This window comes from Lygodium microphyllum, chromosome 1 (assembly GCF_053477565.2).
Source record: "Lygodium microphyllum isolate KBCC chromosome 1, Lygodium_microphyllum_v1.1.10, whole genome shotgun sequence".
NCBI classification, from domain to species: domain Eukaryota; kingdom Viridiplantae; phylum Streptophyta; class Polypodiopsida; order Schizaeales; family Lygodiaceae; genus Lygodium; species Lygodium microphyllum.
The window spans coordinates 105587759-105659847 of record NC_141135.1 but is presented as its reverse complement, the minus strand read 5'-3'; the positions used below and the strand labels follow the sequence as shown (position 1 = coordinate 105659847).

General features: G+C 40.0%; 2 protein-coding genes across 2 annotated transcripts; both read right to left on the bottom strand.

Moving 5' to 3' along the window:
- Window positions 1-37801: 37801 nt before the first annotated feature.
- Window positions 37802-65716, bottom strand: LOC148041496 (elongator complex protein). Its single transcript, XM_087680197.1, has 9 exons — window positions 65397-65716; window positions 64541-64624; window positions 64309-64457; window positions 64181-64230; window positions 39815-39884; window positions 38983-39206; window positions 38815-38904; window positions 38561-38636; window positions 37802-38402 (listed from the first exon to the last, which is right to left on the bottom strand). Exons 1-9 carry the CDS (start codon window positions 65561-65563, stop codon window positions 38200-38202), a joined length of 1113 nt encoding a protein of 370 aa, XP_087536323.1. The 5' UTR covers window positions 65564-65716; the 3' UTR covers window positions 37802-38199.
- Window positions 65717-66478: 762 nt separating this feature from the next.
- On the bottom strand, window positions 66479-68190 carry LOC148041495 (uncharacterized). The gene is made up of 4 exons (XM_087680210.1): window positions 68050-68190; window positions 67560-67963; window positions 67385-67441; window positions 66479-66565 (listed from the first exon to the last, which is right to left on the bottom strand). The coding sequence occupies exons 1-2, from the start codon at window positions 68108-68110 to the stop codon at window positions 67662-67664; spliced, it is 363 nt and encodes a 120-aa protein (XP_087536336.1). The 5' UTR covers window positions 68111-68190; the 3' UTR covers window positions 66479-66565; window positions 67385-67441; window positions 67560-67661.
- Window positions 68191-72089: the final 3899 nt, after the last annotated feature.

The following is a 72089-nucleotide window of genomic DNA, read 5'->3' as shown; positions in this document are numbered from 1 at the left end:
GTATCGATGTCGCATGTTGCAAAGAGGTTTTGCGAAATCTCAGGTGTATCTCCCCATCTCCACAACTGTTCCTCTCACAACGAGGCTAGTAACACAATCATCGTTGTAATATCCATCTTCACAACCTTTGACTCTCTACATTTCCCAGTCCCAATGAAAGGCTGATGGCCTCAACATACTGCAATGGTTATTTTCCAAAAAAAAAGAGAAAAGAAAAGTAAAGTAAAGTAAAGAAAAAAGAGAAAACAAAAAGAAAGGAAAATCAAAGAAAAGAAAGAAACAATGAAATAAAAAGGAAAAGCACTCACAATCACAATACAACACCTAGGGGCCCTCAAAATTAAGTGCGTGAAGTGACCTTGGTCGACTGGCTCCATCCCTAGTCCCCTAGCCCTTTTCACATCCCCCACAATTGTTCAGGGCATATCAAGGGCAGGACACACTTAGGGAGCTTGTCTTGCCTTGGGTTAGACGTGTCACCCTCACTCATTTGCACATTTCCTTTTTTGCACTCCACTTCATTACCATTGCAATCGATCGTGATAAACAATGCGTAAACAATCATGGAAAGTACACCATACTCGTCAAACAATACAAGTAGCTACCAACTACCAAAATTTAAGGTGTCGATGAGTTCAATTATGATACATTAGGTTGTCAAATGATGTCTCATCCACCTTCCTGTATACTTCTCCCTTACCACATGTTGCTATGCGGCATCGAACTAGTAGTCTTCTAACTACATCTTCTAACTACGTAATATCGAAGCATGCACGTGCACTCACACAATATCTGCACCACAATCTATACATAGTTTGGATCCTCAAGTGCAAGACAATACTCTCAACTTGCTTAGATTTTGAGCTATCTCCCGAACTAATCAAACTATGTCTTGTGCACGATAAATAGACTAGCACTATCCCTAGGGAGAGACCACATATGAGAGGTTTTCAATCGCACAAGTATTGAAGACTCCAACGAAAGTCCCATCAGCTTGTCATCAACATTCTACTTTGAATTCTTATCCTTTATCATCCTGCAAGGCCACCAAGGAATCATTGCCCATAGAATCCTTAGAACACCAACACCTGTGCCAACCAGGAGTGCAAGCCCCAACAAAAAACAACCCTAGCACCAAATCCAACAACCCTACCACCAGCCACCTGGCCCAACAATGTGCCCCAAGGACCTTCATCTGCACCACCACCAAAACTCCTCCAAGGCAAACCATAGATGTCCCTTCCACCCACATCTTCAGTGCATGCCCAAGCCTGCTACTTATGACGGTGAGTGCCATGGGACTAGCACTCGTCTAGGAGGGGGGTAATATTAACCCTGAAATGAACAAGGTGGAAAAGTCAGAAAATTTTAAAACAAAAGACAAGGCCAAGGCAAAAGTGAAATAGAAAAGGAAGGTATGCCAAGCAAAATATGGAAAGACAAGAAGTACAAAAAAATCCTAAATCAAGGAGAAATGTGCACAAGAAAAAGAGCAAGTCAATAGTTTTGTAAAAGAGCACAATACACACCATGTTTTATTTTAAGAGTGTCGACGAGCTCTCACCCATGCAATTTGTAAAGGTAGATGGGCGGTAGGAAGGAAGCTAGGAAGATAGGAGGACAATGGGAAAAAGGGCCTATGCTATGATTGGCCATGTAAAAAAGAGGATAAGGGGATGACCACCCAAAAAGGGATTTAGGGTTTTGTACATAAAGTTGAAAAGTGAATGAGAAGCTCATTCTTGTGTGTGGCCAAAAGTGGCTCTCCTCTTCTCCTTCTTCTTCTTATTCTTGCTTGCTTGAGCTTATGCTTGAGAGAGGGAGTGTGAGAGTGTGAGGGAGTGAGTGTGTGAGGGTGAGGGACCATGGAGGAGAAGCTCTCCATCTTCTCCTCTCTTCTTCTCTTCTCTTCTCTCTCTTCTCTTCTCTTCTCTTGCTTGTAGCAATAGAGCTTGGAGCATGGAGCTTGAGGATGGAGCTTGCATGAAGCTTGCACTTGGATCGTGGAGCTGTCAAAGTGCTCGGGAGAGGAGGTAACTGGATTGGGCATGGAGGTAAGCTCACTATACCCGTAGAGGTGGATGGCACATTGGCTATGTGAGAGGTAGCCATTAGTGCTCGGCTTGGAACACTTGAAGCAATAAGTGGTCCATGGGTCTTGGCGGTTGATTGCCACTACATCCGCCACTTGGGCTATGCTTTGTAGCCTTGGACCATCTTGGAAATATGGCACACCTTGTCCTGCCAGTAGTCTGGGACCTCTTGCCTCCATCGAGTGATAACTATGCTCCACTCCTCAACCCATCGATTCGCCAAGTTGTTGGCCATTTGAATTACGTTGTCCACTACTTTCACTGGCAGGATTTGGTCCACAGCCCATGGGTAGAGAAATGATAGCTCGAAGGGTCACGTTTAGAGTTCTCCTTGCTCTCCCAAATACTCAATTCCTGGGGCCAACTGACATGATAGAAATCCTTGTGTTGTGGCACGGGCTCTCGAGGAAACTATTGGAGTTGCTCTCTAGCTCTCTGCTGCACTTGCTCCACCAATTCCCGTCTTCTTCTCTTAGCTGCAATGATGCACTCGGGTACTTGCCTACCTTTTGGAACTTCTTGAGGCGCATCTGGCAGTGGTGGGCTAAGCTCTTGGGCTTGTTGCTCTTCTTCTAGCTCCTGATTGAAGTTTGGCCCTTCCTCTTGCGATTGCTATTGTGGGGACCTCGGGGTGGATGTGGCTACTCTTCCTCTTTAAAATCTAGCTCCTTCAGCTCATTGGTGGAAAGACCATATTGCCTCAAATACTGGCATTGTTCTTTTCTCGTTAGGCTGATGCTGGTTGGAAGAGCATCCTTTGCAAGCCGTACTTCAGGGCTCTAGTGGTCATCTCTAACTTCCTTCTCATCCTCTCCACAGAATCCTCCATATCCACTTGTGTTACATGGAGCACTGTGCTTAAGAAGGCTTGCCATTGTGTATCTGAACTTGATCTGTGGCTTCGGCTCAGGCCTACCAACACCCGCTCACATTCTGCTATGGCCAAGCACTCCGCAAGTCCTCGCACCTATTTGAAGTTATGTTCTTCCCACCGTTTGGCTCTCTCTTCCAATTCCAAGCATTTGACTTCCCTTTCCAATCTCTCATGTTTCTCCAACTCTAAGGCAATCTCCTTCTTCAAGTTTTCTATTTCCTCTTGAAATCTTCATGTCTTCTCTTCTCTTGCTACCTCTAGCTCCTCTGTGGCATCCATTACATTTTTCATATTTCCTTATAGCTCTTCATACAACTTGGCTAGCTCCTTGATGTGTTGCTGCATCCTCACCTAGCCTTGTTTCTCCTCAGCTAGCCTTTCTTTCCACTTTCTTTCTTTGCCCTCCTTGGCTTCGAGCTTTGCCTTCAACTCATGTATTTCTTTCTAGCACATAGCTACTTGGTGGGTCTTCTCTAATTGGAATGCCACCATAGACTCCTTTTGGGATTCTAACTTATCCATTGCTACCTTCTTATCCTCATTTCCTTTCTCTAACTATGAGAGAAGCTCTTGGACGTACTCATCATAGTTTGCAAGTGGCGTCATTGTTGTGGGAATGGAGGTCGTGAAGGTCTCCACCCTCTGCCTCTTAGCGTCCTATCTCGACGGTGTCTTCTACTACTGGTCTCTTAGTTCTTGCCTCAAGAGTTCCTTTATCTACCCCTTGGGCCATTTCCTTATTCACCAAGAATTGCACCCAGGCCAAGACCTTGCTAGCATCGATTTTAGGTGTGGAGCCTTGGGTGGTTATGGTTGTAGGGTGGTGTGGGATTTTTATCCACTCTTTTTCATTTTTGGACATTGATTGAGGCTTTTTTCCCTGCAAGTTTCATTCACCTTACATGCTTGATTCACCTTACCCCCTCCCCTTTTGAATTGAGAAGAATCCTTCCTAGGATGAAGGTTTGAGAGGTCAAGGGCATTCAATGTGTGCTCGTGGTGTTTTACTTTCGCATGAGTCAAGTATAGAAGTTTGGATTGTATTCTAGGTTAGCATAGCAGTCCATATCAAAAGGACAGATTCCTACTTGAGTGATGTAGGTGAGAACATCCATGAGGAAGTCACCACAGTCAATCTTGCTAGCAATGTGTAGCTCTTCTTCAGTAAGGACCCAATCTAGGTAAGGGTGGCTCATGACATGATCTTCCAATGATCGATTGTGAGTGATGGCCAATACCCTAAAGGAGGTAGGAGCTACGTAAGTGGGCTCATACTCGGAGATCTTAATAGCGTATCCCTGCTCAACATTGGTCATGATTTTGGCAACGTTCTTATTCCCACTAGAGTCGGAGAGCATACCACTTGAGTAAGAAGGATGAGTCATTATCAGTTAGCTTGCGGAGTTTGGCTTGTGGTAGTAACTTTGCTCTTACTATAGGAGGTGATTAGCCATTGTTCAAGGGCTTGGTCTTGAGATATCTCGACATTAGCGATCAATTCCTTTGCGATCGTGGGGGTTTTTACCATCACGAATTTGTATTCCTCCTAGGTGCATGGCATGGAGCGGACATCTGACGCTAAGGATGGATCAAATAAACCTAGGTCTAAGTACTCATAGCTCTTAGCAAGTAGGGTGAAAGTGGCATCTAAGTGCTTGATGCAGGTGACTAGGTCGTCTCCTATGTTTTCAGCTAGGTATTTAACCAACGTGAGGATCGATCATCATTTCTAGGATGGCTTAAGACCTACTGTGGTGGCGGGTAGGGTTGAGATGAGCTAGATAAGGGAGCTTCTAGTGGCCGACCCTCATGGGTTGGGCTTGTGGCTCAAAGGATGTGCTACACTCAGCTTGAGAAATAGTTGGGTTACTAGGCTCCTTGGGGATGGTCAAATCAATGGGATTCGACTACAGTTTTGGTCGATGGACTTGCTATAGTCCCAACGTCTTAGTGATCTTAGGCTCTATTAGCTTATGTGTTTGAGGCTCGATGTGTTTTGCAGCCTAAGTTGTTTGTGGCATTGGTGCTTTTTGTGCCACATGGCTTGATGTGATCAAGTTTGAGGGTGTTGTTTGAGTAGGGTCCTTGGCCATCTTGGCTTTAGGTACCCAAATCCAAGTGTTACCCTCGTAGTAGTCTTGCACTTGCAATAAGGCCTTGGGGACCCATCATGGCTTGATCATGTGTCGACACCTATATAGGTTCTTTTATGCCTCCTAGATTTTGAGTTTGAGTTCCTAGCCTTGCAAGGTCATGGTTGTGCACTTGTAGTTGGCGGTCCTTGATGTTTAGGCATCCATTTGAGCTGTGGTGCATGGGTCTTAGCTTTGATTTCAGTGGTTTGCTAGCTTTTAGGTTGGTGGGTTGTGGTATGTCACGACTCCCCTCCTTAGGCTTTATGGTGGGTTTCTCTACCAGTGGATCTGCAAGCTTTGATGGAGCCGTGTTGCCCTTGCTCAAAGTTGTGACTACATGTACGTTGCCGATGGCTAGATGAATGCGCATCACTGGTAGTCAACGTTACAAAGTGTCTACATTTTAAACATATGTCCCAATAGCGATTCCGTATATGCATCCTTTGCATTCGGTAGCACATAAAAGATCATTGGTATGCTTTTGGACTCAATAGAGACTACAACCTTGTACTTTCCTAGAAGTGCATATGATCGACCCCCAAATGGGCTGAGTTTGGCGTTAGTGGGCTTCAATTGTGGTCTACCAATTTGAATCCAATGATCATGAGTCAAGATATTAAAATCAACACCTTCATCGATCAATGCATCAAATGTATGTGTTTTCTTGGCAGTGATAGTCATGCGCAAGTAAGCCAGAGCTACAGCTTCCTCATCTTCATCTTCAATTTTTGTGGTAGTGGCTCGTACATTGACAAGGTTGGGTTGTCTATGCGAGCTCCTAGCCATCACGAGACTACTACTAAGGGCGTGTCACTAGTCTTACAAATTGCCTTAACGGCTTGCTTCTTGTACTCCTCATTATCCGAGAATGGCAGATCAATCATGGCTAGCACGTGCATCCAATCTTGCTCATCCTCAGGACAAGGGATATACTTGTTGAGTGGCCCGTATGATTTTCTAACTTGCGCATCACCCTTTAGCATGGCTGAGATGGCATCTAAGTTGACTGAAGTGGTCTTCCAAGTGTCCATCTCTACCCTTAACGCTTCCATTTGATTGCCTAGGAAGATCAGACCATTGCTCCAATCTTCTATGACTCGTATGTTGCGTATCTAGGGTCGGCCTAACAGGATGTCGTAGTCCACTCCCTTCATGGCAATGAAGTTCATAGAAAAGTAGACACCTACAATCTTTAATGACCAATTTTTCAACACTCCAAATGAATTAACTTTCATTCCATTGGCCAATGTAACATTAAACCTAGCATTCTTGACAGGTGGGTTACTTCAAGCTTGGAGTGTTGCATGGCTAAGCACACTGACTCTTGCCCGCATGTCCACAATCCCTTTTCATATGGCATCTCCTAATGCTAGGATCAGTAGGATTTCATGCATCTCTATGCCCTCCCAAAAAGCATTTGTGTGTAACGACTTGGGCACTGAGTGTAGCATTAGACTAGGTATCTGAGTTACTACATCATGATCGTATAGGTCAACTGTCCCTTGCTCCATTGGTCTTTCAACCCATTACTTCAACCCTTGCAATATTGTTGGGTGTTGCTTAAGCAAATCTCCCAAAGGCAAAGTCATAGGGGTTGTCACTAACGTAGCAAGGAGGTTATTAGATGCATGTGTCACACCTAATTCACCACTCCTTGGCCATTGGCCTTGGCTCATTCATTGGCTCATAACGTCTAAGCTCCGTCTCTGCGGTACCACCTATGGTGCCCATACGTCTCTTGATTTTACCCTTGGAAGTGAAACCGGTGTGCTCACTCTAGAGAGCTCATCGATTTCATCCTCTAGGATGGGATCGGCATCTTTCAAGTGTTCTTAGGCCTCTTTCACTCACTCCTTGACCTTCTCTATGGCTTTGAACTAGCATTTTTGGTTGGGATACTCCCCTACCTCACCACTCCCCTTCTCTACCGTCTTTGGGATGGATGTCGTTGCCTCTGCAGTGGTGACTTTCTTTCCTATTGGTTGTGTCATATCACTTTCCATTTTAAGTGTGACCTTGGCCTCTGTCCTCTTCTTCCTTCACCTAACTACGGCTCTTTTTCCCTATTGAGGTTGCGTCCGGATTGCTGGGCCCAAGCAATGATATGCCAACCTGCTTCATCTATGCACGAGTCATGACATGTAACGGGATAGGTGTGTCCTCTTTGTCAAATGTCTCAACTCCAAACTGCCCCAATGGTACTAATGGCTTGTTCGTTGGACTAGAGAGCAGCTTTCGTCTCTATGGCATTTGGTAAATGAGTGATTCCACACTCTAAGCACCTAAGATAGGTCTTGTCTTGATTAGCTTGCTCCCATTCAGGGCAGCATAAGAAGATGTGACCTGGGTGATCGCAAATCCTTGGTTCTTAGGTCTGCCCCCCTAAACCTCTATGCCTAGCTCTTCCTAATGCCATCATCGGCACTGGTCGATAGTTAGTGAGGATTGGATTTCCCTCTTTATCATATGATACATATGGGTTCATGTACACATCCTCATCATTTGGCTCCTCCACGTAGTGGACTGGAGTGTCACTCATGTGGGTGGGTTATAAAGGGTCCTGGTAGCCTAGGTATGCCTGTTGGGTTGATTTCCATCCCAAGAATAGCTGGCCTCTCATCATTGGGAACTAGGAGAGCTAATGGAACTCCCCTTTCAAAGAAATTCGGTGGCCTATTCCCTAGATAAGAGTGGTTGTAGGGTTGTGAGTATGGGAGTCATCTCGATAGTCTACAATGCATAGCATTGTGGCCGAGAACCTACCACAATTGGAGCAAGGTTGGGACCTCAGGTCGTCCTAACACTCAACTGGCATGTGGTTTCTGCCACAATACACACATTAGATCTGTGGTTGTGTTAGTCTCCTCACCATTTCTTGTAGCCTTACTATCTCCAACTTCATCTGCGCTAGCTCCTGGTTCTGGTCAATACTCTTTTCCTTATCCTAGCTACTTGGAACAAATCGTTCGCTAGATGTGGTTGCCCTTTTTGAGGTCCTAGAGCTAGCCTCAACTCGGTTTGAGCTCTTGGAGCTCCTCTCCTTGAGCTGGTCATCCACTCAAATGGCCTCTTCAAAGACCCTAGTCAATGCATCTCGCTGCAAGCTTGAGGTGTCTGCCAAAGCCTTGTAGAGTTCCTCACTTAGTATTTCACTGATGAAGACCATGAACATTTCTCTTTCTGTGGGTTGTTCATTTGTTGGGATTCTCTTCACGAGACTCCTCACATGGGTCACATAATCCTTGATATCTTCCTTATATATTTGCTCCACATTCATGAGCTGTATGATTAGATTGTTTGAGTACCTAGCCTTCGAGAATCTCTCAATGAAGAGATTCTTGATATGGTCAAAATTGTTCCACTCTGCTCCATTCAAGCTCGTGTACCAAGTCCTTCCCTTATCGCCTAAGCATAGGCCAAAGGCTTGTGAGTGCTAGGTGAGATCGACAAGGCCATTGGCCTCACAGACCTACTTGAACTGCTCTATGAATTTGTAGTAGGGATCGTCGTTTGGCTGGTACTTGTTTAACTACTTAGCAACAATAGGAATTTTTTTACTGGCTCTTGGAGCCCAGGTTGACTCCTAGTCTTGTGAGAAATGAGGTTGCAAGTGCTGATGCGCTTTGCTTTGCTGACATGTTATCTAATAGTTTCTTCATAAGAAGCTCGCTCAATGTAAGGTCTCCTTCTCTCTCTCTCTCTCTCTCTCTCTCTCTCTCTCTCTCTCTCTCTCTCTCTCTCTCTCTCTCTCTCTCTCTCTCTCTCTCTCTCTCTCTCTCTCTCTCTCTCTCTCTCTCTCTCTCTCTCTCTCTCTCTCTCTCTCTATGGTCCTGATCGATTTATGTTTGCTAAAGCTAACACTCGTTGGATCTCCCGCATTTCTATGTTCTGTCGCAAGCTTCTAGCTTGATGTTTCCTGATTGTATGCCACTATGCCTTGCAAAGCTTCTCGCGCTAGTTTCCTCTCCTCTTTGAGATTCGCTATGATATCCTCGGATGGCCTACCATGGTGGTCCATCTGGGTTTGCAAGTCGTACTTGCTCACCATCTGTTGGATTTCATCTGAGAAATCCCCTAGATTGAGCTCTTCATTACGTCTGCAAATTTTTATGTTGGTCTTTGCCATATCTGTAGTCTCTTGTTCCACTAGGGTGTCGATGAGGTTGATTAAATCAAGTAGATTTACTCTTGCAATGATGTCAAACCTTCAATCCATCTAGCTCCTATTTTGCATCTTCCTCTTGGTGGTACCACTTGAGGTTCTTGATTACCAATCTAAGTTTTAGGGTCTTCTCCTAGTAGTGGGTTCATTCAGCTTCTTAAGTCCGAGTGAGTTCCTTATTATTTGTAGAAAATCCTCAATTTACCGTTACTTAGTGTGTGTACTCTTTTCTGTGCACTATGCAAATCAAGCTTTCAGCTTTTCTTCAAGTGCACTTCAAGTGTCAAAAAACAATGTGGGGTGCAATGTAGAATGGCAAATGTAGCTTCAATACTCTCATCTACATTCTCAGCCTGATAGGGATTCAAGCTTGGTTGTTGGCTGCTCTCACTGGTCTCTAGGGTCTATGTTGTGTTCTTTCACTCAATCAAGGTCTAATTGAGGGTCTACGGCTCAGTTTGGCACTCTCAACGGAGTGGACAACTAGCAAGTTGGCTAGCATCGTTGCTAAATCTACAATTCACTGGTTCTCTTGTTTCTTGTGCCAAAAAGGCATTTTGTTCATCTGTATCGCTCTCAGGGGCTCGTCCCTGGGTCAGTTAGGGTCTACAGATGTCAAATCTGACAAATTCTAGATTCATCCCAAGCTGGTCCAAATTGCAGGGTCCACGTGTTAGATTCGGCCCCATCCGAGTGGTCTAGGGCCGAATCTGAGGGCCAAGTGTTCAAGGGCCAAAACGTAAGGCTGTTCGAATGCCATGTGGCAAGGTGGGCCAAATGGCTGATCGTTCGATTCGAACGGGCCGAATATTGTGGTTCGAGTGGGCAAGGCCTAGTTGGCCAAGTAGTTAGGCCGAATCAAGTGCGATGAATTTCAAGTGGTCGAGTCTAGTTAGGCTGAGTGGGTTGGTTTTGGGGCTCGGCCGAGAGTGGCCATCTGAATTTGGGACTCTGACACGTCGAGTACGATGGCACGTGTTGGCAAGGGTGACGATTTTGGCTTGAATCAATCACTTCCTAGCATCCTAGGTCACAAGCACTTCTAGAATAGATCAATGGACAAAGATCAAGGTTTGCATATACCTGATGTGCTCGAAAACCTCCGGAACCAATCAATCAATCTGTTATAAGGGTTGGTCTCTCCAATCTCTCTCTCTCTCTCTCTCTCTCTCTCTCTCTATATATATATATATATATATATATATATATATATATATATATATATATATATATATAGACCTCTCAATGTTGATGTCTTGCATCGATATAGAAATATCCTCTCTTAAACATCCATCGTCTTTCACGGTATAGAGGCGAGGGTTTAGCCGACATAAACATTACTCGAAAGATCAAGAATCGTTTTCAAGATTCCTTATTCTGCCATAATTCAAAAACATACATTAACGAAGAGAGGAAAACGTGTCCAAGGTTGTATTTACAATCCAATTTTTTTTTCTTAAGCCTACGTCGTATTCTATTCTAACAAGGGCTCTTATACCAATTTTGAGGTGTCTACTAAGCTCAATCCAAGGTGCACCTTTTTGTAGTCCATTAGTGGGTTTTCCAAATGACACAGCCTCCTTTACTCCCTTGGAGTATCACGGGGTTTGTCACGTAGGCCCTACTAAGTCTATCTTGCAAAACAGAAGAGTTTCGGCCCGAATCCACTAGGATCGACTTGAATTTTTGGGTTTTAAGATCAAATGGATCTCCTAACAGCTAGCTAGCATCAATACTTTTGAGTTTTCATTTCCTATAGGATTACTCGAACTGACGTGGACTTTCCATTGCACTTGTTTCAAAGAGAACGGGAGATGAAGGGGAGTATGGTATGTCAACCCTCTTGTCCATAAGGAAAAATCCAATTCCAGCCCCCTAAAACAATGCAATTCGGTTCTACCTAGCGACTAATTGGTCAATTTATCATCTTTCTATTTCTATCGCCGATTTAGAAAAGCTCCCAGAGCTAACCGGGACCATCATACTATTGGACGAACTCATCGGGAGTCACACCCACTTGCTTTCCTTTGATGATGATATCATCTTTAGTTTTTTAATTACCTACAACACATTTATTGAAACATATACAACCAACTTCCTGAATTAGTCTATTAAATTGGAGGTTCCTTCAAGTAATTTATCTCATGGAGATGCATACAATTCAAACAACCCTTGAATAAAAATAAATTCCTTTATTATATTGGAAGTTTATTACAATTTCCATCTTTTCGATCATGTGGAAGATATACAAAATTCCATGAGGATATTTTGCCCACCAAGATTCCTCCCTTGTAACTAATATTAGGGTTCCAGGATCCCATCCTGGGTCACAAAGGGGCTCATCAAATTCTAGGAGTAATGCGAAATTTATGGCCAGAGTCTTCCCTCTCCCCTACCATCCACATTTCCTACTGCTCGAGACTATCCCTACGGACAGACCTTTCCACTACAGAGCCAGTCTAAGCCTCTCGAAGCGATAACCATGACCCCCTTGGAGTAGAGTCTTACAACTAGCTTAGGGGTAGCTTAGCGCGATCTTTCCTATTATCCTGTTTATTAATGTTTTTAAATCAGAGATCTAGATTCTAGCAAACACAAACAATCCTTTCAAACATAAAGAAATGTTGAGTACAAATCTTTCAACTTTCTTAAGCAAGACATAAATTTCCTATTTAGGGCTAACTTACCCAGTATAAGTGAATTTTCATTAGTTGGTACGTAGAAAAATATTGTGACAATAACTTAATGAGATGATTTACAAGACCTTTAAATAGACTTTTAATTTTTAATCGTTAATCAACTCTTAACCATTGTCGCTTATGACAATAAATATATCGAGTTATTTTACTAATCTCTAGTGTGCATAAAGTCCTTTACTCATTTCATGCAATAACCTCCTTCAACTATTTTCATCATGATTCTACAAATTATAATCTCAATTAATCTAACTACAAATCATAAGTAGCAATTAATCATTTATGCGTGTATTAATTCATTTTCTAGATGAAAATGTCATTTCGTGTAAGTGTAAATATGAAAGCTAATATTTTATGTCCTTAATTTTAATATGGATGATGTCCATGTACTCTAACAAGTAATTCTTATACCATTTAATGCAAAAGCTAAAATTTTATGTAAAATTTTGGCAAAAACCTTATTATTTTATGTGGCAATATGAAAATAATAGCATATTTCTAAGTTGTGAATAACATGGTTTGGCACGACCATATTGGAAATTTCGTCTTTGCTTGCACTTGCGTTTGCCACACTCAATGTTCTATTGGTAGTGGCAACTCTAGTAACCTCACATACTCTCGTATCTCTAGCAATACTCGTTCTTTGATCGCTTGCAGTGAATCTCATGGTCTTTTCACCTCGTTGCTTTGGAGTCATCATTCGCGAGTGAGTTCGAGAGATAGAGAAGGTGGAATGAATTCGGGATGGGAGAGCATGAGAGAAGATTGCCGAGTTGAAGAACGAGATAGGGGGAGGTTGAATTAATTCTTTTCCTCTGTAATTCCCTCACTTGCAGCCTCTCAGGATCTTCTTCCCTCTCTCTCTCTCTCTCTCTCTCTCTCTCTCTCTCTCTCTCTCTCTCTCTCTCTCTCTCTCTCTCTCTCTCTCTCTCTCTCTCTCTCTCTCTCTCTCTCTCTCTCTCTCTCTCTCTCTCTAACGCCCTCTCACAGCCACTTAGGGAGGGGGGTATCCTTCTACCTCTCTCTCTCTACCTCCCTCTCGCAACCTCTCAGAATCTCATTGTGCCTCCCTCCAAACTGAGTAGAGGGCATGGCTTTATTCAGGCAGAAGGGAGTGCATGTTGCCTCTCCCTTCTCCTCTCTTTCTGCTCTCTTTGTGTAAAGACAACTCCTCAACTCCGAGTGGGGAGCTTCATTCTCTTTTATTTTATTATTTTATTTAATTTTTTGAAGAAAAGGAGGGGTCGTGAGGCTGTTGATGCCTATTTTGGTTGTAAAGAAGTTATTTATGGTAAAAAAGATGATTATGGTGATGATGATGACGAAGAAGATTGACGATGCTAATGACGATGATGATAATGATGACGACGATGATGAGGATGATGATGATGTCAATGATAGTAATGATGGCGATTAGGGGGTGCTCTTTACGATGGGAGTCAGCTCGATGGCCCCCTTTTTTTTTCTTGTTTTTTAAACGTTAACTTTTATAATGTTAGTTATTCGTTATTAGCCTTACTAATTATTAACTTACTAACTTACTTACTTACTAACTCCACAGGGGATTCACTAGTAGTAATAAGGAGATGACACCTGGGTGCAAGAAATATATGAAAATACCCCTTATCTACCCCCTATTTATGGGATCTTACCTTATAAAATGTACCTTCCTTCCCTTAAATAACCCCCCTCCCTTACATTCACGTGGTACCATATGGTAAACCCTAGTGGACCCCCCGGGACTAACTCATAACTTAACTAACTTAGTATACTAACTAACTTATTATCTTACTAACTTATTACTAACTAACCGACTTAACTTATGAACTAACTAGCTTTTAATTGCACTAAAATATTACAAAAAGTGATAATCGGTAGCATTTGGTATTATCTTCACTTTCTTTTTATGCTCCCATAAAGGCTCATTGGTCTTTAACTAGGAGGTTATTTGAGTAAAGGCCAATGGCCAATATTCGAGTGGCAAGCACCCTTTGTGAAACTACACATTGTACAATCATATAAAAGTGAAGATAACAAATAATAAGATATCATTTATTATACTCACTGAACTCTCTTGTGTGCTTCTCTCTCTCTTAAACCTCTTGCACCATATAGTGTCTACCTTGCATCCCACCACTACTTTCCTCTCACTATTGCTAGTACTATACAAGCTATTTAATGCTTATGTGTAAAGGTTTTTACAACAATCAATATTGCATATATTCTTTGTACTATGCTACATACACAAGTTGGTTTTATATATATATTCCTCTATATATGCAACTTTTGTATCAAATATAGTCAATGGTCATGGCTAATAACAATGATATGTATGTTGGTTGTCGGCGAGGACAAGTTGGACGGAACCAACTATCCACTAGTAGATTATATGATGCATCAAATATTGGTTGCAAATGGTTTTTGGAACATTTTATATTTAATTTTAAAATGTATTGGTAGTGTTTCAAAAACTACAAGTGCATTAGAAATGATAGAAACGAGTGTTGTTGAAGATACTTCAACTTTCAATGTTACTCTAGTTAATGCCAAAGCACCACCACCACCTACTCCTAATCAAATTCATTGGATGGTAGGAGATGAAGAAGCTCATGCTTTAATTGCATTGCTTATCAAATGGACTATGATTCCACATATGCACTTATGTAAGACAATTAAGAATACTTGGAATATACTTACACATTTGTATGGAGGAAGAAATGAACTCATATTGCTTACCTATATAAATAGTTAGAGAGTAAATATGTGGATGAAGATAAGTCCATGGACAATTGTTTAACAAAGATAAAAGATATTAAGGACCAATTGATTGCTGCAAATGAGATTTTGCTAGATAGTTCACTTATGCAAACTATTCAAAATGGTTTTCCTAATTCTTCTTAGGGTTTTGCATCTATTCTTCATTTGACGATAAAAGGTCATTCAAATGCATTGTTATTTGATGAGTTGGTTTCTTTTTTTTTTTGCGAGAAGAACAATCTTGACAAAGCATATCCATTATATATGTTGTGAATCAAACTTTTGTGGCTAGTTTGATTTTTTTTTAAAAAATAGATGTATTTTCTACTAATAATAAGTAGAAGCTACAAACATTACTTAGACAAAGAAGGTTAATAAGGATGAGAATAAAAATCAAAATAAAAATGATTGTAGGTATTGTAATGTACTTATAACCCTTCTTTACAGGATTCTCACATGACTATTGTGGATTCAAATATATGGTACTTTGAAAGCAGAGCCATTAAGCATATTACTTCTCTATGCACTTCTATATACTTTCCTTGAACCTTCCCTTAAGGACACTACTATTACATATGCTAATAACTCCTCATATCCTATTTAAAAAGTTGGGAAATTTGTGCAGACTACTATTAATGATAGTACTTTCACACTTACGGATGCTTTATATGTACCAATGGTCAACTTGAATTTTCTATAAGTTTATATACTTGCCAAGATAAGCTTGATTGTGAAGTTTATTGATGACAAATGTATAGTTCACATTCTCTCTTATAGTGATACAATTATTACATTTTATTTACTTATTATGGGCTCTACAAGATCAAATAATTATAGCAAATGTGTATTGTGTCCAAGTTTTCCACATGTCTTGCAAACAATCTTTGAAGATCCTTTGCTATATATAGTCCAAATACTGTGGTTTGGCGTAGTCTCTTGGGCATTCCCTTTGATTTTTTCTTACCCATATAAAGTAGCAATACTTGCTCATATCCTTTGTTAGGTCTATCGACACTATTAAGTAGCACAACAATGGCTTCATCTTTTTCGATGTCTTTATTAATAGAAATTGCACCTTTTAGATTTGAAACTTATTTATCTTGAAGTAAAGGAGTCATAGTTATTTAAATCCAACTTTAAAAATTACAGCAAAAGATTTATTTGTGAGCTCTTTGCTTAGGATTCGATGGTTTTATCTAGCTCATCCCAGGCTTCTTTGCTTTTGTAATCCCTAATATGTAATAAAGGACATTGTCTCACATGCCCCATGCTATTATTCCAAGTACTTTATTATTCTTTCCTTTCCATGTTGGGTCATCAAGAGCCTCAAGTTCTTCAAATATTTCCCATACATCTTTTTGCATTAGATAGTACATGATTTTTATCTCCAAGTGTGAAAATCGTTACTATTGAATTGTTTCAATACTCTAATTTTTGACATTGGGAATGGAGAGGTTTTATCAATGACTCACATAGCAGTGTATATCTCTGTACACAAGAGGAAGGATGAAACTGCTCTTAATTTTGAGATGAATCAGGAACTAATTTAATATAACTACAATGTAAATACAACATACAATGACTCACATGGCAGTGTATATCTCTGTACACAAGAGGAAGGATGAAATTGCTCTTAATTTTGAGATGAATCATGAACCAAATTAATATAACTACAATGTAAATACAACATACAAATATCTGGTTTGATTGTGAATGTTTTATACAATGTGAACATGCTGAAACAAATTGGGTTGGATGCACTGATGTCAAGAGAGGCTGAAACAAACCTGTTTGGTTATAGGTATGGTGAAATGGGGGGTAATTTTAAGTATTAATGATAAGTTTTATGAAGAAAATATGTAAAATGAAGATAAAGGAGTGAAAAAATGTGAGCAGAGGATGATGGCCTAATCCACAAAAAATTGGAGGAGAATGAGAGGATGTTTCAAGTGACATTGAATGGATTTCCCACATAGTCTTGCAACAATCGACCACTTTTGGGGCACAAATCTTCCAAAGCAAATACATGGAGTACTTCCCTTTGCTTCTCTATCTATGTACTCAAGCCTCCATTGTGAATGTAGACCTTGAGCTTTTGATGGAAGTAGGCCCTCAACTTGTTAGGAACAAACTACAATAAGCCCATGGCTTAAGCACAACCCTTAAGTTGCCCCCTTAAGTACTCCCTTTGTGCAAACAATGAAAACCAAAAAATCAAATTGATAGGACTTGAAACCAACCCTCTAATGGACATAATGTTCAATGTCAAGCCACCAAGAAAACCTTAAATATGATAATGATTGAGCAAAGATTATATTTCCTTACACCTTGCTTGAGTAGAACACAATGCATTTGGCCTCTTTTTAGTACCAATTCATCCATCCTTATCCTTCCACATCTCAATCCACTCTCATAGATCTCATTCCCATGTTCAAGCATCAAATATTTTAACATCCACCGATGATGTGTGTCAGTTATTATATTGATTTCCACTCTCATCGAAGATGTGGTGTGATTACAAAGTTACTTTGCCCCCCTCCCCCCCCCCCCCCCTGAGTCCCCTATCATGCTGATAACCATGTGGTGTGACATAATCAAGATGTAAGCAAATGACTTTGAATCAATTTAGAAAGTTGTCCCCTTGGCTACATTATTGGTACCAATGGTGGACTTTACAATTGTGATTTAGAATGGATGTCCATTGGACTTGGATACATCATGGGATTCATTTGAATTATGATTTTGAAGTGGCTTGCTCACATAACTTGCTTGTTGGAAATAGCAATCTTGTTCAAAATGACCAAAGCATCTACTTATTGTGCATTGATGTTTGTCTTTATTTGTGCAGTATTTTTCTTCATGATTAGTTAATCTGCAATGATTGCATTTAATCCTTGAATCACTTTTCTTGTAGTTATGAAGACAATGTCATGAGTAGTGGTTAAACCACTCCTAGTGGGCTTAATCTCATTCTCCCTCTCTAGTAAGGATACCTCAATGTCATATAGCTTTAAATCATCCATGTTAGATAGTGTTTTGACTAAGGACTCATAACCTTCTACATCACAGCTTGCTAATAAGATAGCTTTGGTTTCATCTTCATCTACTGTTCTTTTTAGAATAGCCAATTGTTGTTTAATACCTCAAGATTTATCCATGTGATTTATGAGATCTTCCTTTGGGTTGAGCTTCAGATTATAAGGCTGCATTTGTAGCTTCACCTTGGAATGCTTAGATTCGTTGCCAGAGACTTTGTTGAGCTCCTCCCATGTTGTCTTTGCAGTTAGAATACCATCAATGTAGTGTATGCATTCATCACCTAAGCATGCGGCTATGTATCCTAATGCTTTCTCATTGCTTTCTTCATGTTCCTCTCTCGAGCTCATTGTGCCTTTCCCAATGATAATGCCCCATAGACTCTTTTGCATGAGCAAATACATCATCTTGGATTGCCATGTATGGAATATGAATCTTTAAACTTATCAATGGCATCTTGAGTTGGCATGATGCTCAATAGAAAGATCTTATTGGGCTTATAAACTAGTGCCCAACATTGTCTAACTCTTACCCTTCACAAGTGAGCAAATGAGGGGCTTTTGGTCTTGCAAATTTTTAACCTCAATTTTGGATGGGATAAGAGTTGCAATGTGAATAATACTTAGAACAAGCCAATTTGATCAATACAAGTGCAAAGATAATTTTGAGAGGGGATGTTTTTATAGAGGATTTAATGATTCTGATAGAAATATGGCAACAGTGGCACGAAATGGTTGTACAATAGGTGCCACCATTTTCCACCATGTGATTGTTGCTAATGTTTAGCAAAAACCACAAATGCTAAGCATCACCATCAATAACAACAGAGCAACAAACATTGAGCATCTTTGTCAATAGCAATAGATGTTGAACATCGCCATTTCACCAACATGTGTGGTTTGAGTAGCATTGCTAACTCCAATCTTTTACAAAATAGCTGTTCTTCTAAGATAGAAAATCTCTTCTCTGAAATTTTTATAGCCAAAGCAAAAGTAACCATGGTAATCAATCAAGTTCAGAAAGAGTAAGTCGTGAAGAGAACAAACAACCAACATCTATATAGGGACACCAAAGTGAGATTATCTTGATGTTATGCTAATTTCTCTAGAGTAAGTGCTCCCCAACGACAATTAAAACAAACAAAGAGATCCAAATTGTCAACTCATGTTGGTCTCCATGTGAAATACTATGAGCAAGATAAGGAAGAATGGTGATAGATTCAAGAAGCATACATGGAGGATCTAGTCTTGCTCTAATACCTCTGATACCAAGAAAAAATTATGGAGGATATGAGAAAGAGCCATTCATGATAAGGAATGTATGTAGGCAAGAAGATAATATTTGCATCTGTGGTGCCTCTTTAAATAGGCAAAGGTAAGTACAATGTGTTTGGCCTCTTTTTGATGCCAACTCATCCATCTTTATCCTTTCACATCTCTATCCACTCTCATAGATCTAGTTACCACGTTCAAGCATCAAATATTTTAATAGTATGAGGATGAACACACTAGGATATCAAATATAGGCTTAAAGCTTACCTTCCATCCAGAAAAAATAGAACTATGAATGGTATGTGAACTTTGAGAATTTTCCTTGAGGTTAAGATTAACCACCATGCACTCCTAAAGTTGTTGCATGAAAACGTGTCAATCATGGACTAAGTTGAAGACTTTTTGGGATAATACTCACACTATCTAAACATCAGAAAGGGGTTAGAGAAAAAGGGAGAGTGGCTACACGAGCTACTACAAGAATATAAACACAAAGGTGATAAAACAAGTAGAAGGTCATTATGCTAAGAGAAGAATTGCAACTTCCTTTGAGATTTGTCGAGTTTTCAAGGTCTATCTTATCCAAAATTGACTTAGTTTATCCAAGCACAAAGTTTGTTAACCCTTAATCGTGTTCCTTTGTGTGTGCTTAATAGTGTTCCTCTGTGTGCGTGCGCGTGCGGTGCGCGTGCGCGTGCGGTGCGCGTGCGCGTGCAGTGCGTGTGGGTGTGCGCGTGCGTGTGCATGTGCGTGTGTGTGTGTGAGTGTGTGTGTGTGTGTGTAAACATGCAAGAAACATGCTCTTACATAGGAGACCAACAAACCCCCATGTGAAACCCACAAAATAATGGTCTTACCTTATGAGCCCAAATATGCACATCCTGTCAAGGAGGAATTGGACAAACTCCTCAAGGTACGGTTCATCTATGATATTCAGCATTTAGGAAAAATGGCTCTACATCCCTTTTAGCAAAACTTGCAAGGGATAGGGCATAATAATAAAGTAAAATTTAACTCGGTTCCTTATAGGTGCCTAGCAATATAGTTTAAACTTGTGAGGGATACCAAGACTTTTGGATTGGGTATTTAATTCCTTATCTAGAGCATCCATATCTAGAGCAATACCACCAAGGTAGGATAATTTGGTGAAGCAAACATTACAAAGTGTTAAAGTGGCTAAATGGGACATTCACATGGGAGATCAAAGTCTATTGCCACCATTGCCATAGAATTCTATCAAGCACCCTTGTAGCGTTTAATATGAAAGGGAAACTAAGGCATTGAGCCATCCCTTGTCTTTATTATATTTTGATTACCACAAGTTTGAGTAGCTATTCTCTATGGCTTGGCATATTGATGAATAGTATAGTCTACACTTGTAGTTTAATGGATTATGAATGAATAGTATAGTCTACACTTTGTATTTTAATGGAGCTTCATGAGGGCCATCTAGGCATGCTAGCATTGGGATCATTATTAAATGTCCCTATAACAACGAATAATCATGAAAATTTGAGTGTATCTTGATGTAGGTTTCACTAACAATATAACAAACTACAATGTGTTGTTGATGGGTTTGAATAGTGCTAAATGAGGAGGCATCCAATAGCGGCTTGAGCCATTAGGTGCAAGCATAAGGATACAAGTTCTTGTGTTGTTTTTATTGGACCCGAAATTGATGAATCTAGCCATGAGTAGGCCAAAAGGTGACTTGCCACAATTGATGATTAATCAATTGAATGGAACTTACAATGCATGTAATCCCATTCTTTGGATGTACTACCATGCTACATTAGTTATATTTGTGCCATTTGAGTTTAACTCATTCCCAAGCAATGGAATCACTTTGCGAATTCCCTTGCAAACTATGCATTTTTTGAAGATGTCTTTTACAACTGTGAGCATGAGGATTTATTTCCTTTACTTGATGAGATTAGGTCAAGTTGATATGAGTGATGAGCCAAGTAGCCATTGGCCACATTTTTGGTCATCAACGGTTGATATGAGTGATGAGGCATGTAGTCATTGACCATTTTCCCAAATTATCATGGATGCATAGGATAATTTATCATCACATTCTTAAAATACCTCTTACTATTTATATAGGGGATTTGGTTGTCACGTTTAGCTTAAGGGCTTAAGTGGCCTCCTTGATCTAGTGTCATGCTTTATCTCATTAGGTCAAGGGGACCATTTCATTTTCTCTTGAGTGCAAGCACTTCTAACTTGTGTGCTATTGTCTAAGTTGTGTGTATAGAATTCTTGGAATTTTCAAATGTTGTTGCATGGATTCTCTTTTCTATATGAGGTATCTCGATCACCTTGCCTTTATTCTGTTTGTTGGCTTTTGTTAAGGTGAGGGGTGGGAACTATATGGTTTTATACGTGGATTTGATGGTAAGCCTTAGATTGGGTTTAGGAATTCTTATTAGAAGGGATGCACCTATTGTTATCCCTCTCATAAGTGTATTCTTGGGTCAAAGGGAATGTCATTCCAAGCTACTCCAAATAGGCAATAGACAATCGGCTTCCCTTAGTAAGGCAACTAGCCTAGGCATGAGTCTCTAGTTGGATTTCTTATCATGATAAAGTTGTTGTTACTATATCAAGAGGAAGGTCTTTGAAAGTAAACCCTACATGCTAAATGAATTAAACATTCCATCTTTTTTAAAAAAAATAAAGGTAAAAGCTAGAAAATACTTGTCATCTCACAAGTTCTTGGTATAGGTTCTTGGGTTTGACTTAAGCCTAGGGCTAATGCCCAGCTCTCCTTGGAATGTGATCTAGCTATGGGGAGTAAAAAGAAAAATAAGGGAAATATCCATGCGTCACCTTGTGAGATCTTGGTAGGTTTTTGGCTGCAAGTTTGGCCCCTGCCAATGCCTTGGTCTCCTTGGGGCATGGTTAAAGTAAAAGGACAACATGCCACCCCTACCAAAAATAAGTAAAATTAATCATGATGGACCAAAAAGAAAAAATCAAGGGAAACTAATTGGGCTCGAGTATTTATATTTTTGTAGTTGAGGATTCCTAAGTGGTGACATGTAGCTTGTCTTGGGCTTCTACTATTTGGGGTGAGACAACTCCTAGATACATGTTTGGTTAGTGATAAGGGATACCCTCTATCTTGGTGTAGGTTCACTTTTGGCTATTTTCCATATGTGTGGGATGGAGTGATTTATCGTTAATATTTCCCATTGAACTCTTTATTTTCTATTAGTATGCTTCCATTATGTGTTTGTTTGATAGGATTGGCTCATGGATTCAATGGGCTAAGTCAACCTATCCTATGGTCACCAATGGAAATGGATTTTTAAAAGCACTTAACAAGCAATTTTATAGTGATTTGAAGGCTTTTTTGCATATCTGCAAAATGTTCAAGGTCTCAAATGTACAAAAAGGACATAAAGATCACATATTTTCAAGGATCGTGATAACATATTACAATTCTGAGATTATGTTACAATACCACCATCCATGTACTATATAAAGTGCTCAAATTCCTTGTTTCTTCTTTGGAGGTTTTCCTCATTATGCATGCATGCCAATTGGAAATTTCCACTTTCATGTTCTCTTTAATGGATTTAAACTTAAACACGATAGGAGAAATTATGAAAAAAAGCTCCAAATCCTTGTGAGGTCCATGTGTACATTTGATATTTGCTTTATAGCTTGCCTCTCCCCAAATAGGACACTATCTCCTCTTTGATGTCTTTCTCTTTCTCCTCGACTTGCACCTTATGCTTATTCATACTGGTGAGGGGAGGCAACAATAAGGGGCATGAAAAGCAAAGGTGCTTCGTGAAAGTTATTTCTCGAACAAAAAAAGGCCTCATCTAAGTGCATCAAATGTCTTAAAGTACATCACCACAGTGTTTAGAGGGCTTGATCTATATCTACATATCAAGAAAAGTATGAAAAAATGTAGGAATCGCATGTAAGTGGTCTTATTTTGAGTGTAGCTTCATAAGTGGTGAAATTAAATATTCCTATTGATGTTGATTAAGTTGGGTTTCTTTGATTTGATGGTTGCATTAGTTTGTCTTAGTAAAATGCTAGATATTTATTAAAAGTATCAAAAAACAGAAAATATCTAAAAATATAAAAACTTGAAAATATCAATAACTAGCAATAAATTAGAGGAATGCTCTGAGTCTAAGATATATCAAAAACCTCATAAAACATTAGAAACATCATAATAGTTAAAGAAAGGTGCAAAAAAGACCAATTTGGTAGCACGAAATTGGTTTTGGTGCCACCCATGGTGTATAAGAAAATATGTGTTGGATGAACCATTATGAATGAATAAAATATTTCATTTGTTGTTCTTTTGGCAACCTTAGGACATTTATGTGATCTATATGTGACTATAGTAGCATGAGAAAGAAAGTCTCCATGCCATTCGTCTAGTGTAACAACAATGAAGCCCTACAATTGGATGCATTTTGTAAAAAATATGCTTGTATATATTCCCAATGGATGGATTAAGAAAGACTAAATTTGCACTTTTATTCATTCTTTTAACTGATCATAATGTTGCACATTATGTTGTATAGTACTTGATTTTCTACACACCAACTATCAATTGCCATCCAAGCTATAGGGTAGTGTAGGTATCATAGGAGGCACTTGGTGAGCAAGAGAGAAGCTATACAAAATTTGTGTGAGAGATAGGGGTGGAAAAAACCAACCCTAACCATGTAGAATTCCCATGTTAAGAGGCCATTGCAATCAACCAAGGAGAAGCCTTTTGTGTGTGTGATGAGATATTTATACACCATTTATATTTAGGAATCTCTTGCTTAGAGTTTGGGGCTAAGCAATTAGGTTGGATAGCACAATGTTTGGTTATGTATCATGAGGATAGCCAGTTTCTCACAGCTGCAAGGCCATGGGGGTTGGTGGTTTGAGGCCTGATAGAGCTCATAGTGTGAAAGAGCCCTCATCCTCCAACCCTTTTCAAGTCCCCACATATCACCATGCTCAAAGTGAGGATTAAGAACTCTATTGGCATTATTGCATCATTACCATAGGTCATCCAGAAGGGTATTTGAATTATGGCCATCTTATATGAGGTTTGGTAGGCATATAATGATGCCATGAGCTTATTGTCCCAATCTATTCATAACCTAGAAACTCTTTAAGTATAGTTTATTAGAGTTTTATTCATCAACTCTCCTTGACCATTAGCTTATGGGTAAAAGTGACCCAACTTTTGACGGATGACTAGGACTGATGAGAGAAAATATACCACCACTTTGTTAATGAAGTGGGTCCCTTCTTCATTAGTAACAATTTTGATGGAGCATCAAAATCTTGATATGACCTATTCCCACAAGAACTTGTCCATCATTCTTATGTGTGGCTTTTCTTAGCCCATTTCATCATGTAGTCTATCATGACTGTATCATGCTTCAGAATATTGTGGCATCATTCTTATGTTTGGCTCTTTCTTGAACCCATTTCATCATGTAGTATGTATTGTTCTTGAGAATATTGTGCTACAAGGTTGACTGGTCCCATCATAAAGTCCATTTCCCATTTCTTGATGGGTCTCAAGATAGGTGTGAGCTCCATCTCACTCATCTTTATGAGAAATTTGGAATGTTGGCAATCGTCACAGTGTCTGACAAAACATGTTTGCATCCTTGAATAGGGTCAATCACCAAAGTTGCATTTGGAGCACCTTTTGAGTCATGATGGTGGTATCGATGTGGCCTCTTTCTATTTCCCCCCTATGCCTCCTGCAATACTTCTTTAAACTCATGCTCACAAACACATCTCCTGAATAGATTGTCCTATCTTAGTCTCCATACAATTATCGTGTGATCAACTAATAGAATCTAGTTTTGATTAGGCATGTAAGACAAGCTTTCTCTATCGGGTGTTTAGGCAATCCATGTTCTAATATGTGCATGATATCATTAGTCCAATAGGGTGTCTAATCGCCTTGAAGAGCTAAGTCTCTTATTCATCATAAACATGTGGGAGTCCAAAAGACTATCATTAATCCAATCACTTTCTCATGACTCATGAACTTGGACATGTGGTCAACCATATAATGCTACTTCCCTTTGTGTATAACTATATTGAAGTTGAATTTTCTAACATTAGCAACAACCAGCCTAGCAATATGGTCGATGGTGAAAGGCTTGTTTATGTCTATGGGGATTGATCTTCGTTCATGATTAGGTTTCTCTAGTTTTTTCTAGGTTGGCCCAATTCCTTACAAGTATTCTCACACTTAGAAGTTTAGAAGATTTCAATCAAAGATTTAACTCAATTCCTATTTGAGCACTCGAGTGCTCAAACACCGTGTGTACACAATTGACTCTTGAGCAAGCATGGTCAAGTGCAAAGTTCTGCAAGGTTGAGTAATGTGTCTCATGATTGAGTGCTACATTTGAAGGTCTAGTGCCATGTGCCAAGTGTGAAGGGGCTCAACCTAATGATTGAGTCATTGTGCCCAAGTGGACAAATGGCATATTTCTTGTGGTTGGGGAGCATGTTGGAAAGAACTTATACCACTATTATTGTGCTCATATGCAAATTTACTTAAGCTATGGAGTCATCGATGGTTCCTACATGCTCTCTATGTGGAAAATCAAGTATGCTCGCTCCCAATCTCTCATTCCTCGTCACTTCTATGTGACATTCTGTGCCCTACAACAAAGTTATCCCTCTCACACTCATTCTCAACTCCTTATTATGCACTCAAAGTTTATTCTAAATTATTAGTGACATTTACAAGACTTATATATATAGTCAACACATATTAAACACACACATATATATATGTACACATCTGCACACATATATGCACATATATATGCATGCATACACATCCACATACATAGAACATAGGAAAAACAGGAAGAGACTAAAAGGAGGGGAAATGTGTATGTGTGTGTGTGTGTGTGTGTAACATGGAGAGAGAGAGAGGGGGGGGAGAGAGAGAGGAGAGAAAATTAATGAGAGGAGAGTGCACATACTTATGAGACCACACAAATGGACACACATGTATAAGACACATATATACTCATATAAATCTAAACATATATATAAGTAAGAGAAAAAATCAATTGAGAGAAAGATTAGAGGAGAGAGAATAGATATACACTTATAAAATACATAATTATAAACATGCACACACCAATATATGCAGGCATACATATCCACACACAAATGTATATATATACATATGCATGCAATGCATTTATATCTATGCATGTACACATACACACATACATACACAACATGCACATATGAGATGAAGAAAGATGAGAGGAGAGGGAGAAAAAGAAAGGAGAGAAAATACAAATTATGAGAGAGAGAGAGAGATAAACACACATTTATGAGACCAAAAAAATAGATGTACACGTATTACATGCACATACATATATATACACATACACATATATATAAACATATACATGCACACACATACACAGAAACACACACACACACACACACAACATACAAAAAACAAGAGAAAAAAATGAGAAAATATGTGTGTGTATCACTCATTCACATACACATGTATACATATATGTATATACTTACTTACTTATTATTATTAGAAGACCTTGGGGTGCCACATGGCAACCTCTCATTACATCCCAAAACCTTCTCTTTTTCTCTCTTTTTACTATATTTTCGACTGTTTTCTCTCCTTGAGAAGTAAGGATCTCTCTCTCTCTCTCTCTCTCTCTCTCTCTCTCTCTCTCTCTCTCTCTCTCTCTCTCTCTCTCTCTCTCTCTCTCTCTCTCTCTCTCTCTCTCTCTCTCTCTCTCTCTCTCTCTCTCTCTCTCTCTCTCTCTCTCTCTCTCTCTCTCTCTCTCTCTCTCTCATACTGTTATTATAATTGAATGTCATTACGTAAATTATACTTAACCTAATGTCCATCAAGATATTGTATGGTATTTGAATATTATTATTTAAATAATACTTTATATATAATTAATATATGTGTATCATTAATATGTATATCATGTATTAATACTTAAGTATTATGTATAATTATTATTACTTGATTATTCATATTAAATTATATATGGGTGTATATATGTTATAATTTGTGTGTGTGTGTGTGTGTGTGTGTGTGTGTGTGTGTGTGTGTGTGTGTGTGTGTGTGTGTGTGTGTGTGTGTGTGTGTGTGTGTGTGTGTGTGTGTGTGTGTGTGTGTGTGTGTGTGTGTGTGTGTGTGTGTGTGTGTGTGTGTGTGTGTGTGTGTGTGTGTGTGTGTGTGTGTGTGTGTGTAATAGTTATTAATACATTAATGTATTGGTTATGTATTAATCATTAACCATATTTGAATAGTATTATGTAAATTATGCTTGATCTATAATTAACATATACACTTATACTTTATGTTTATCTTATGCATTAATACTAAATTATTATGTGTAAATGTCATTAATTTATTATATATTTAATTTTAATTACGATACATAATAATCGATATGTATTATTTTTTTACTATAATCATTATATATGTTTATTATATTATATATTATATATTAATTATTAATTATTAATACATCCATGGACACTAGTCTTGTAGCAAAAAAGTCACTTTTGTGGCAATTTGAATCCTCTAGAAAAATTCCATTTCTCATCAATGAGAAAGGTTAAGAAGAAACTATGTTAGGGAAACTTGATCCACACAATATAGTAGTTGAAAATAGAGAGGGTCTAAACAAGCTAGGAAGTGTATATTTCTATGTTCACCTTTAAGACTATTTTCATAGAAAATCAAAAACTTTTAGTGCTTCTACTCAAAATCATCTCAAAAAAAAAATTATTAGGCAAAAATTTTCATGAAAAATATTTTGATATGTATAACATGAATTCTCATTAAGAGAGTTACAATTAGATAAAATCTATCAACCTTTTTAAGAGCTCCAAATAATGTAGCAACTAAGTATTATTTTAGCTAATTTTCTTAAATTTTTGAAAATATAATTTTTATATAAAATTAATTTATACTTGAAACTTGTTCCAAACCTTTCATTCTTCCATATTAAAATATTGAAAAATTCCCATCCAATTTTGATTTTATATGCACATGTTATTTCAAATATAGTGAAATAGGACCTAAGCCACTAAAGTGGCTTGTAGCCACTTTTGTGACAAATTACAAGACTATTGTTAATTATCAATCAAATATGTATAATTTTATTTTAATTAATAAAATACACATAATTGCATATATGATATTGATTATTAATTGTGTGTGTGTGTGTGTGTGTGTGTGTGTGTGTGTGTGTGTGTGTGTGAGAAAGAGAGAGAGAGGAGGAGGAGGAGGAGGATAAGCATAAGAATAAGAAAGAATAGGAGAAGCAAGAAACAATTCTCAATATTGTTTATGGGCTTTCAAATTTATGTGATTTTCTACACTTAATAAGTGAGGATAATATGCATGTCATGATAGGCTGTGTGAATAGAAGTGACAGTTAAATTATAAGATCAATGTGTGTGCATTCCATGATAGACTCAATGTGAATGGAAATCACCATTAAATGTGTTTGTCTTTGAGAAACATTGAGAAATGGTCATTAGGGTTTTTTGGAGATATAGTTTAGGCTTGATCCTATTAATGTTGGTCTTCCACTCCCTATATGTTAGTGTCACATCCCTATATATTGTATTGTCATGCATTCAACATTGTATTAGTCTAAGTTGCCAAAGCTTTCAAAGTTCAGATTATGTTCCTTATATCAACCTCCCATGAACCAAGTTGCCATATGAAACTTGTTTTCAAACCGCAATGCCAAGCATCAAAACACTAGTGTGAAGCTTTGGGAGAGAGAAAATTTCTTTTCCCTACCCCAAAAATTTGATCCAAATCCGTCTAATTCTTCACCAAAACACAACTTAAAAGACCTCAAAAAAATTGATCCAAATCCCTCTAATTCTTCACCAAATCACAAGTTAAAGGACCTCACACAATGGTATGTTGATCAATCAATTATTTTGATCCTTTCCTACACATTTATCCTTGAATTAAATCAAACATAACCAAATCAGCATTCCAATCTTTCATTCCATAGGCAATATATCACATGTGATTCCATACTCATCCTAACCATGCATGTTTCATAGACAAGCAACAAGTGTGCAAGGACCAATTCCTCACCGGTCTCCTACTCACATACATTTGTAAGCTTCCTATTCCTATGCATAGTGGAGAATTGAGCACATTGATTGGTTGATTCTGGTTTATCTCAATAATAACATAACCAAAAAATATCCAGGCCTTCATAACTCAACATTAGGACATGAATGGAACTCATATTTTTTCAAGAGTGTAACCAACTTCGAAAACTAGCTCTTCCCTAGTCACTTGCCTCGCATCTCCAAACCATCAACCTCACATTAAAACGTGCTTCCAAGTTTTTAGCATACACACATCATTCCTCCCTTTTCTTATAGTCTCGATCTACAGTAGGAGATGGCATCATGATCCTTGTGTCACTTCTTGACTCCAAGCCTTCAATCCATGCCGAGCTTGATCCACAACATAAGAGAATAGGGAAGGAATGAGAGAATAAGGGAAGAAGAAGAAGATGGAGATGGTTAATCTAGTGGAGCACTTCACCATTGGCCCTCACACTCACTCTCTCCCTCTCTCAACCTCTCTCTCATGTTGATATGCAAGTCAATAATAAGAGACAAGAACAAGGAGAAGCTTGAACTTAATTTGGTGCACACAAGAATGAGCTCTTATTCCATTTTTCCAGCTTTTATACATTGCATTCTTTTCAAGGTCACCCCTTTTTGTTGGGCACCTTATCCTGGTTGGGGATCTTGAGATGGCCTCTTTTCCATCAAAATTTTGTATAAATAACCCTTTCTAAAGAGAAGCTTGAACTTAATTTGGCATACACAAGAATGAGCTCTTATTCCATCTTTCGAGCTTTTATACATTGCATTCTTTTCAAGGTCATCCCTTTTCATTGGGCACCTTATTCTTGGTTGGGGCTCTTGAGATGGCCTCTTTTCCATCAAAATTTTGTATAAATAACCCTTTCTAATTAACCAAGGATTGAATTACCTAAATTTTTATAGGGGTTTTATACCATTTGCATGGAGTGATCCCGACTCTCGCAAAATTATTTACATCGAGTGTTAATTACATTGTGGCCTGAACAATCATTAATATCAAAACAAAATGGAATGCCAAAAATATCCACCGAATTTTGAGGTGTTTCAAAGCTTTTTTTCCTTTTTTTTTCTTTCTTTGCTATCAAAGTTAACAGCCACTATGGTGGCAAACCAATATACTACTAGATTCTAGTGTTATGCTTGAGCCCCAATATATTAGTAGCTCCTAGCACGATAGTAGCTACTAATATAATTGGTGGCTGCCACTATGAGTGGTAGCTCCTAGTACAAACTAGTAGCTACCAATACAACTTACATCTACAAGTATAATAGGTATCTACCGATATAAGGAGTAGTGACAAGTGTAAGTTGTAGCTACAAGTACAACTAGTATCTATGAGCAATATAAATGGGAGCTACAAATACAATTGATAGATTCCAATTATACTAGGAACTACCAATTGTCATAGTAGCTACCAATGCAATTATACTAGTAGCTACTAATAATATTGGAAACTACCAATTGTACTAGTAGCCACTACATGTTATGCACTCTAGTAAAAATACATTATGGGATTACTACTAGTATAGCCATACATACTATACTAATAATAATACATTCAGGTAGCTACTAGTATTGTAGTAACTTCCATGTGTAATACTTTCTATTAGCTACCATTACGGTGGCAACTACTAGTGTGAAGGCCACCATATTGGTAGCTATTATAATAATACCACATTTATACCTACTATATCATAGTGATAGCTATCTATCATAATAGCAATTGTTATAGAGTTAGTTGCTAGGATAATAACTAGCTAACACATATATACCTACTATACCAAAAACAACCTTAATCATTTAGTAGCTAAATATTTCTTTTAATAACCATAAGCATGGTGAAATTATATTAAAGAGGAGACAAACGTTACGTCAGAGCTGGCCATGGAGGGAAAACCTGAGAGCCATCTTGGCATCAATACATCATATGTCGTAGCTTCCTCTAGGCTAGTGATCCCTTCATCAAGAAATCATCCAAATTCAGTTGGGAAGTCTGTTGTTTTCCCCAGAACAAAGGAGGCCTAGGCATCAGAGATCCAAGGGACACAACCGACAAGATGGCATGTAAACTCATTGCTAAGGCCTTCAGTTCTCCCCAAGAAGAATGGGCCCTTCTCTTGTTCAGAAATCTCCCCCAGTTTAAATTAAGTAAGGCCAAAGGGTGGGCCAACCTCCCATGGACAACTATCTTCTTTGGCAAAGAAGAAGTCACTGCCAAAGGATCTGACCTCCTGAGATCCATATGGCAAGCCTGGGACAGGCATCATGCTACCCTGAGATCCATATGGCAAGCCTGGGACAGGCATCATGCTGCCCTGAGAATCAATGGCAAATCCAAGCATAGGTTCTTAGTCCCCCCAGGTGACTCTATCCGGTGACCAACTATCTCAGCACCTTAGACCCCTTAGGAAAGTCAGAAGAAGGCCCTCATTTTACATAATAAAGGGCTAAGCTGCTAGAACCAATTATGGGACCCCCTTACCCACAAATGGATCTCTGACCTCAAATTATCCATCAAGTTCAGAACGAATCAATGGGACCTCCCTATCATCAGAGAAAGATGTTCCTCTTTCCCCCAAGAGCTCTTGTGGACCATGCACACTCACCCTCCTGTTCCCCCTTTGCAAGCTTTTTGCTTGGAAGGCTGTTTCAGAATATTCAACCCGCAGAGTCTCCTCTCTGAGCTATCAACCCCCCTTAATGTCACTTTGAACAAAAGATGGAAGGTTAACCTAGCGGCCAAACAATGGTCTTTAAATTTGACTCACTTTGGTCTCAGTCCATTGAACCCAAGAAATCTGTTCTAATGTGTCTCATCCTTCACAAAGCTATCTAGACTGGCAAGAAACTTTCACGAGCTAACCTAGGATCGGAAAGTTGTTGCAGATGCACATGTGACACATTTTCTGTGCCTGCGTGACCAATAAGCATATCCTTGCCCCACTTAACAATGTGCTCAAAGTCCCTCCCACCTAGAAGCAATTTCTGCTAGGGGATTATGTAGGGGTGCTATCGATCTTTTGGAACAAAGTGAGGGGAGAACTCCTCTAGATTATGTGGAGACAGAGGAACTTCATGCTATACGAGGGAGCTTACCAACACCTTGTCTGAGAATATTCTTTGCTGATGTTAATTTGCAGGCCTTGAAGATTGCCAAGCACCAGATTACCATCTACCAAACCAAGAAGCAAGTGTTGAAGGATGCTGGCCATCATTATCGACCGGCTAAAGTGGGATGCTCATCTGCAATCTTGTAGGACAAAAGACTCACTAGAGACGAATGGGAGGCTGAAATTGACATTGAGATTCACCACCTCAAGTCACAAATTGAAAAAGGTCAATTTTTTCTGGAGGAAGTATAAGTAGAAATCGATGCCCTTGCTGGTTGAAATGCGTGATCCTTTTCTAAGCTATGTAGGCAATGCTGCCCCTAGCACCTCTTTGATGTCAATGCCATGTATATGAAGTAGCTAAATATTACCAGTCAATATTCTTGCTACAATAATAAAGCCAAGGGAACATCACAATTCTTAATGTGTACCTATCTTTACGCACTCATTTGATGTGCACAACTATCAAATGACATCAAAGACATGATTTGTTGTGAGATGACATGTATACACCCAAGCCTACACATGCCTACATGATAACATGAACATTCCTAATGCCTCCTCATTGCCATGGCCTACTCAAAGGTAGCACAAGTCAAAGGTAGATAAACAATGTTTGCCTCACAAATTGCAACCTTTGGTAGTGAGACTTTCAACAACACAAAACCATTTCTAAATAGCATCTACTTCACAAACTCCAACTGAAAACCTTTGAAATTTGCATTAGATTCCTTCAAGTCAAACTCCTTTTGAACTACTCTCAATTCATCTACAAAGCCTACGTATCAAACTTCATATTGAAGTGTCTTGTTACTCAAATTATGGCTACTTAGGATTTTTGTTCTTCAAATATTTGCAACATCAAAAGACCATCAAATTCTAATTGTTGTAAAAAAACTTAGGCATCATTAAGATGTCTTCTTAACCTTCCAATAGCTGCCTTGTTGTGATGAAATTTCGTCAAGCCTCTCTGCAATCTCAGTAAGTTCTAATAGAGCTATAGTATGGTTGCATGCAACCAACTCCAAGATTTTGTCTATGGACCAAAGTGCATTCTTGCTAATGGATTCAAAACAAACCCCTTGCTTGCAACAAATTCTTCCACTTCAATGACCATTGTCATGCATCGAAAACTTTGAGGTGCAAAACATAGACTGGAAGGTTGCCCACCTTTGTTTCTTTGATAGGGCTTCCCTACCTCCATGTTCACCAACATGCTCTCAATAAATGTAGCCTAGCTAACCATGTTGATAAGATATTCATAAATCATGTCTTTGGAAAGACTTTAGTTCCCTCAATAGAGTATTTTCTAGGAGGTTCCTAGTACATTAACATGAATAAAGTGTAAAAATTTGGCCAAAATTCCTTCAATGTCTCACATGCAAGGTTTTGGAATCTTCACTAGTGTTGTAGAGATTGTACACCTCATGGTAATGGCCTTTATTCATGCATAAAAACACACACTCTCTCAAAAGCAACATGAGAAGACTACCATCGAGATATCTTGTTTACAGAAGCCCGAGTGGTTGGCTAAGGTAGAGTGATTAACATGAAAGAGAGTGAAGGGATAGACCCTTCTAGTGGTAAAGCATTTGGAACTTGTGTTCTACTTCCTAGCATTTTCTAAATGCCTTCGGATTTTCCTCACTTTCCTATCGGTCTTTATCACTTCTTGTGTTGTCTTGGGCATCATAGTTGCAATGCTTGATAGTGTTTCTCTCTTTCCACTATCAACACCAAAGTAATGCTAGGGCTACTGTAACGTGTCCGCTCGTCTGCTTGTGGGACACGTCTTAGCAGCCCATCAGGAGGAGGGTCTAGAAAGCTCCACTTGGCACTCACAAGGAATGTCACAGGGTTTGCGATCTAGGTCTTCCCGATTCTGCCCCGAGCGGAAGTGTCCAGCTGTTCCCACTTAAGATCGACCTGAAGTCAGGGTTCCTTTCCTATCAGCAAGGTCTCTAGGAAGTAGCTAGCGTCAAGCTCCAGATGAACCACTTTGCATGGAAATAACAAAGTCGAAGCAGATTCATGTTGCACTTGATTCATGGAGAATGGGAAACGAGAGGGATACGAAGCTCAACCTCTCTGCCATAGGGTATAGTCCCATTCCTTTCCCCTAAAACAGCATAAATCAAGATTCGAAATCTACTGATACTAGGTCTTCATAGCCTCGATATCTCATCATTTGAGAAAAGTTCCCAGCTAACCAGGACCACCCTTCCGTAGGACAGCGGACCCAAGTCACATCCATCGCACTTTCCTCAATTTTCTTAGTTACCTAATTACCTACCACATTACGTTTGACATGCAAAAGCAGCTTCCTTAATTAATCAATTTAATCACTTGTTCCTTCGCATAACTTAGGCACTGACGCAAAAACAATGTCAACCAAGTTCCTTTTTCTCAAATATATGTTCTTTATTTATCATAATCCCAGATTACATCAAGTATCATGCACGAAGACTATTCCAGCAATCTACAGAATTGCTGCTCCACCGTTGAGTAGTATACGGGCCTCGAGATCCCATCTCGAGTCCCATCGACCTCTTGTGCAGGATCCGAAGGCAAGGAATTTATAGCCAGAGCCTCCCCTGGCACCTAAGTGTCCTGTCGCTTCAAGAAACACCCACAGAGAGACCTCTCGCGACGGGTTAGATCAATATACCCGGCCCGGCTAATAACCCCCTTGGATAGGGCCAGGGAAACAGTCAGAGGTAACTGTTCTTGCCTCTCCCTCCAGGCTTTTACCTTAAAGCATTAAATGTTTTTCCTTGAATTAGTTCCTTGAGCAAAGGAGATCAAATAGTGTACCTAAGTGTACAATTACAAACATTTCGGAAGCCGTTTGCACGACCAACTGCTAAGGTGTGATTCCTTTTTCCCGAATGCTCCCAGCATCCGATCTTGGATCGTTCGTGACTTGGCGAGATCCCAATAGTCTCAAACAAGATCAAGCAAGCAAATGTTCTTGGTAAGTTAACTTATCCTGACTTGCTCTTGGTATCTTAACCCTAACCCAAAGCATTAACTGGTCAACCAAGGCAACGGACATGCCTTATTCGCAACCCGACCAAGGGTCTTTTATTCTTCCAGTTCTTCACACATCACCCTCTAACTAAGTTTAGTTAACACACTTGGCAACGCAAGACTCTTCATCTAGGCCTTCAGGATACAGTCTAGATGCTTGTGTCCCTTCCATCCCTCTTAGTACGGTACTATGCAGAATTTTCCAATCAAACTTACCCATCATGCACATGGTGCATTTAATATATTAGTATATCCTAAACATCCTTTAACTGGCAATGAATACTTATTCCTAATGCACCAGATCTCATGCGACTTGCGTATGTGAAAGTCTAGGTTTCTATCCATTTGTGCAATTGCATCCTATGAACGGAAACTATCATTTCATGTGCTTATTTTAATCATGATTACGGAGCATGAATTCTAGATGACTATTCATGCACTGAACTAGATTAAAAGCTATTATTTTATGTGAAATAATGGAAAAACCTTATCATTCTATGTGTGTAAAAGCTATCATTCTATGCATATAAACTTATGCAAACTCCATACTCTACCATTTCATACATGCAACCTAGCGCTTAGAGTAAACGAAAAACCCTAAGACTCGTTCTTGTTCCATGCATATAGCTACCCCCTTTATTTCTTCCTCGAGAAATAATACAAAATTAATTATAAAGCTTAGGATATCTAAAGAACCTGGGTTTGATTCATGATCGTACTCGCCTCTCCCGCATTACCAGTACCAATGGTAGCTTTGGCACTTACACTTCCCGCAACTCTCTTTTGAGGAGCCATTTGCCACGCGGAGTTTGGATAGTCTTGACCTTAACAGCTTCAAGTTGACAAGCTTGGGAAAGGAAAGGTCGTGAGAAGGGGTCCTTCACGAATGAGGGGGTAGCTTGAGAGTGGCTCCTCGAACACGGCTCTCGACACCTTCTCCACTCACCAACTCTCTCTCTCTCTCTCTCTCTCTCTCTCTCTCTCTCTCTCTCTCTCTCTCTCTCCTCCTTCACCTCTTCTCCTTCTCTCTCTCTCCCTCTTCTTCTTTTCTTCTCTCCTTCTCCAACTCTCTCTCTTCCTCTTCTTCACTTCTTCTCCTTCTCTTATTCTCTCTCTCTCTCTTCTTCCTCTTCTTCTTTTTCTCTTCTTCTCCTTCCCTCTCTCTCTCTCTCCCTCTTCTCCCTCGTGTTCACTTCTTCTTCTCCTTCTATCTCTCCCTCTCCTTCTCTTCTTCTCTCTCTCTCTTCTTCCTCTTCTTCTTCTTTTTCTCTTCTTATCCTTCCCTCTCTCCCTCTCCTTCTTCTTCTCCCACTCCTCTTCTTCTCTCTCTCTCTTCTTCCTCTTCTTCTTTTTCTCTTCTTCTCCTTCCCTCTCCTTGTCTTCTTCTCTCCCTCTCTTCTTCCTCTTCTTCTTCTTTCCCTCTCTCCCTCTCCTTCTCTTCTCTCTCTCTCCTCTTCTCCTTCCTCCTCCTCCTCTTCTTCTCCTCTCTTCTCTCCTTCTTCCTCTTCTTCTTCTTCCTCTCCTTCTTCTCCTTCTCCTTCTCTCTTCTCTCCTTCACTGAACACGAAGGAGAACACGAGGGGGGGGGGGGGGGGGGAGGAAAGCACGGGAATATTACAGCTACAATGCAAAACTATATGGAGGTAAATCCCAACTCCCCATGTAATGTAATAATGGAAGAAACATCCCTATTAAAATATATTAAATCATCTTTGCATGCAAAAGTTTATGCCCCCATCCTTGCCAAATAAGCTAGTAAGTGGCACTAACTCCCATTCAAAATTTTGTTAGCTAGTATTTCACCTAATCATGCATATACCCTAATGGGTTTAATGGAGGACAAGTAAAAGCTTAATATAGCATCCCCAAAGATAAAATGCCTAATTGCCCATCAAGTACATGCAAACCTATGATGTAGTTGTTGAGGAAAGTAAAAAGTAAATATGAAATGTAGAAAAATAGCTAATAAACTCATCATCGCACACATTTTGGTGTATCAGTACCTAGCGGCAAATAAGGTGTTCCTAACCATGGTGCAGCACTCCATGAAATTGAGTACAAGTTCATCAATCAACACTTGGCCAAGAAATTCATATATGAGAGGGGTAGAGGGGGGCAAGCAAGAGAGAGGTAGAGAGAGAAAGTGAGAGAGGTAATGGGAGATAGAGAGAAAAGGAGAGAGGTATGAACAGGGAGGCTAAATGCTCAATAAGCAAAAGAAAATTAAAAGGAAAATTTTACAAATTCCATGTAATCTGCCCCCAAGAACAAGTAAGATACTAGGGCATTCCCAAATAGGCAAATGCTTATAAACAAAGAGCTCGTGTAGATCACCCTCAACTTAATTTGTTGTGGCGCTGCACGCTTTCGTATATTCATCAAAGAGTGAAGTCAGATCCAATGATGACAATTGAAGCCCATGTAATGCAAGTACTAAGAATTCTTTCTATTTTCTAGCCCACGAGAATTGAAGCGTGAATATTAATGTAACAACCCAGGAACTAACAACATTTCAAAACTAAGAAGCCAGTCTTTGACTTGTACACTCCATATGCTAAGGAAAAATGACAGCCAAACTCTTAAATGGCATAAGGTAGTTCGAAAATACCTTCAAAAATCAAAAAATCATAAACTGAGATCTTTAAGAGATTTGGAAGCTTAAGGGACTGTTAAGTAATAATTTATGAACGATTGGACAGATATGCAATCTCTGAAGTACATGGCTTGTAAAGTAAGAGCCCCCTCATGTGGGGAGATTAAACTGAGGAATTTGGCAGGGATTCTGAAGCGTGCAAATGGCAGGGGATCGCCTCACCCACCAGATGAAATTCAGCTCCCGGACCCCAAAAAGTTAAAAGGAGAGCTGCTCAAACATCCAGGTCCTCATCTGGATCCTCATCTGAATCTGGTCTTTCATCATCTGAATCCCGAATGTAGTTTATGTCTCCAGCTCCACAACCAAGCGTCCTGTCCTCTGACGTTCCTTTTCCAGTTTCAGCTTTGTTTGCACGGCCTTTGAGATCTGATGCAGGATCCGCTCTGCCATTGTAGATGCTGGTCTCTTTATTCCCTGTAATCACATCATATATAGTGTCATGACTCTGTACAAAAAAGGGTACCTTTTGCCTCCTCACAAAAAGAGATACCACATCATCTAACTTTGCAAGACATGATTACGCTCCAATCCTAGAAAGATTAAAGCATTAGTCTTAAGGACAAGCTCATTGCCTTGGTGCTCAAATGGAAGCACCACTTTTGCTCGATCTTCCACCTCCTTGTTGGAAAGCTGCAAGTTAAATTGTACCTGCAAAACTAACGGGTAAAGTGAGTATAATGAGAGAGAGAGAGAGAGAGAGAGAGAGAGAGAGGGTGTGTGCACGTGCATGTGTATGCATGTTTGCATAAAATTATCAGGCATATGTCAAATAATGTTTACCATAATATTTCACAAAGAAAGACTTCACAGAGAAAACACACGCTACCTGTGGTGCTGTCCTTTTCCACATGTCAACCCTCCCTTCCTTCCTTGAGGAGAAAGACAGTTTTAGGCCACTGATGCTGTACTCTTCTATCTTCACATGGGACAAACAAAGTTTAGGAAAACAAAACTACAGAAATCCTCATACATCATCCCTTGTGTACACCCCTACCTGCTCACGAACTCGCCCATTTCGACGTTTCTGTCGAACTTTCAGTATACCAACATGTGAATCTTCATAGAAATCAATACCACCTTCAAATTCAAGCTTCTGAACACCCCGTCTCTGAATATGTTCAATAGAGACAACTGTGCTTGAGAGGTATTCGAAAGAATTGACAGTTTTCGATAAATGAAGATCAGAATGCAGCAGCCACATTACTGATGAAACATCACCTGCAGTAAAAACCATCATCATATCCTAAGACTTGCTTGAAAGCGTACGAGTTAAAAAGATGTGAAAGAGTGAAAATCCATCTTGTAAGCAGTGTTACCTAATGAATTGAAAATCTGAGTACCAGACAGAACAGACCATGCAAATACCCAAACGGTCGATTTATATACAAGAGATCCATGCCAGTAGATAGTAAAACTATCACTGTGGGTTTGATGTAGCACACACTGTCACAAATCGATCCTCAATTTGTTTTTTAAGTCTTCATGTGTCTATACACGTTATTCCTTCAAATATTTAGACATGAGAATCAGTAATATCTCGATTAATAAGTATACTGCAAGGCACTTACACATAAACTTCTTGCCAACATGCTTCCTGGGTTTAACATTTCTACTGGTCTATGACAGCAGCAAATAACAGAGGTCAACTCGGTCAATCGATTTTAGCTTTGATTCCATTCAAGTTCAGCTTAAACTATAAGAATGCAAGCTTACAAATTTCAGGCTGTTTATGGTTAAGATGGAACAATTAACAAGAATCTTCTTAATTTATGTACCATATTTACTTCTCAATGGCAATAGTTGATAAAAGCAGAGAGAATACAAACTGTGAGCCCGGAGAGTGCTAAGACAACTTGCAACAGATTGGACAGAATTCTGGCGTAGAAGAGAACTGATCTGTAGGATACAGGTATAATACTCAATAGTCAATCAAAAATGCATTCATGTTTTTGTCAACAAACACACAGCACTAAACATCGAAAAATACACAGGATACTCCCAGAATAGTTAAGAACGCCCTATTAGTTTAAGCATCTTACTAGTTTATTACATTAGCATTACAAACAACTGTTGTGCATTAATAGAGTCCATGTAAAAGGCGGTCGAGTTGCATCATGGCATTTCAAAGTTCAGAATTTAAGATAAACAGAAAGCTTCATAAGGGCATCTTTCAGATTTCAACCTGCACAGGGCGCTAAATCATGTGCATGACAAAACACACTTCAAATCAAAGGAAAAAGCTGAGACCAAAACCGAGAGCCAGCTGATCTCATCCCAACATTCGGGGAGGTTGACCAGGCATAGATCTTATGGAGTAGCTTCACAGGCTCAGCAGGCTACAAGCACCAATCTGCCATACGATTACACAATTGCATGACATTTGGCCTGAAACTCTTCATCCAGATTCCATTTAACCCCTGTAGTTTTACAGCTGATGTGTACAGACGCATGTGGAATTACCCTCTAGGATCCTATTAGCTTCAAGAAAATGACTTTTTATTCCAGTCAGTCATGCAAGTGTACTCCGGCAGTCTAGGGAGGAACACTCTCAAGTCTCATGCATAGCCTATTTAAAAGCACTCCACTTGGCATCCATTGGAGGATTTATTTGTTTGTGAACAGTCTTATGGTGAAGGGCCAATTGAGGTCTTCCTCGCCAATATGGATTTCTATAGCATCATGGCAACAGCTTCCAAGTCCACCTAGTAAAGGGGGGATTTATGAGTGTGTGCAATGGAAGAGGAAAGCGAACAACGAGAGAAGGGAAGAGAAAGACTACAATGAAAGAAGAGAATGGAAGAAGAGAAATCAGAACTGAACTGCAAAAGAATGCTGAATACAAAGAGGAATGATCAATCCCTGCACACATCCCAAGGAATCAAGGAGGGCACCACAGCACTGGAAGGAGGAGAATCCCAAATGTCAAGAGTGTGTGAAAGATCTGCTAAAGAATAATGACAAGCCACTGGAGGCGGGCTCTAAAACAGCCAAAAATGCTGGAAACTGGTCAAACTAGGACTAAAAATGTTTGCCAACCTGATTGTGACATTAATGTGACATTAAAAGTGACATTTAAGGTCATGTTAAGGTCATAAATATGGAATGTGACATTAAAGTGACATTTAATGTGACATTAAGGTAAATCTAGGGGAACATGCACGAGAATGACCGTCCGGACTCTTGGGCGCCCGAACGGGGTTAAGGGAGCCTAGAGAGTAAGAGAGTCCAAGAATAGTAGGACTCAAGAAAAGTGGACGGCTGGCAGAGGAATACGGGTGAGAGGTGCCAGCACTTATCTAGCCATGGTTGGGAGGAGAAGAATCTCTCGTGCTCAGGGTTTTCATCGTTTTTCTCTGTCTTTTCCGAAGCCATCTTTCATTGGTATCAGAGCCGTGAGGATTCCTGGAGATCTTCAACGAAAGGGCAGTGACGGATTCTCAAGTGCCCCACAATCTGTTCAGTTGACAGTCGACGGACCGTAAAGTCGTTGGTCAAATGTCAAGTGCCCGCTATTCATTTAGTCGACAACAGTCGACGGACCCGTAAGCCACTGGTCAGACGTGATGTGACACGTCATGAAAAACTTAACGTGACGTGTAATTGTGGTCACGTAACGTATCGAAAGGGCAGCCTTTTTTTTTTTAACGCCTGTTTTAAAAACGCGTAAGCTGATCGTGGGCCACCGAATCCTGGCCACGCCTGTTTCTGAATGCCCTCCATGAATACACCAACAAAACACGCATTCTTCTCCTTTTCACGGGCTGAAGTTGAAGTTCTTTTCTGATACGTGTTTCATCAGTCGACTACGTATTCGGACTTCTTTTCAGCCTCGACTGTATTTATATCACAAGTACAGGTTCAGCAGCAAGCAAATTCAGGAAAGCGACATTGATGACCAGCGTGATTATTAAAGAAGGGGGCTGAATACTAGTCGTTCTGCAAAGAAGCTCCATTTTCTGCGTGACCGACTTTGTTCGGGCGATAAAATTTGTTCCTTACTCTTCGGATTTCTTTCCAAACCAGCAACCACTGCTTGCCATTAAAATCAGGGAAGTACTTTACTTTGTATGCAAATTTCTTATCTTTGCTTTCCAATTCCAGTGTATTAATGGCAGAAAAAGGGAAAGAAAGGGTAATGGAAAGCTCTAGTTCTGGGGACCAACCTATGGTAGATCCCCATGAACCAGAAATACAAGAAGAACAATGGGAAGAATTTTTTGCTACACGAGAGCAATTTGATGATCTTACTGCTCGTGTACAAGCTCAGGGGGTTCAAATGGAATTTTTAACTCAAACACTCACTGAAATAAAATCTCAATTAACTTTATTGTTGGAAAGAGATAAAAATAAGATAGAAACCTCGGATGTCCCATCTTCATCGAAAGATTTGGATGTGACTATGCGAGATCCTAAGGAACCCCAACCTTACCATAAATTGAGGGATAATCCAGTTCTAAAGGATATGAAACCACCTCAATTTTACGGGGAGAAAAAAGATAGGAATAAAGACACAATCTTTAATTTCCTCCAAAAATGGGAAGATTTACATAAACTAAAAAATACCCCATCACATCTCCAAGCATTGGAGGCTAGTTTAACTTTGGGGCCCAAAGCATATAAGTGGTGGCGAACTTTAAAGGAGGCAAATAAAATACCTGAAACCTGGGCTCAATTTGAATCCGTCTTTTTGAAAGAATTTCTTCCTGAAAATGAAATGGAAAGAAATTGGGAAGATTGGGATTATGTCAGACAAAAGGGACGACCCCTACTGACATATCTGGAGGAATATCGTAAGATAATCCTCAAATTGGAAGGAATAGATGAATTCCAAAAAACAAGAGGATTCATTAGGGGACTAGATAAAGCCTGTAAAAAGGAAGTAAAACGGAGTTTACCTAAGACGCTGGAAGAGGCAATTAAATTTGCATTAATTCATGAAAATAGTATGCGTCCAGGTACACTCACTAGTCTCACTGATATGGAGCCCAAGTCTAAGGAATTGGAAACCTCAAAATTTGTGGGCAAATTTAAAAGGAAAATGCCATTTTTTAAGGGTAAAAAACAACCTTTTGAAAAGAAACCATATATGAGGCCAAAGTTGAGTCCTGATGACTTTGATAAGGCCAAAAAAGAAAAGTCGTGTTTCAATTGCCTATCCCCTAACCATGCTGCTTGGAATTGCCCTCAAAAGAAAAAGGGGGAAGACAAAGGAAAGGATAAGGACAAGGGCAAGGGAAAAGAAAAACAAATCCATGTAGTGCAGACCTTAGAATTAAAGGGCCATGAAAAGTACAAATCTTTAGAGGTCTTGCACATGGATGTACAACATAAGTGTTGTATGTCAACTTCTATGTGGCAGCCTACTTTCGGGCCACATGATTTACTTAGAGTACATGGATTGATAGCTGGAAAAAGGGTTAGAGTCATGATTGATGACTCTGCCACACATAATTTTATAAATTATGCACTTGTCAAAAAATTGAAACTTCCCCAACAAAAGAGTGGGCATCAATATGTTGTTCGTATGATGCAAGGCTAAGACAATAAAATATGGGATACAATGGTATCCAATTTGGAAATTGAGATTCAAGGATATAAAGATAAACTTGATTTCCAAATAATGAACATGGAAAGAGCTGATATTGCTCTAGGGAGGGAGTGGCTATGGGGATTGGAATCATCCTTAAAACGTAGTTATCACCATAATACACTGGAATTTGAAAGGGATGGTAAGATTTTTGTTATTCAAGGTGAACATGAAGTATCTGATAATCCTTTGCTGTGTTCTACTGAAGTTCAGAAGCTGATAAAGAAGGAAGTTTGTGAGATATATATGCTATGGTCTCTTCCTGTACAGAATACTTTTACTTTCTGTAATATAAAGCAACAATTTTCTTATGTTTGTGAGTTGAATGTTAATAATGAATTGAGTAGTTTGTTAGATAATTTTAAAGATGTGTTTCCTTCTGATTTACCAAGTGGCCTTCCACCAGATAGGGCTGATATAAATCACCCAATTGATATAAATAAGGATATACACCCTATTTCAAAACCACCGTATAGGTTAAGTGAAACATAGCATCAAGAAGTTGAAAGACAAATTAAGGATTACCTGGATAAAGGGTTTATTCAACCCAGTAATTCACCTTGGGCTTCACCAATTTTATTGGTAAAGAAAAAAGATGGCTCTATGCGACTTTGTGTTGACTATAGAGCACTTAATAAAATAACGGTGAAGAATAAATTTCTTATGCCCAGAATGGAAGATCTTTTTGATTAATTACAAGGGGCAAAATTCTTCACAAAGATAGATTTAAGATCAGGCTATCACCAAGTAATAATTAAGACACAAGATGTTTCCAAGACGGCATTTCGTACTAGATACGGGCATTATGATTTTTTGGTGATACCTTTTGGCCTCACTAATGCACCAGCTACCTTTATGAAGCTGATGAATAGTGTTTTACGGCCCTATCTAGGACATTTTGTAGTAGTCTTTTTGGATGATATCTTGATCTTTACTAAATCAAGAGAAGAACATTTGGAACACTTACAATTAGTATTCCAACTATTAAGAACACATTCCCTTTATGCGAAGAAAACTAAATGTGAATTCTTTACACAAGAGGTCAAATATTTGGGGCATATTATCTCGAAAGAGGGAATCAACATGGATCCAGAAAAAGTAAGGGCAATTATTGAATGGCCACCTCCAAGGAACCTGGAAGAGCTATAGATTTTCCTAGGTTTATCTGGATTTTATCGTAGATTCATTCGAGATTATGCCAAAATAGTTGTTCCAATGACAGACCAACTTAAAGGGAAAAGGAAAAGTTTTAATTGGGGAACAGATCAAAATGAAAGTTTTCAAAAACTTAAGGTAGCTATTGCTACAGCTCCAGTATTATTAATAGTGGATCCCAATAAACCATTTGTGGTTGAAGCTGATGCCAGTGATAAGGCGATAGGCGCGGTCTTATTGCAAGAAGGTCGACTAGTTGCTTTTGAAAGCAAGAAATTAGATCGTGCAAAACAGAATTATTCTGTTTATGAGAGGGAGTTGTATGCAATAGTACATGCAATGAAGAAATGGAGGCACTACTTGTATGGTGCCAAACTTTTGATTTTATCGGATCATGAAAGCATTAAGTGGCTTAATGATCAACCGGATTTACACGGGCGTAAAGCCAGATGGGCCGAACTCCACCAAGAGTTCGACTATGAGATAAGATATAGAAAAGGAAAATATAATATAGTAGCTGATGCACTCAGCAGAATTCCCATCATTAATGAATTGAGTTTTACTCAGTTCACTTCCAACTTGCTTGAATCTTTAAAAGGGAAATGCCAGGTTGATCTGGCATATTCCAATATATGGGAAGCAATAAAAAATGGGGATCCAAATGAAAGTGCTTCTACTCAGGAAGGAATATCTGAGGATGTTCTACAAGGAAATGGAGCATCAGGGGTTGCTCAAATTGGATTCAAGTAGAAGAATTTTACCCTTGATTATGGTTATTTACTCTACAAGGGTAGGGTATGTGTCCCGAAAGATATAGAAATAAGGCGCCAGATACTCTTTGAGTGTCATGATACCCCTAGCGCGCGACATCCAGGAGTTAATAAGACTTATAGTCTTATTAAAAGGCAGTTCTATTGGCCTGGAATAAATAAGGACGTCCTTGACTATGTGGTCAAATGTAATAAATGCCAGGTTAATAAAGCTAAAAGATTAAAAATGGGAGGACTTCTCCATCCATTAGAAATTCCTTCGCGAAAATGGGAGAGTATCTCCATGGATTTTATTGTTGCTTTACCTAGAACACAGAGGGGGCACGACTCTGTGTGGGTGATTGTGGATAGGTTAACCAAAATGGCTAGGTTCATTCCAACTTCAACTGATGTTAAAACACCAGAATTGGCTAGATTGTTCGTAGAGAACATATACCAATTGTATGGCCTTTCGGCAAATATAGTTTCTGATCGGGATAGAAAATTTGATAGCCATTTTTGGCGTGCGGTATTTAGGAAATTGGATACTAAACTTAGCATGAGTACGGCGGATCATCCGCAAACAGATGGGCAAACTGAAAGGGTTAACCAAATTCTTGAAGATATGCTTAGGGCATATGTAAGTAAAAGGCAAACTAATTGGGAAGAGTATTTACCGATAGCAGAGTTTGCATATAACAGTGCCAAGCACTCTTCCACTGGATATAGTCCATTTATGTTAATGTATGGGTTTCAGCCCAGAGCTCCTTTTACAGTAGGACTGCATAAGGAAAAGGTTCAGGCAGCTAAAGACTTTTTGGAGGATATGAATAGTATATTAAAATTTGCTCAAGAAAATATTAAAAAAGCTCAAAATCGCGCTAGAGCATATGCAGATCCTCACCGAAGAGACATCTCCTTTGAAGAAGGAGAATTGGTCTATCTTAAGGTGCCTGAACAAACTAAAACTATGAAAAAGGGACAATGTCCAAAGCTTTCACCAAGGTATTGTGGTCCTTTTATAATACTTAAAAAGGTGGGAGAATTGGCTTACAAGCTCCAACTACCTGCTGGTAGTAAAATACATCCAGTTTTTCATGTAAGTAAATTAAGGAAGAAGCTGGGTGATTTGGATAATCTAATCTTAAATGATGATATTGAGGAGCTATTCAATGACCAATCTAATCCACATGGACCAGAAAAAATATTAAATGTTCGTAATAGACGAACAAGGAATACTATTTATCAGGAATGTTTGGTTAAGTGGAAAGATTGTTCAGAAGAAAGCTCAACATGGGAGCGAGTAAGTACTTTAAAGAAAAGGTTTCCCGATTTACAGTTAGACCTTCCAAGTATCGTTTTCGAAGACGAAACCGATTCTTAAGGGGAAGGAAATGTGACATTAATGTGACATTAAATGTGACATTTAAGGTCACGTTAAGGTCATAAATATGGAATGTGACATTAAGGTAAATCTAGGGGAACATGCACGAGAATGACCGTCCGGGCTCTTGGGCGCCCGAACGGGGTTAAGGGGAGCCTAGAGAGTAAGAGAGTCCAAGAATAGTAGGACTCAAGAAAAGTGGATGGCTGGCAGAGGAATACGGGTGAGAGGTGCCAGCACTTATCTAGGTGTGGTTGGGAGGAGAAGAATCTCTCGTGCTCAGGGTTTTCATCGTTTTTCTCTGTCTTTCCCAAAGCCATCTTTCACTGATCATCAGTGATAAAATAATCAAGAGATGCCAGTTGCCAACTGAAAAGGCTGATTGCACCATCTGCCACTGTAAATGCAGCCTCCACTCACACTGTACAAGAAATACAATGGGCTGGAAAATAACTCGGTTTGTCACCATGATCCTTAGATGTGCTTAGCTATTGGTATTTTGATCAGAAAATATGGCACCTTGATCAAGGAGGATCTGAGATCATAATCGATTTGAAATTGATGGAGCAATTAGCATCTACACTATCCAATGAAGAGAAGGCCAATGATGATTGAAGACGATAGAAATGATTTCCCCCTTTCCTCTTTCTCAGGCGCAGTCTGTTCTTACCTTCCCTCTCTCTCTCTCTTCTCATCGAATGATGGCACTCTCCAAGATCTCATGACAAAATGCCAACAACCCCTCTTCATCACTTTTTTTTCTTTCCTTTCTTCTTCTAAACCATCATTCAAATTTCCCCCCCCCCCCCCCCCCCCTTCCCCAATACAAGGTATACATAACCTTGAGACTTTTAGATATACACCTCCCCTCATTCTATGACTTTAGACCCACTTCATTCTAGAAAAGAACTTGGACAAGACTATTGACATGGTGTATCGCCAAACACAAAATGACTTGGCAAACTTATTCATGAAAGCTATCGGACATGGTCTTCACCCACCCTCTAAATTATAAAAATAGTTCCTAAAATACCACTTCCCAATCTAACAAGGGTAGGACATACTTTGTATGCAACAAGCATAGTTGTCAAGTACAAAAGGTACAATATGGTATGGTACAATACACACGGTACTAAATGGTACCTTATGATTTTATAAGGTATTGTACAATATTAGTGCGAATAAAAAATTAACTTGATTTTTTTAAAAACCATAAATCATTAAATGATAGAACATATGTTTAAAGTGGAAATAGCCATTTCATTACAAAATAAGATGAATACATGAGGGTGGCCCTCGCGGTCACATGCATTGCGCACAACATGCAATACAACTAGATTCTAGTACATACATGGATAATGGATCATAGTGGCATGTGGACACAATGATAGTAGATACAAAAAAGAGAGAAACCTATGAATCTATAGACTGATGAGGCATCACTATCATCATCATCATCAGAACTATCTAATGCTCATTAAGAGAGTCTAAAGATGATTGCTTGACGTCGAATGATGAGATACTCTCATACTCATCCTCACTTATGAGATTACCATCTGTGAAGAAGAGTGTGGAGGCACTGCTAGGGTTTGCACTGAGGAAACAGAGAGTATACGACCACGACAAAAGCATGATGAGACAAACACGGATACAGAAAGCAAAACTCAAACCCTAAATGCAAAACTCAAAACGCAAACACAAACAGAAGAAGCAATAGAAAGAACACAACTCTAAAGTGAATGAATGCTATAAATGAATGTAAAAGTATACAATATGTCCAAGGGGAGAGCAATGTGTCAAAGGGTAACGTCCACCGGAGACGGATCCCAAGTGTTGTGACCACCTGTCGGAGTGATAGAGTCAGAGAAACACCAAACGCTGATCACCAGAGTTTAAGGAGACTAAGGTGGCTCCAAAGGATGATGTCTAATAATGTGGACGAAGCAGCAAAACGTAGCAATAGAATGCTGCAATAGAACATCACAATAAAATGCAACAATAAAACGCGATAGTAAAATGCCACAGTAAAACACCGCAGTAGAACAAGGTGATGGTAGCAATCGTGAAGGCTAGACCGCCACGTGGTGGAAGACTGATGGCTGAGATCTGTACACAAGGGTAAGAAACCTGCACAAAAGAGATGGGATTGAATGGGGGCAGCTTGTCTATTTATAGATGAGGATGGACCCTCTCAAAAGAAGGGATAGTGTAACCAACCTTCCTCCTCGGATAGGGTGGTACATAACTTGAATAAGCACTATTTACAGCAATTAACAAATTCACAAAACTGAAAAGCACACTTTATCATATAATCTTGGACATTGGACACCCTGTTTGCCCCAAAACTGACATCCCTTTTGGTATTTATTTAACTTAATTAAAGAAGTTGCTGTACAATGGGATTCTCCCAATCCCTTTCGATATTCCAACTCCCCTTGCTGTTCAAAATGACCAACAAGTCTTTAATCTGATTTGCCCTTTGATTCGGGCAATCAATTAGCCTTCATCCACTTTGATAGAGATGAAAAATGCCCCAAATTCAATTATTTGCTGGTCCCTCCACTTGAATAGGCTAAAAACAGCTTCATCCCTATTGAATCCAAATCTTGGAGCTTCCAATTTCTTGCACGCTTCCCAAGGCTGTTGCTAAACCCTAATTTCTACTATAGATTAGGGTTTACAACAAAGAAATTTGAAATTTCTCAGCCTTTGGTGATCTCATGCTATAATCTTTGGAGCAAGGTTATAGAAAGGCTGGGAGATGAGAGAGAACGCTTAGGGGAGATAAAATTTAAACTTTCTTAGCGAAGAACTGAAGAAAATCTATCATTCACTACTGCTGCCTTGTCTCAACAGCTTGTACATGCAAAGAACTGAAGAAAATCAGTCATTTACTACTGCTACCCTGTCTCAACAGCCTGTAGATGCTGTCACTTGCTATTGATTGGTCTTCTCCTACCCTTGGCTGCCTCAGCTGAAAATCAAACCAACAACATCTCCTCCCTCTCTTACAGGCTGAATACACTAAAAATGCCTCTCTCCAGCCTCTAAAGACGTTTTTCAGTCTTGCATGAGCATTTTTGACAAGTGGCAACCTTCCCAAATGATCTTTCCACCATTATCCATAATTAAATATTAACTTTCACTCTTTCAATACTGAAAAATTAATCTAATAATTATTTCGGTGCCCTGAAAAACAATCTAACTGGCCAATAATTGAATTGGCTAGGCAACTTTCATTCCCGAGTGTCTCTGTGCCATATTTGACTATCAAATTGGTATTAGGTACCATTAAACGCCACTTCTCTAGTATCACCAAAACTAACACTTATGGCCAAATGAATGACCTAGGCCAATAACAACTGGCACCAGGTACCACCAAGTACCTGTGCGGCATAACTTAAAGAAACTTTTGCTTTTGACATCCTATGATTTCCTCGGATCCCGAGCTCGTAAATTTACACTAATCCTAGTTACACCTCACATGTGCAATATTTACTTAACCATGTGATTAAAAATTAATCCACATGTTAAGTGAGGCTTCAAAAATACATATCCTCATGACAGATGGTTAGGTCCAACACATCACAAAACAAACAAGCTACCCATCCACTTGAGAATTTCGATGATGAGGAAATGGTGAGAAAGTAATGCTAATGCAATATACAAACCGCCGATGGAAACAACTTAGGATCCATCTAGTGGTGCTCTGCACAATGAGTATGTTGCATGCTATAAAATGCTCATGTAGCAAATGCCACTTAGACAGTGTCCCTCATGGGGAAATTGTTTACTTGCCCAAGTGCCCTAGTACAAAGATGATGAAATCATGCAATGCAAAGGGTAAAGGTACAATAGGGAGGGAGGGGGGAAAGGCCGATATCAAAGACAAGTGTCGAAACCAGTAGAATACCAAGAAGGGTAGAAACCCCCTCTCAACCTGAAATGGCAACGCCAAAGGAGGAAGAGGAACCAAATGTTAATCTTCATGTGGTACCAAGAACCATCATGAGAAGCATCTCAACCGGAAGAGCGAGGTAGAAGTAACCGCAATGATAGCATCAAGAGAGTTACTGTAAGATCCACCTTGGGAGGGTAAGCCTCCATGCTGGTAGAAAAGCAAAACTCCTGGGAAGATGAAACCATGAAGGGAACGGTGTGCATCCCATGTCTCCAGCCTAGATAGAACTAGACAAGTCTGTATATTAGCCCTGCACTAAAAATAAAGTTTGCAAAAGAGAGTAAGATCTGCAATGACAGAGGTCAATTGTGAGATGCTCTAAAAAGAAAAAAAAATTTGAAATGAAAAATGAACCGAATGAACAAGTGTAATGATGCAAATGTGTATGTATGTGTAAATACAACGGAAGACTTGAAAATGAAAGGCTAAGTATGTGGCCACCATTGCATATGGCGAGGTGGGAAAGAAGGCCTAGAAGGTGCAGTGGAGTTCCTAGGAAGAGATGTGTAAAGTACAATAGGATCAGTGCTAGTAGACCAATCAGTCAATCCCTCCAGAGTAGAGTAGGATGGCCACTAAGGTTGTCCGTGTGCCACATGTCCAACAGCCGTGGGGACTAAAGGAGTAGATGGGGCAGTAGTGGGAGGCGTAGCCCCACTAGACTATGTAGTTGTAGTAGTCTGCTATGGTTTTCCAGGAAAAAAAACCTTGGGCCTCAGTATGACACTTCTCATCCACATGGCCCAACCTCTGGCAGTGAGTGCAAAATCTATTTTTCTTAGGAATTTGCTACCAAAGGGATCAAGGTTCTTTGTTTCTGTCAGAGGAGGTGGTATCACCCTTGTTTTGGCTTGCCTTCGCATCTCGGGAGTTCTTGCCACTGTTGGTTTTTCCTCCCAAAGAAGCGGCAACCAACCTGCACCCCCTCTGAATAGATGTACGTGGAGGACTTCTTGTGGACTTGATCATGCAGCCTCACGTAACGCAAGAATTGACACTCAAACTCGTTGAAGGTTGGTAATCTAGGCAATGAGATAATGTGCTAGATAAAATGGAAGTATTTATCAGGCAACTTGTTCAAGAAGAGAGAGAGAGGCGCAATGAGAATGCTTGTTGATTTGGTGTGGAAGGATGGAGGAAAGGAGCACCTTTTATAGGCTAGAGAATAGAGTGGAACAAGAGAGGGATCCAAAGTGGAAGAAGAGAGAAGGCTCAAGAGTATGGAAAAGAGCATCCAAGGCTAGAGCATGGGATCCAATGGCAATAGGCATCCAATAAGCAACGGGCATCCAATGGCAAGTAGCAATGGGCTAGCAAGTGTATCACCCAAGAAGAAAATAGAACAAAAAAAACGATAAAAAGTGCAGAATTACTTTGACCGGGATGCAGAACACACTAGACGTGGCCAAAAAGTGGCAACTTTTACGTACAGATTCATATTGTACCATACCATATGGACTCTACACACAAACAAGTCCATACTACGTATAAGGGCAACTATGGCAGCAAGAATACTCACACTAGATAGACGCGCTCATAAAATTATCACTAACTTCTTGTAACCCTACACTATTTTCATTCTTTAGATTATCCCTTTCCTTAATGCAAAACTCCTGAAGCTCAAAATCAAGATTGATATGCCGAGCGCAATCTCACGTCACATAGTGGTCAATAAGATGACTCCAATATTTAGATGCGAGAGAAAAATTCTATAACTGAAAATGGAAATCAAGAAGTAACCCTTGCATTAACTAAACATTGGTTGTGGCATTGCGGGCTATCCATTGATGGATGTGCTCAAGGTGAGCACATCCATAGGGTCCGACATAGGCTCTAGACCATTGATGGATGTGCTCAAGGTGAGCTAATCAAGGGTCTGACATAGGCTCCAGACCAATGATGAGGTCCCAAAGTCCCTGAGATTCAAGCACTTGTTACGTGAAGCTCGACCAAGTGGTGAAATTCGACTCATTAAAAGGAGTCTTATCCATGAAGGCATTCATGGTCATAGCAACAGGAATGAGGGTGCTATAGGATAGAAAAGATGGGTAGAATGGGTAGGCTGGGTAAGGTGGGGGAGTGGAGTACACTTGGGAATTGATTCCATAGTGCCCACCATGCATATGGGAAGTGTGCAAAGTGGATCCAAATATGCGCATGGACTCCTAAGGCTGTGGCATGGTGACCGCATGAGTAGCCCATGGAGGAGAGATAGGGGCACATGGAGCAGAATATGAAAATCCCTACATAGGAGTGGTCCATGGAGTGTGTAACGGCGCAGCATAATCAAAGGATGGGAATCCCTCCATAAGTGGGGAGGTGAGTGATCGAGGATAGTAAGGGGGATGCCCATCACAATCGTTCCAAGGTGAAAAGAAGTGCCCACTTGTGGAAATGTAGGAGACACAATGTTCAAGGCTAGCACTTCTCCTAACAATATACCATGGTGCAAAGGGATAGTGAAGTGAGGTTAGGTAAAATATGGTGTGGAGAAAGAGAAAGTGCTAGGAGCGGAGATGAAGGATCCAACTCCTAGTGTGCTAGATGCGGAAGTGGAGTGCAATACGAGATTTTGGAATGAAGCAATGAGAAAATTGAGATGTGGATCAAAAGAGCGTGGGGTGGGAGGAATTTGAGAGGATTGGATTACATGCTCAAATGAAACAAAAGATGTAGATATACCTGATTTGAAAGCCCCCTCTATTGAAATTTACATACTGAAAATCATTCGGATCCTACATACCAAAAGGACAAAGAAGAGAGGGTTTTGATTCATACTACTCAAAGGGGTTGTACGAACCTGACACTGGCCTGGTTGAGATGAAGACAAGGGGTTGCGACTTGTCCCAAATGTCATATGTCCTCTATGATCAGAGAGGTGGTCAGCCTCAACAACCGGTCAAAATGTAGTAGCAAAGCTGGTAAGATGGGATGTAAGCTCAACTATATATAATACACAAGCACTCTTCAAACTCCTCTATCAAGAGACTGAAATCTAGAAGAGAATAAGAAAAAGAGGGTGAAGGTGAAGGTGTAGTGTTGTCTTCCTCACCGAGTCCATAATGCCTCCTCAAGGTCTCCAATGATGGAGAAGCTTGATAAAACATCGTGGGATCCCAAGAAGAAGGTGTCTCTCGTTTATGTATCTCACACAAACCAAGCCTCCACAATATTATCTATAAATAGAAGGTTGTCTTGCCACTCAATTCATCCCTTGTTTTGCAAGTTCCTTCCCAACCTACATCTATCAAGCATCTTACCCAATCTGTTGTCATGGTCATCTCCAATTATCGCCCTTTCGCCTAGCAACTCCTACAAGTTGTGTTTTGCCCCAACTTGTTGACACCATCATCATCTACAATAGGCCGTTTTTGTGTTTTTAGATCTTTTCTTTATCAGCCTCTACTCCGACTAGTGATTAGAGTACTCGAGATATATCTCCAATGGACAACACACATCAATACCTCCCTCAGCCTGCTCCCATGAGAGCGAGCCACTGGCTGTTGGACAGCTCTTCCCTTGAGCATCTTGTATACCTTTTCCTTCATTTACAACATTCACTCATTCATTTCATAGTTCTTTTTCTCCTCTATTTGTATTTTAACATTTGTGCTTGAGTTCGTACACTCCATGTTTTCTTTTGCTAAACCTAGCATATCTCCACATGCTATCAAAGCCGATGCTCTTCTAAAGAGTCTCTTGAGACCATCGTGGATTGCTTGGTTTGTTCTTGATTATAGAATACGTCATGTATTGATTCATGATGGCTTAGACCACTCCATCTTCGGATCCTCTTATGTTTTTCCAAGCAACTCCTACAATCGAGACGTTGTTCAAGCATTATGGTCTTGACTTGGAGGACATCTACTAACCTTTCTTCTAGGGATCATTCATAGAGACCCATCTCTTCTTTGTCTCATATTCCTTCACAAGGTGTATCTCAATTGGAACACTCCGCTAACAAGTCTAATCACCTCTTAGTTTAGGAAAGACCATCTACTTGGGAAACATCCGAAAGTTCAAATTCTTCACAATCAAGCCAAGTGGCAAGTTCATACAATCCATTTTTGTGCGAGTCTGATTACGTCTAAAGTGCTCCTTTAGTTATGCAAGAACCAACTATAACTCACCATGGAGACCCAATTCAGTACCAATATGGATTTGGCCTTCTTGCCATGAGGCAAATCACATAAGAACCAAGTACCATTTTTGATAATAGTATTATACTTAGATTGTATAGCAACCATCCAATTTTCTAAAATTTTTGTCTTTTTAAAAGTCACAGACTCATCCTCATCACACAAACTAGAAACAATCAATACATAACAATCTAATGCATAAGAGGCACTATGAGAGCCTAAATAAGTACGACTAGCCAACAGTGCATCCACAACTTACTTTCATGTAATGTTTGTATCCACCTTTTTGGCATAGTCCTAGACTACTAAATCTCTACTCTCTCATCAAGAAGTGCAACATCACATTTGCATCACAAATAGGCTAATTTGTGTTGTCTAAGAAAACTCTATGATCCAAGATATTCCACAAGGTAATCCTTTATCTTCTATTTCATTTGAGTCTGAGTTTGGTGCAGTAAATTCCAATCCTCACAAAGACCGTTTTAGCATTACTTACCTTTTAATAAATAGGTTTTGTACCTTTTGCTAGCAACCTAGCCATGTAGATCACATTTGTTGCTCAAGAGCCAAGAGTATTCGACCCACACCCAAACTCGCACCATCCACAACTAAGGACATTTTACCCATATCAAAGCCAAAGACAAGACCCATTCCCAAACCAACCTCATTCCCTTCCAACAATGATAGTGCCACTCCAAGGAGGTTGTTTTGGGAAGCCTGACCTGTAAGAGCCTCAAATTTCTATTGCTCTATATCCTTTAGTTGTTCCTCTTGGTCCAAGACCATATCAAAGCTGAATACAAAAGACCCATTTCCAAACCAGCATTGTCCTCTTCTAGCAATGGTAGTGCCACTCCAAGGAGGTTAAAAGGGGATCTTCCCTAGGGAGGTAGCACAGTTTCTCAACCCCCTAGTATCTATGTTTCTCAATGGCTTACCGTTGATGCAGTGGATCCTTGTCTTTCTTGTTTTTTTCTTCCTCCTACTTTTGCTTCCCCTTGTTTTGAAAAACCTAACTTGCAAGAGCCTCAAATTTCTGTGAGTTAGTGTACCCTTCAATTGTTCCTCTTGATCCAAGGCCATAGGAGCTAGCTCCTCCCATTTAAGTATCTCCATCCTCCCTGAAGCAATCAAGACAAAATAGAATGCACTGAACCACAGGAGCAATTGCAATAACAAAGGAATTGCCATATCTTCAAAGAAGACCAGCTTGCCAACATTCTAAACCTACATCTCTAGCTGGCAAAGCTTGTTCACATGCTCCCACATGGAAGCACACTTGCTCAAATTCAAAGTCCACATCTACACCTCCAAAGAAACCCTCTTAATGACAATTATTCTTTTATATAGCTGATCTAGTTTGAGCCATATCTTTCGAGCATTGGTAAGATGCTCAATATGAGTATCACAACTTAAGTACATGGAACAAATAAGAATGAACGGATGCAGGCATTCAACTTGTCCTAGCGTGCTTGGACCTTCAACAACTCTACTTTCTCCGAAAAGTAGAAAGTTTGGAAAGATCCTGGACTAATACAATCAATGGCCTCCGTTATGAGTTCTGTCATATCATAAGACTCCAAGATGGCAAGCATCATCACTTGCCAAAGGCAATAGTTCTCCCCATCTAGCTTTTGATCCTATGGAAGAGCTAGTAAGGCAAGGATCTTTCGGTCCATAATCACCTAGAACTCCACATACCTTTGACTCCGAAAAGGCAGCCTACTAGGGCTTCCTCCGCTCCTTCATACACCTTAACCAGTGGAGGCAATTAAAAAACAAAACCTATTGTAAAAGGCTAAAAATGCAGCCTTTTCTCCTTCTTTGATACTAAAACCTGCAGAAAAAAACAAAGTTCCTCCCTTTCCCACACATCTCTGCTCACTTCAGCTTTATGTTGATGCACAGCCCTCCTACTCACCCTCAAATGCTGAAGACACAACCTTGGTGTCATGCTGAAATCTCCTCTTCACATTTTCCCACAATCAATCAGCCCTTCAATGATACTTTGCTATCATGTCAAAGTGCAACAAATGCAAAAGCATATGTATTATTACTGGACTTAAAGAAAGACGTGAACACAAACACAAACACACACACCATAGAACACTGAAGTCTGCAGAATATGAATGCTGAAGCCTGAAGAAGAATCTGTGCAATGGGCAGTCAAAGTATGCTCTCTCTCTCTCTCTTTTTCGTATCTCTCTCTCTCTCTCTCTCTCTCTCTCTCTCTCTCTCTCATGCAGAAAACTGAAATCTGAAGGTGTGACCCCCAGGCACACTAGCTATAAATAGCCTGAATATAATAATAATATGCAGCAGGTCAGCCAGCAGGCTGAAAACTGGCCAACTGCAACAAACTGACCAAAATAATAATAAAACAATCATAAAATGCTGCGACGCTATCTGGCTGCCACATGGCACCTGCCCACCCTGCCCAATCTGTCAAAACTGTGCAATAAATGCTGGCAACTGCACCAAAACTGTGTGACCTGCTCCACTCTGGGGAAATCTGCCCTAAACTATCTTGACACAGCCTGTGCCCATCTTGGGGATGACCAAATCTCTTAACATTCTGCTGCACACCTAGTTACTTACTTTCTTCATTTACTTCTGCTACATTCTACACTCATTTAGCTTTCTTTCTCACTTAGCACAATATCCAAAACATTTCAATATAAAACATCTAGTATACAGGCTTCTTTTCTAGTTCTATTATGCTGGGTTTTGTATTTCTTTTTAGGACTAACATTGCACATATTTACCGGTCTTAACTGGGCTGAAGCTTTGGTTTTTCAGTCCTTGTTTAGGTGAATATTGCCTCCATCAGCATGGAGAAAAAGATAGTATCTTCTCTCTTGAGATTAGGCATCCTTTTTTCTCTTAGCATCCATCTTTCTTTCCCTTCAGATGAGGTGTTTTTTATTGTTCAGCATTATTTATTACACCACTAGTTTTTCTTTTTCATATTAGGAATGCTACTTTAGTGGTGGTGGTGCCTACAACACTTGGGTCAACATTGGAGCCATCTCCCGAGATCAAGTGCACGCACATCTTGACTGCCTTGGTGGCTTGACTCTTCCCCCACTCTCCCAACTGGGGAGTGTTACGTCTTCCTTCTTCCTCCATTAAATCCATTTGCATGGTGGACTCCTAACTTGGTGATTCTTGACTAGCATTGGAGTCCTCTCCCAAGGTTGAGATTCATGCTTGTCTACACTACTTAGTCAGCATTGGAGCCCTCTCCCAAAATCGAGTATGGACATATTTCGTGTAGCCAGATGGTTAATTCTCCTTTCACTCTTCCAACGAAGGGATGTCAGGTCTACCTTCATCATCAAATTCCATCATTTCATCTTGGTTCTCAGCACCACACAAAGACCAATGTTAGATCCTCCAACTTCAACACCCATGGTTGAGAGAGGGGGTTTCTACCCTTTCACTAGCATTTACAAGTTTCAGCATTGTCTTCAACATCGGCCTCCCTTCCATATTGTAGCTACCCCTTACACTGCATGATCATCAATTTTCCCACAACGGAAACGCTATCCAATAGACACCTTGTTGCATGAGTTTTCTTATGATATAGCATTCATATATGCATCTCCTTGTGCAGTGTACCCCTCAATAGATCTTGAGTTGTCTCCACTGCCCGTTCGTTTCCCACCATTCTTCCATACCTCGTTACCATTTTTTCCCTTCATCCACTGACACCCCAGATAGGTGTTTCGGATAGTCTTATGTTTTACGATGTTGGATCTAACCATCCCTTTATGTTTCCCTATGGGCACATTTACTCCTAATAATAGATAAAAAGAGAAATAATCAAGTTCAAAGTGGTTCCATCGCCTTTGTAGGTCCTGGTAGGCCACTGGAGCACTCTTTGTTCAATGCCTTAGTCTCTCTAGAGTGACTCTTTGGGCTTTTGAGGTAAGATAATAATCATTCCTATAGTCTTGGTAGGTCTTGGGGAGCCAACATGTACCCTTGGCCCAATGCCTTGGCTACTTTGGGATGGGACACCTCAAGGTATTATGGTCTACGCTACACTTGCAATCCCTTTCTAGTTCTAGTTTTAGGCCTTAGAGGGGATGTTGAGCTATAAAACATCTACGCCTTTATTAGCTCATTAAAACAGCCCCAAAACTCAAATTTTACCACAATTTTTGTGTCCCATAAGCAAACACCCAAACTTTGGGAGGATCCACATCTAAAATAAAAAGTTGCCTAGCCACTCAATTCATCCCTTGTTTGGGACCAAGGTATGTCACAAAAATGAGAAGTCAACTTAATGATTTAATTTAACTTCACAAAGATTTTTAATAAAATAAACTTTAATTGTGGTGTCCCCAGATCTTGGCCTAGTGACTGTTGCACAAGCAGTGAAGGATTTGAAATTGGGCATGTAGTGGACAAGTGTACAAACTATATGGTATAAGAGCAAGGAAAAAGTAACAGAGAGCAATGTGAAACTTTCACTAAATTGAAAGTTTGCACCTTAGAATTGAGTTATATTGAAAGTTTCACCCATTAAGCAACTTACTAGGACACTTAAGTTATTAAGCAAGCCCTGAGCTAAAGTTTTATCCACTGAGCAGCTCACTTATCATTAATGACTAAGTCACTAATTAGCCCTTAATCAAAAACGATATTGGATGAAGAAGCAGATGGTTACTCATTTGGAAAGCTCATCTTGGCTATTTGAGACTCCTCTCTCACTTTGAGCAACCCAAGTTTAGAGACAGCAATTTTCTTTGCTGCAAAAATTGCAAGTTTCAGTCATAAAATATAAGCTAATAACATGGATGGAGTGTGGACAGCAACTAATCTTCTCCTCCTAGCATGGGGATTTCATTGGCAACCTTGTAGCTCCATATATAGCAAGGTATACTACTGTTTTTAAACTAATATCAGAAAAACACGCTATTACAAAATTGCGGGCTGAGATCCCTCCTCTTTTCAAAGATCAACTCTAGTGCACTTTCTAGGCAACTTTGTCACGAAGAAAGCGGCATTCCCATAGTTTCATCACAAGAAATCCCTCTATTTGTGAGAGAAATAACATGGCATTGCATGGGAACTATGTAGGACAGTTGCCTAGGTGAATATTCCACGAAATTGGGTTCAAATATTGGCTGTAATTTTTAGGCTTTGGCTGGATGAAGTGTTCATTCATATTTTTGAATACCCTACAGTTGGTTGGAGGCTAAGTTTGAGGGTGACAAGGTCATTGTGCACCCATGGATCAGTTGTGTCACAAGAGAACACTGATATACAACCATTTGTAATCAACTTCACGAATACATCAATAATCTAAAGAGATACCGAAAGTGGCACCAAGCTTTGGGGCCAACAGGTGTCATGTGTGGTATAGAAGCCCTCTAGCTCCTATTGTATGTGGATTTTTCTTGCTGAATTTATTGTTAAGCTGAATTAAGTGTTTGCTAAATGTGGTCTAAGCTTTGGGCTTCCAAAGGCCAATTTTAGTTATTGTGTTTTCGCATTTTGCATCACTCAATGTTTTCTTTTGCAAAACCTAGCATATCTCAGCATCCAGCTGGAAACTTGTGAAAAGAATGGCCTCAAGGTAGCCTCAAGGAGAACTATAACTTGGCCTTAGGAGAAGACGCCTCCATGATTCTCTGGCCTATGAATCCCAACCAAAGAGAGCAAGTGATATGGGAGTACCAAAATATCAAATCAAAATGGTAGATCTGATAAGGGTTAGTTCCAAATGGATAAAAGTAATGAGCATAAGTACCACATGAGACTAGAAGGTTTCCCACTCCCAAAGGAGAGGCTAGCTAAAGAGGTTGGATACAATGAAGACACATTGAAGCTAGTGAGGAGATATTGAAGCTACCCCTACAAGAATCCGAAGATCTGCAAGTGGAAAGAGTGGGAGTATCTTATCTCAATCAGTGTCACAAACATCTATACCAAGTGAGGCAGGAGGCTCCACGATCCATTGGACTAGAGGGTCTCTTGGAAAAGTGGGTCTACTGCTTCTGCTAGCGTATAAGATGTAGATGGCAACTCTGAAAGAGAGGTGAAGGTTGCATTCAATCTATTGCAATGGAGACAAGAAGTGCCAAAGGACCAAAATCTGTGGGAGAATTGAAGAACCAATCAAATAACCCCGCAAGTGGAATGAGGGCAAGTTGAGGAGGTGGTCCTAAAACCATGTGACCAACATGTCAACATTAATTAGTGCAAGCACCTTCCTAGCGTGGATAAGCAACATTTGTTGGAGGATGACTCCCTCTCAGTTATCGAGAGGCAGAAGTTTCAAGTGCCCTCTACTGATGTGCTCAAAGTTCCTAGGTGGAGAAGAGAGTCAAGTCTAGATTGTCCTTGGCAGTTGACTAGCACTCGTCATCAAAATTATTGAACTTTTGGCAATGTTAAAAAAACCTATTTTCTTGGGGATATTTTGCCAACCTAGTGTCAGCCCTAGAGGGGAGTTACTTTGCTCCTCACTAACCAACTTAGTCCTATTCTTCTTCCCACCCCCCCTTGCTTCCCTTTTTGTGTGGCGGAAGTCAAGGCTCCCTCTTCATATGACAAACGGGTTTTCTTGTGACCGTGATCAAACAACCTTGCAAAACACAATTTTTTACATCAAACACACTTGGCAAATGATACTATGTGAGGTGCAATGTGGAAGCGATAAAAGAAACATAGAGAGAAGAAAACATAGAAGATGGTGAAGGAGACAAAACTCACATCTAAATGAACAAGAAGGCATGCTACTACAACAGCCCTTGGACATATGCCTTGGCACATCACTAAGGACACCAAACTCCAAAAGGCAGGACATGGAGAAATCTGACAAAAGAGAGAGGAGAGAGAAGATGTAGCTGAAAAAGACGGACTACAACAGCACAAGCAGAAGGAGAATCTGGTCACAATGATGGGGCACAAGAAGGCCATCCCCTAAAATAGGGAAAGCAGGCCTAAACTCACCAATTAAACCATATGCTGCTGACCTGCTCCAAGAAATCAGCCAACAGCTGAAAAGTAATCCAAAACTGGGTCACCTTATCAACCTGCCCCAAAAGTGTCCTGTCTGCCCACAAAAAGTAATATACAACTGTCCGTCCAACAGTGAGACTAGCTACCCACCACACATGAACTGTAGAGAACATCTCACCTACTGTAGAACAAAAGGAACAACTGCTGATGTGCCACATGGGCTGCCTACAAAAGGCAGGGACAGAACTGAGAAGCCATGGACAAGACAGAAACCCTAATCTCCACCCAATGTTACCTACAATGAAGGCTACTGTCAATAGGCAACCAAACAAAGAACAATGTCAGAGCTCCAAAATTCTTCGTCAAACTGAGGCTTACAAGCAAGAGATGAACATGGAGAAAGAAGTAAGACCACACAATTACTAATGATTGAAAAAATTCATGTGGCTTTAATTAAAAAATAAAAGAGGGAGAGAACAACATGAACTATCACTTAGAAAATACCTAACCAGGAAGCAACCTATGCATCTTGATTCCTACTAGGTTAGCTCCAAATAGATGCTTGCATTGTCAGCCCAGCTCCCAAGCAAACACTTGGCACACTATTCTGACATTTCTATATGGCTAGCCCATTCGCCTTTATTGACGACACCTGCAACCCTTGTGACCCTTATGCTTTCACTTGAAACAACCATTCTCCTCCCACAGTCAGTGTCTTTGACAGATTTGCCTTTAAAAACGGGAAAAAAAAAAGTTCCCCCACACTTATGTGGACTTGATCTATGCCTTTAGCCCCTTGTGTAGTGCAACCCTTCTTCCTTTCTTCCACTTCTTACCAACTTCATTGCCTACCCCGATGTAGACAGAAATTATGCTCCACGTCAACACAAATGGAAGTATCTAGGCTGTCTAAAAACTTTAACACCACATCATGAGTTAAATTTGAAAAGGGTACATGAGTAGGAACTGCATAAACCTGCTGAAGGTGATGAATTAAGGCAATTGATCTCTCTTCTCTGAAGAAGAGAAGAGATGTTGCTCCCAATCGATGAGAAGATTTCTTGCTGTTTTCATTATCTTCCTCAAGTTTCCCAAGGAGTCAATAATACCCACCTAGATAGCTAACATTGTCTTTGCGAGGAGTCTATTGTTGCTCAATCACCTCTTGCATCTTGCCTTTTTGACATGGAAGCTTACCACTGCCACCTAGGAATGATTGCTCCATGAAATTGGGCACAAAATGATGCTGCCATTTTTAGGGTTTCACAGGCTGAAGCCTGTACATGGGCTTTTGGAGCATCCAAAGGTTGGTCTGAGTCCAGGAAATTAAGGTGTCAAAGCCAGCGAGCATTTATAGATCGGGCATATTGCGAGAAACCACTGGATGGTTGGAAATGTATACCTTAATTTGGAGGATCCTTTAGCAATTTAAAGAAATCCTGAAAGGGGCACAAGCTTGGGACCAACTATTGTCTTCCTATTGAGTAGAAGCATTCTGACTCCCACAATGAGCATTTAGGGTTTACAGCCCTGTGGGTTTCCAACAGCCGGCTTCAGTGGTGGTCTACCTAGGCTATGCAAAAGAGTTGCTGCCTTGCTTCCTTGGTGATGATCATGCAGCTAGATTAGTGCCTGCTTCCTGTTCCTTACAGTGCTTCATGTCATGGTAGTTTCTGGGACAGAGAGATGGATGCATCACTGACAGCGTGATTGTGTTAGACGTTGCCTCCTGGATGGACACGTGGGTTGGGCAGACACATCAGGCAGGTGGACAAGCACCAGCAGGGTGAGCAGTATGGCGGCAGCGTAGGCAGCAGTCATAATTGTGGGCAGGTAGGAGAGGATACAGGACATTTCAGGGAGTACAAGGAGGAGGAGAGATGCTTTTCTCAGGGCATCCGATTCTGGCACTGTTCCCCTTTTCCAAAACCATGTGGTCTGGCATTATAGACCTCTGAACTGGTTATTGCTTCAAGCTTTGTAATAGACTCCCCCTTGTTAGGTATGTTTTGTTATTACAAGGCTGCTTTATACTTAGCATTTTGACTTGGGATATTTTGTGCTGAGGAGTCTTAATCGTAGGATTCTTTCTCTTCTTTGGGGATAATAGAAAAAAGGAAAACTCACCATCATGTTTGCTCCTAGCCATTCTCAGAAATCAAAGCATGTCGAATTTAAAAGATTAAATACTATGTGCTTGGCCTATACCAGTGATGTTTGACACAAAAAGTTAAAGGCATACCGAATCTAATACAACTGCAAAGCGCGCCTTGGTTGGACTTGCCAATGCAGCTGCATATCCAGAAGTCAATTAAAATTAACAACTAATGTAGATAGATACCACTGGACTCAAATGTACAAGTACTTTACCATGACCCAATGTCAAGATGGTTTTAGTTAAGGAGTTTATATCAGCCTTGTGTGGCACATAAGGTGACAAGCCTTCTTCCAAATCTTGCTGCTCATAAGCTTCCTTCATCCATCCAAGTGGATCACTGAAGCAGTCTATCAGTTGCAGCCTGAAGCACAGTTCCATATCTCATAGTTGACAAACCTCCTATAGCATTTCAAAAATCCCCCTTTTTAAGTGAAGGGAACGAACCACGGGGCATTTTCCTTCTGAGTGATGCCAAGAAGAGAAAGATAGGTTGCAGGACTGTGATCGCAGCTGACAATTACCAAGCTTCTGCAACCACGAGAGAGACACTACAAGATTGAGCAAACAAAACTTGAGAGTCCAACACAAACACTACAAATTTGAGGAAATAAAAGTTCGAGACAATGTTCATTCAAAACCAAGGTTTAATGTAAAATGATGTTTTTGAAAGGAAAATATTCCAAATTTATTGCAAAATTTCCCCGGATACCCTTCAAAATCTGAAGAATAAAGTTCAAGACCTTAAAATTGGTGAAACATTCTACTCTATAAAATGGCTAATACACTAGAAAAAGAAAATCCTTGCAAATTTGTTACACAATTTCTTCTACAGGCCTTCCAAAACTGAAGAAACCTTAAAATTGGAGAAACATTTTACTCTGAGACAATGGCTAATACATTTGATTCTATTAGGAAATCCCCCCAGAACTTTAAGTTAAAGCATTCTGTATCTCCACCAAAAATGTAATTCAGAGATCAGATACAGGGACAGAAATTAGATACATCATTTTGAAATTTCCCCAAAAACCTTCCAAATTTTGAAGAAAGTCTAAAACCTTAAAATTGGTGAAACATTTTATTCTATGGAAATCACTAATACGCTTGGCTTTTATTCAAAATCCCTCCAGATATTTAAGTTCAAGCTTTCTGTGTCTCCACCAAAAATGCTATACTTCGCACACAGATTCAGAAATCAGGTACAGGGACAGAAATCGGACACACCATTTTCATTACAATCCAACTGTTCAAACATTAACGTCGAACAGGTCGAAGACAGGGATGACATTTTGAGGAGAAGTACCTGGCCTGCGCTCGTTCAGCGGCGATGTTGGAAGCGAGAGAGCGAAGGAAGTGAAGGAAGACAAGGCTTCCGTTGCAGGGAAGGGAATCATGCAGCATCACCGCCGGTGCAAATTCGCCCTGCAAGGTCACTCCATCCCTCAAAATCCTGCTCACGCTGTCTGCCATCTCTCTGCCTCTGCGGACGAAACTATAAGAGTCAATTTCTCCCAAGCCTCCTTACAAGAGCTTACTTCATTATGGCAACACCTTTTCTGTGACGTGGCAGGCAAAAAGCCAATGGCTGGACCGTTTCCTACGTGGGAGCTGAGGTTTTCACACGTGGGAGCTGAGGGTTTTCACACATGGCTTAGAGCCCCTTCCCACGCAACATTTGAAAGAATATTGGATGGTTCCAGCCACAAACACCATTCGCAGGCCTTGCCTTGTGCCTTTCTCCTGCTAGTTGTCCTCTTTTCTCTTGCCCAGAAAACAGAGAAGCTTCCTGTCTTGTAACATCCCATGTTTCCTTCCTCAATGACATAGCCTTCTTGTTCCCAAAGCTTCTGAAGGCGCACATGCTTACTGTCCCAAAGCTACCGATGTTAAGATATTCACATGCAGCATGATTGCCTCCCACCCTTGTATGTGCCTACTGAGGGATTCTTGACAACACTTTGTTGAGGAAGAATCGTGTGCGGATCAGATTGTCACAGCAAGCTCAGTCTTGCAAAATGGTATGTTTAATGAGTCGAACTTGAAGTTACCTTTTCATACGTGTAGAACCCAAGTTGCCTTTTGTAAATCAGTTCTGCTGGTACTCTGTTCTTCTGTGTCGGTTCAGCTGCTACTATGCTGCTTATGAATGACTTTTGCAGTGACCTTTTCCTATATCTCCAGGTTCTCTGCCATACACCACACTGCTGCAATATATAATCTGTATTAAGGTCTCCAGCTGCCCTATTGCAGAATTAGTTTGCAAGCTCAAAAGCATCTGTCAGAAGCCTAATCACATCAGAATCCACTTTCACTTAGTGCAACCACAAACGTGATCATCCAGAAACACAAATTTGTCATAAAAAAGACACTTAAAGTAGATGGATAATCAGAGAACAACCTCCAAAGTAGATGCCCAATTAGATTGCAGCTCCAATGGCTCCATCAGTTCACTATCTGAGATGTCATCAGAACCTGCAATTATTATACCCAGTTCATTGTTTAAGTGCAGCTAACTGTCAAAGATGAGCTTTTAGCTCATTTGACTGATCACATTTAGCAAAGCGATGAGTTGAGAAGCATGGTAACATCAGAAACCACTTTCACATACAGCAACCACAAACTTACACAGCCGAAATCACAAAACTGTCATAAAAAAGACACTTAAATTAGATGGACAATTAGAGAGACACAAAGTACATGGACAATTAGAGAACTGCATCCACAGTAGATGCCCAATTGGACTATAGCTCCAATGGCTCCATTAGTTCACTATCATAGATGTCATTAGAACCTGCAATTATTATACCCAGTTGATTGTTTAGGTGCAGCTCAATACCACAAATGAGCTTTCAGCTTCTTTCACTAATCACATTTAGCAGGGTGCCTAAGTTGAGAAGCCTGGTCACATCAAAATCCACATTCATATACTGCAATCACAAACTCACTCACCCAAAAGCAAAAAATTGTCATAAGAATGACACTCATAGGAGAAGAACAAGTAGAGACACTCAAAGTGGATAAAGAATTACATAACAACATCCAAAGTAGATGCCCAATTAGACTATAGCTCCAATGGTTCCATCAATTCAGTATCAAAGATGTCATCAGAACCTGCAAATACTATACCTAGTTGATTATTAAAGTGCAGCTCACTACCAGAGATGAGCTTTCAACTTCTTTGGTTGTTCACATTAAGCAGAGTGCCTAAGTCGAGTAGTCTAATCACATCAGAATCCACTTTCATTCACTGCAACCAGAAACTCACTCTACAAGAAGCAATTAGAGAACAACCTCCAAAGTAGATGCCCAATGAGATTGCAGCTCCAATGGCTCCATCAGTAATGTTCGCTGTTAGCAGAGTGACTAAGTTGAGAAGCCTAATCAGATTAGAATCCACTTTCATATACAGCAACTACAAACTATCATAAAGAACACACTCAAAGTAGATGGACAATTAGAGAACAACCTCCAAAGTAGATGCCCAATTACATTGCAACTCCAATGCCTCCATCAGTTCACAATCGGGGATGTCATAAGAACATGCAATTACTATACTCAGTTGATCGTTTTAAGTGCAGCTCACTATCGGAGATGAGCAGTCTGTTTCTGTGACTCTATCGACATATAGTAGAATGGCTAAACACATCAAAATCCACTTCCATAAACTACCACCACAAACTTGCTCATCCAGAAACACAAAATTGTCATAGAAGAGACACTCTATTAGGCCCACATCGAATCTGTGGGTTCTAGACTTTGCCTTCTTTTGAACACCCGAGTTTGTTGATGTCTCTGTCTGAAAGGACATGGGATCATCAGAGGCCACAACATTTGGTGATGTTTGGCTCCTGGACTGAGATTGTGGGGCACCTACATGAGTTGCACAGAAGGCAATTACACAATTACAAAAGGGCACAATTATATTGAACAAGACTACAACATTCCCTTGCACTTACTTTTGTCAACAATGGAAGCAGCTAAATCAACGATTCTTTCAAAACCAGAAAGTCGCTCCATCAATTCAATGAGATCGGGGTCAAATTTTAAAATGTGAGAAGCTATCTTCTTTCAAACGTTCATCATTGGACATCTGCCAATAACTGTTCTTGCCGCTAGGAATGTTCCTCTCCCAATCAGAAATCTCTCTGAAAGATGTGTACAACCTTTTCTGCTTGTTTCACACTTGCTTCCAATCGACAATTGCTCCTCAAGATGCACAAAGAGCTGTGGCATCCTTCCTTTGCTCTTCAATGGTTTTGAATTTATCATGCAAGTTCCCTTTCTTTCATTGTTATCATATGCCTTTTTGCTCTCAACAAGAACCACTTAGGATCTCACATCCCAATGTTGCCGACCACTTGTTGGCTTCTCCTTCTCACCACCAAAGGCATTAGGATTTTTGCTAGCATCTAGCACTCAACCTCTTTTCTGAGGCTAAGGTGCTTGGCACTATGTTGTTCCTAATGTAGTCATGGTATTAGGGACTCCTTGTTGCATATTGTCACTCTCATCCCTTGTTTGTGATGGAGGAGGAATGGCCTCAACATTGGCCACTCCAATAGGACTATGTGCCCCTCTTTCATCATTAGAATATGTCACGGTAGGACACTGCGGGATTCTTCTTGGGCCCATTTGAGGAGAGGGGTTCATTGGGAGAGCTCCAGTAGGCCCAATGAAGGGAGCACAAATGTTGGGGTTAGCATGGCTACCACTATGCTCAAACAACATCCCAATGGAAGATGGAGAGGAAAACACAAAAGTTCTTTGGTGGGTAGTAACAACCCTTTGGGTACTTCTTAATAAGGATTGTCACAAGGAAAGGACAATCTAGGTGTAGGAATGAGTCTTGAAGCTTGTGGTGTATATACATCACCTAAAGTAGGCAGCTAGAAAGAAGGGAGTGCAAATTGGCTCTGTTGTGTTTCAAAATCATACTACACAAATGCAGTATTCCAAGCTATGGCAAATGATCTTAAAGACATTGTTGACAATCATCGGAGGTCATTGGGCAAGGTAGAGCAATCTCATAAGGTCATGGTTTCTTTGGCCATGAAGTCACTATGCCATCACTATTTTTACTACACCATGGCTAGAGTTGTCATGTACTTCATCGAAAGAATCCCATTTGAAAACGAGTTCCCCCGTTGGTTTGCTCATGCATTTCAAGCAAGATGCACTATTGCTCAATACTTGTTCATTGGTAAGGGTTTGCCCATGGTATGTTGGCTTTTCACCTAACTATGTTATGTTGTTTGAGTGTCTCATCTAGATCTCTTTCCCAAAGTTGCACACAATCTTGATTATGAAGTCAAAAACATTGCTCCATCCTTGGGTCGAGTTCTATATGTTCCCCCTCTAGTAGTTAATTCGAAAGGAGACCATAAGGCCTGCATCTTGTGGGATCGTAGAGTGGAACCTCTTGAGATCCTTGAGTTGGAAGTTGTTTCTAGCAATAAAATTGTCTATGTTGTTAAATTCTTGCCATTTCCTTATGCTTGCTATGTCTGTAGGGAGAATGGTCATTTTGCACGGGATTGTCCCAATAGAACGACAAAGATGTGGAGGGAGCTCCTACAAAAGAAACAAACAATGGTTAGAAAGAGGTTGAAGAAGCAATAAACAACAAGCCAAAGGAGCAAAATGGCAAAAAGCTTGTTAATCAACAAGGGGAGCCCTCGTCGACAAAGAAAGATCTGAAGATTGGTGTTGAGAAAGAGATTCCTTTCACTGCGGTGTCAAGGTATGCTAAGCAAAAGTTTGTTCACAATAAGGAAAATTCTCCCCCTTCTTAGAGTGGTGCCAACACTTCAAATGGAACATGCACTTCTAAATCAAGGTCTCCCAATGTCTCACATGTAGTTAAGTAATCATTTGGTTTGCTTAAAAAGATGACAAGGAGGGGTTTGATATTTCTCAATGTCTATGGGCCACTTGGTGAGTCCAATTCTAACATATAAGCAAATGATGAAGTCACTAGATCTTCTATCTTGGAATATCAAAGGCCCGAGTGCACCTCCCAAGAAGCAACAAGCGGTTGTCAACATGATTAGCCAAAGAAGGGCACTATTACATATATATTCTATTGCTTTACCACATAAGCACATATATAATAAGATTCCATAGGAAAATCCCACCCCATCTTCTCTCTAATACTCCAACATGCATAATTTCGCTCTATCTTTGGCACTTTATCCTTACCTATAGACTATATGGCATGGGTCCATAACTTTGTTTTCTTAGCTGCACTAGAAACTAGAGATCTCTTTATTGGTAACCCATAGCTAGTAGCATTTATGATTGTATATGTATTCCATGCTATAAGATCTTCAAGAATCTTTTACACACCTCCCCTCTCGAAGTTTGTAGAAAGGTGATGCCAGGAGGCATATTCCACGGTGGATTCCGTGAGGTTTTACGGTGGATTCCGTAAACTTAGATGACCGGGGCTCATACGCAAAGAGGATTCTTTGTGCGAGAAGTTGATGGGGACGCCTGTCCTTTTCGGGCGTTTCATTAATTTAGTGTGTACATGGGTGATTCCATAGCGGGTGATTCCGCAAAATGCATATTAAATTAATAAATGTTTATGAGTTTAGAGTGCGCACTCGTAATAAATTAAGGTTATGATTTATTTCTAACCAGTTGATTTATTTATGTAGCTGAAGACTGCTAGGTATTCACTTTTGTTGGTTTAATTGTGTTATTTTACTAACAATTGTGAATGCTTCAGTTGATGTGTAGAGATAGCAGCAGTGGCGGAGGAAAGCATTGGAGTCTAGCGGGTTTTCGACCTTTGGACTATATTTTGATAGGCGCCACGCCTATATTTTGTTATGGCTATAGAGACATTGATTATTTATTATTATTTTGTATGCGCTTATGCGCCTGGATATGTTATTTCTATTTGGACATTGAGATTGGGCGTGCCAGACTCTATGGGCACCGTCCATTAGCTTTATTTTCTTATTTTTGGTAGAAAGCAAACTCAAAAGCTAAAAGCTTGTTATATTTTTGTAATTGGGCTATTTTTGAGCATGAAGATTGGAAATATACATTAAATACATGCTTTGTAAAGCGCTCACACAAGGCATGGGGGAGATTGAACCCAATTTGTCTCTTGCTTCATGTCGTGCTTGCTTTTACATGGGTTTTTGTGCTAAAAAGTAGAGTACTTTGTTCTTGGGGACCTTCCGGGATTCACCACGTGAGCTATCTGCGACCGATGTGCGCACCAGTGGTATCAGAGCGGAGCAGAGATCAAGGGCTTCCAATCGCTACCAATCTCGGGCGAAGGCGGAGCTCCAGGAACAAACGGCCTCTACAGTCAATCTCATCGCGAACCATCGATACAGGCAGACTTCTGGCGATCAAGAACCCCTGTTTCCACTGTCAGATCGCGAAGGACCAGGCTCTGTCGGCGGAGGACCACGCAATCATCTTTTTCACTAAAATCGTGGATAATACAGTAAGAAGCCATAACTTTTGCTTCAAAAAGCTTAGTCTTGAAGTTTAAAAGCTTAAGAAATTGGGGAAACTCCACAAAACTTCTCCACGAGGTATTTGAGGACGTCCGAGAAATCCGCGACGTCATCAAACACCTCCTCTCGTCCTCCACGGATCACGCCGTTTTCAGTCGTTACTTCCTTCTTATTAAGCTTAAGCTATTAAGCTTATTAAGCTTAAGCTATTAAGCTTATTAAGCTTAAGCTTAATTCATTAAGCTTAAGTCACTCCAAACTCTGCAAGTCAGTTAAGGCAAACAAGTCTGTAAACTCCGGGTCTCGCACTCCAGAAGTCAAGTTCAGTAAGTCACTTGGAATCAAGTACTGCAAGTTCTGCAAGTCAGCCTAAGTCCAGCAAGTTCACAACTCTGCAAGTCTATTAAGTCTGCAACTCTGCAAGTCAGACTAAATCAGAACTGACTAGTGCTTAAAACTCATAGAAGACTTGTTCGTATGCAAAAACTCTGAACTGGAAAGTTGTTCGCAGCAAGCTG

Coding starts and splice junctions, on each gene's coding strand:
- LOC148041496 (XM_087680197.1), bottom strand. CDS start 65,563: ATGGCAGACAGCGTGAGCAGGATTTTGAGGGATGGAGTGACCTTGCAG. Junction 39,207..39,814: donor TAGCACTCTCCGGGCTCACA/GTTTGTATTCTC, acceptor TTTTTACTGCAG/GTGATGTTTCATCAGTAATG. Junction 38,905..38,982: donor ATGGGCGAGTTCGTGAGCAG/GTAGGGGTGTAC, acceptor TCCCATGTGAAG/ATAGAAGAGTACAGCATCAG.
- LOC148041495 (XM_087680210.1), bottom strand. CDS start 68,110: ATGGAGCGACTTTCTGGTTTTGAAAGAATCGTTGATTTAGCTGCTTCC. Junction 67,964..68,049: donor TGCTTCCATTGTTGACAAAA/GTAAGTGCAAGG, acceptor CAACTCATGTAG/GTGCCCCACAATCTCAGTCC.